This window comes from Lasioglossum baleicum, chromosome 1 (assembly GCF_051020765.1).
Source record: "Lasioglossum baleicum chromosome 1, iyLasBale1, whole genome shotgun sequence".
In the NCBI taxonomy this organism is placed as follows: domain Eukaryota; kingdom Metazoa; phylum Arthropoda; class Insecta; order Hymenoptera; family Halictidae; genus Lasioglossum; species Lasioglossum baleicum.
This window is the reverse complement of record NC_134929.1, coordinates 2,574,321-2,646,409: the sequence shown is the minus strand read 5'-3', so window position 1 is coordinate 2,646,409 and position 72,089 is coordinate 2,574,321.

The following is a 72,089-nucleotide window of genomic DNA, read 5'->3' as shown; positions in this document are numbered from 1 at the left end:
TTTTTGATTCTCGAGTAGTGTTCTACAATGTTCTCATCTAGTTTTATGTATGGTTTTAGATCTATTCCTACAATTATCCTTACATCGTTATGATATAAATATGTTTCTTGTATATCTTCTATGAATACGCTACTATCATTTAGAGGTGTTAGTGTAAAGCTACTTGCTAAGGTTATGCTTAAGGCTAGTATTATTCCCGTGGATGACATCTGAAATTTTAAGATTTATACAACTTTAGTCTATTTCCGTGAACTTTTATCACATTATTAGTTCTTAAGTTCCTACATATATAGTACGGCGTTTTGACTTCTAATATGACCGCTGGCCCTATCCATTCTGAATCTAACTTATTACTCTTATGATCATTGTGAATCCATACTTTATCGTTAACATTAAATAAGTTCTGTAACCTTATTTTCCTATCCTGATCTCTTTTATTCCTAGCTTTATTTTTTTCTATTGTTTTCTTTGCGGATTCTAAATACCCTGCATGTTTCTTGCTCCATAATTTAAAGAGTTGATTGTGCGTAAGCGTACTCGTAGCAGATATTGCGCTTGGCAAATTTGCTTTTCTACCAAAAGTTAATTCGAAGGGTGTATGGCCTGTTCCTTCATGGACTGCCGTATTGTAACCAAAACATATAAGTTTTAATACTTCGTCCCATTCTTTCTGTCTTTCTTTAATGCAAGTTCTAATAAGATCTTTAACCGTAGCGTGAGTTCTTTCAAGGGATCCATTGCTCTGGGGATGGAAGCTAGTTGTCTTAATATGTTTAATTTGGAATGCTTCTTCAAATCCTTGCATCAGGTTTGAGACGAAATTTGAAACTTGGTCTGTTAATATTTGTTTGGGTGCCGAAAAGGTGTAGATAAAATGTTCAATTAGCTTGTCAATAATCGATTCCGCACGCTGATCCTTCATCGGGATAAGGATTAGGTATTTGGTCAATTGATCTTGAATGGACAAAACGAATTGGTTACCCTTGGAGGTTATTGGTAATGGTCCAAAGATATCCATTGCAATTTTGTCGTTTGGGAATTCGGGAGTGTTCGGGATGCATGCCTCTTCTCGATGCCTAAGTCGATTGAGTTTTTCTTGCTGACAATAAAGACATTTGCCTATAAATTCTTTCACGTTCTTCTCTATGTTTTCCCAAAAATATTTTGATTTGATTCTAGCTATCGTCTTATTTTCTCCAAAGTGTTGAGCAAAATTACCGTTATGGTTTTCTTTTAATATTTCTATTTTTCTCTCTGGCGTAATCTCTATAACTGGTTCCGTGGCTAAGACATAAAGTTTTTTCGGGTTTTGTGATGCTATGAATCTAATTATTTTCCTGATCATTTCGATTTCTCTAATATTAAAGTGTTGTTGGGTGGCTCCTATCTTTTGTTGTTTTCCTAATATTATTTTTAAAGCTTGAAGAGCTTCTCTGTCTCTATCGGGTACCGTATTTAATTGAAAATATTGTTTTCGGTTAGGTGTCTCTTTGAAGTTATCAGGGGTTCCCTGATACAATAGATAATTGTCGTATTCAAGAATGTCGTCTAAGTCCGATAGGTCGTTGCTCGCTGCCGTATCTGTATCGCTATCGTTTGCGTTATTTTCTATACTATCTGCAGGTTTGTTTTCCTGATTTGTTTCCATTATTTCGTTTGCTAAGTCTGCGAGTTGGTCGCCTGTCATTTCTCCTAAGGTTATATGTACTCGTGATAATGCGTCCGCGGCGGTATTGTCTTTTCCTTTGTGATATTCTATGTCGTAGTCGTACTCTTCTAATTTAAGTCTCCACCTGATTAGTCTGGACGAGGTATCTTTTACGTTGTGTAGCCATTTAAGCGCCTGATGATCTGTCCTAATTTTGAATTTTCTGCCTAATAGGTATTGTCTTAATCTCTGAATGCTCCATACTATTGCTAGTAATTCTTTTTCTGTCGTAGTGTAATGTTTTTCTGCCGGATTTAAAGTTCTGGATACGTAACAACATGGGTGTCCGTCTTGTGATAGTATGGCTCCTAGTCCTTCGTTCGATGCGTCTGTCGTTAGTGTAAATTCTTTGCTAAAATCTGGGTATTTAAGAATTGGTTCTTCGCATAATTTTAGTTTCAACGTGTCAAAAGAGATTTGCTGTTTGTCTGTCTAATGAAATGGAATATCCTTTTCTGTTAAATCTGTCAGTGGTTTAGCTACCTTGGCAAAGTTTCTAATGAATTTACGATAATAACCTGCTAGCCTTAAAAATTGTTTTATTTCTGTCGGGTTCCTGGGTTGTCTAAATTCCTTTACTGACTTGATTTTATTGGGATTTGGCTTTACTCCGTCCTTCGATATAACATGTCCTAAGTATTCTAGTTCTGGTTTTAAGAATTCACATTTGTCTGGCTGCAGTTTTAATCTTAGTTCGGAAAGTCTATGTAGTACGATCGCTAAATTTTTGTTATGTTCTTGAATCGTTCGTCCAAATACTATGACGTTATCTAAATATACAAAGCAGTGTTTTCCTATCAATCCGTTTAATGCTCTATCCATCATTCTTTGAAACGTGGCTGGCGCGTTCTTAAGTCCGAATGGCATTCTATTATAATGGAAATGTCCCTCTGGAGTTGAAAAAGCTGTATATTTTTTTGAATCGTTATCCATTGGAATTTGGTGAAAGCCTGACGATAAATCTAATGCTGAGAAAAATTTCGAGTTTCCTAGATGCGAAAGGATTGATTCTACATCGGGGATGGGATACGCGTCTTGATCTGTAAGCTCGTTCAATTTTCTAAAATCTATTACTATTCTCCATTTTCTCTTTCCTGAGGCATCTGCTTTTTTGGGTACTACCCATACTGGTGCGTTATAAGAGGAATCTGAATGCGTTATTATGTCTTTATCTAACATTTCTGAAATCTGTCTTTTAATTTCTTCACGATGACACTCTGGAGGTTTATACGACTTGATATTGATAGGCTTTTCTGTTTTTAATTCTATTTTATGCGACGTGAGTCGGGTGCACGGGAGCGGATCGATTTCTAATGCAAAAGCGTCGGCGTATGAAAGGATTATTTTCTCTACGGAGTCTCTATATGAAGGATCAATGTGTTTGGTTCTCAAATTCTGCATTAATAATTGCATTCTGTCTAATTTGGAAGATTCGTCTAGTTCGATTTGGTTCGATTCGATTGGTCTCTCGCCTGTGTTGATGAAGCAAACCTGGGTTCTTTGGTGGTCAATGAATGTTTCCTTGATAGTACTCTCGCCTGGTTGCAGTTTGATATCGGATCTCAGAGGTATGCGTGTCTCACCTAAAAATAGATAATCGTTAGTAATTTTGTATTTGTATTTTTGTAGGAAGGGTAAACCTATTATTCCGTCTTCAGGGATGGGAAAAGAATCGAGTACTATATGGAATACATGGTCTTCTTTTAGTGCTCGGAACTGTGTGCTTAATTTGGATTCGTGTCTGTCGTTGCCCATTAGTACATTTTGGGTTTTATTTTCCCTAGGATGTTCGGCTAATATACTATTGTTTTTTATGAGGTTGATTCCTGCTCCGGTGTCCAGTAGAAATCTTGTTGGTCTTCTGAGTCCTTGAAATCCTCCGAGTATGTATTGTAATCTTCCTGGTATGCTGCATATTCTTCTAATGCGGGGAGGTCCGCTTGTTCCATTGGCGTCTCGTCGATGGTATAATTGACTCTCGGTGGGAGTTTTGCCGTGAGGGGCTGGCCGAAAATTTGTGCAGTTAGGTGCGATATGTCCGTTTTGTCCGCATTTGAAGCATTTAAGGTTAGCGGGTCTAGGTATTGTTGTAGGTGGGTTCGGTCTTACTTGTGGTTGGTTCATGGGGTACAAAGGTCGTCCTGGTGGCATCCTCGAGTCGTTCGGTCGGGAATATTGCGGAACCATTGGTTGTTGCGATAGTCTTCTTGAGTCTCGAAGCCAATTCTCCATGTCTCCAGCTAGAGTTTGAGCTTTTTCTAGCGTTTTGGGTTGCGATGGGACGACTAGAGTTCCTAATTCTCGTTTTAGGTTGGTCATGTAGGTAGCGATGGCTGCGTCTTCTTCTTCCTCGATGGCAATCTTCCTTGCCATTGGGTTGCTGTGTTTATATTGAATGGCGTATTTCAATTCATTCAGGGATTGTCTGAATCTCAGATTGAAACTTATTACGCTCTCCGTTTGTCCTTGTCGCGTATTTTGCAGCTTATTCCTGCTTGCATTGACGGTGCTAGGTGAGGTGATGTAGGTCCTCAGGGCCTCGTAGAGCTGTTCGTAGGTATCTATACGTAGGTACCGGATGGCTCGCTCTGCTTGATCCGTAATTTTTGTTATAATTGTTAGTTAAACTTGCTGGGCGAATATTCAATAATCAATCCTCAACTATATTTCTTGATGTAGAACTATAATATATTTGTATCTATTCTCGTATAATACCATTTGTTAACACTGCGTACAATACCACGCTTCTTAACCTCTCTCTACACATTTGCGACCGTTTCCTTTCAACTCTCGTAGACGACTACCAGCGACTATCTTGCATCTGGTGGCCGTTACCTCAATCATCCTTCCATACCGACAGTGGTAAATTATTAGTACTTTAACACCCTCTCTTAATAATTTACCATTGTGAACATACATCATACATTTCACCAATACACGCAGTACATTATTACGCCCTCTCTAGCTATCAGCCTCTATCATTCCCAAATCGTTTCTCAGCTTATGGAATTGACTATTCGGTAGCGCTTTAGTTAGAATGTCAGCTTGCTGACCTTTCGTACTCATATATTGAATTTTAATTGTCTCACTTTTCAACGCATCGTGGATGAAGTTATATTTCAAGTCGATATGCTTTACCCTTCTATTGTTTTCTGGATTCTTTGCCAAAGCTATGCACCCTTAATTATCTTCAAACACGATTATACTCTTAACGCTAACGTGTAAATCTTTTAACATTTTCTTAAGCCACATTCCATATTGGACTGCATTACATAATGCTATTAATTCCGCCTCCGTGGATGACAAGGCTACTGTCTTTTGCTTCCTTGTTACCCAACTCACTACATTTCCAAATACTTTAAACAGATATCCGGTGGTTGATTTTCTGTCGATTACGTCTCCACCCCAGTCAGAGTCTACGTAACTCATCAGTGGCGTCTCTGTATGGTTTCTATTATATATTAACTTCAAATTTGTTGAACCCCTTAGATACCTTAGTACTCCTTTTAAATACAGCCAAGTTTCAATATTTGCTTTGTCTTGATATCTGCTCAAGTAGTTTACTGCGAAGCTAATATCAGGTCTTGATCCCAACATGAGATACATCAGACACCCAATTAGTTCTTTTACTGGCTTATCTTCTACATTGTCACTCTGTTGAGTCCTAGATATTCTTAATTTTTGATCGATTGGTAACGCACGCATTTTCGCATCTTCAAAATTAAACCTTTTCAACATACTTAAGATATAACGCGTTTGACCTAGTTTCAATATGCCCTCACCTCTATCTATCTCTATCTCTAAGCCAAGAAAGTTTTTAATTTCACCTTTGTCTTTTATCTCACACATTTTCGTTAACTCTGTTTTACATATGTTCAATAAGTTCATATTCGGACCTGCTAATAGAATATCATCTACATATATTAGTAAGTGTACGACATCTTTGTCGAATCCTCTAGTGTACAAACAATAGTCACTGTCCGATCTGTTAAACCCTATCTTTAGTAAATATTCGTTAATCTCATTGTTCCAACATCTCGATGCTTGTTTCAATCCATAGAGTGATTTCTTTAACTTTAATATATATCCATCTTTACACTTCACGCTATATGGTGGATATATATATATACATCTTCGCTTATTTTACTATTTAGAAACGCGCTTGTGACGTCTAGTTGTTTGAAGTAATATTTGTATTGATTCCCTACTGCTAATAAAGTTCTAATGGTGGACATTTTTGCGACTGGTGCGTAAGTTTCATCGTAGTTGAATGACTTTTGTTGTGCAAATCCTCTAACCACTAATCTTGCTTTGTATTGGTTTATTCTTTCCTTTTCCAGTGGTTTGAATGAGTACGTCCATCTGGTATCTAATACTTCATTTTCCTTGCAGCTTTCTATTTTAACTTCTTCCCATGTGTTCTTCTTATCTATTACTTCTAGTTCCCTTTGCATCGCTTCTCTCTATAGTTTCTCGTCGTGCCTTCCATCTATTTCTTCTTCTCGTGTGGGAACTCCTTCTACGAATGATACTGCGTCAAATGCCATATATAATTCATAATCTTTGTACCTTGATGGTGTCTTCTTCATCCGTTGACTTCTCTCGCTTGTGCCTTGATCCATTGATTGGTTGTTTGTGGTTTGTTCATTCTCATCTCCTTGTCTGTCATCTTCCTCTGTTTCTTCTGTACTTTCTTCCTCCGTTCCTTCTGTACTTTCTTCTTCTTGCTCATCTGTTCCAATGTCATCAACCTCTATATTGACCGTATTGTTTCTGTAACAAGGTAATTTTTCATTAAACCTCACATCTCTGGCTATTTCAATTCTTCGTTTCTCTGCGTTCCACAATCTGTACCCCGTGGGTGCGTATCCCACCATGATACGTTTCTCTGCTTTGGGGTCAAGTTTTCCCCTTAGTTCCTTCGGGATGTGTGCGTATGCTGTTGATCCAAAAACTCTCAATGTTTTTACATTTGGTTTCCTACCATGCCATATTTCTGCTGGCGTCGCATCTTTTAAATTCACGCTCGGACTCCTGTTGATAATGTATGCTGCTGTCCTTATGGCCTCGCTCCAGAGTTCCTTTGGTGCATTTGCGTCGTACATCATCGTTCTCGCCATGTCTGTTAGACTTCTGTTGTATCTTTCTGCTTTGCCATTCTGTTGCGGCGTGTATGGTACAGTATAATCAATTACGGTGCCATTTTCTTTGCAATAGGCTTTGAACTCGTTTGAAACGTACTCACCACCGTTGTCACACCTTAAGATGGATATTTTTTGTCCTAATTTGTTTTGCGCCATCTTTGAAAATTCCCTGAAACATCTGTATACTTCCGCTTTGGTTTTAATTATATAAACATGAATGAAATTTGAGTAATCGTCTATGAACGTTACAAAGTATTTTTGTTCGTCATGTGTAGCTGGAGATATCGGTCCACATACGTCCGAATGGATTATTTCCAATAACCTTGTACTTTTATTTCTCTGTCCAAATTTTAATCTAGTCATTTTTCCTGCTATACATGCCTCACAGAACTCAACTCTACTTAATTTTATCTCATCTAAGCCATCTACCATTTTCGTGTTCACTAATTTCTCTAAGTTATTGTACCCTATGTGGCCATACCTTCTATGCCACATGATTACCAAGTCGTTTTCGTTTTCTACATTCATACACTCATTTCTCGGAATTACAAATTTGATCTCATACAGGTTATTTCTATCGCCCATTCCTGTCAAATTCCCATTATTAAACAGTTTTACTTTTCCATTTTCAAATACTACCTTGAGCCCTGACATTTCTAGTTTCTTTACCGACAAAAGATTCCTTCTAAGATTGGGTACATAGAATACATTCTTTATTTTACAATTTATCTCTTCCCCGTTTACGCAACTTATCACTTCCATGTTACCTATGCCTACCGCTTCTATGAAGTTATTATTTTTCGCAATGGCTATTCTAATTGGTCGCTTTAACATCATTAAGTCCTTAAAGTACTCTTTCTTGTTAACTAAGTGATCTGTACAACCTGAGTCCATGTAGAATGTAATGTTCGCATCACTTTCATATTTCTCACCGTATTTATAACGGCTCATAAAACATACACTTTTGTCACTCTTCTCTTGATCACTGTTCTCGACGAAGTTGCCTCTCGTCACGTGATCACCCCTCTGCATGAACTGCGAGCCCTGTTGTCTCTGTGTAGTCCAACTATTGTTGAACCTCTGTACGCCTCTGTACCCATATCCATTTCCTCTTGCGCTGCTGCCTCCACGTTGAATTCTGCTGACCCACGGTCTCTGGTTGCTATATCCATGTTGCCTTCTATCGTCTCTTGGTTTTCTACAGTCTTTGGCATAGTGACCTAGTCCTCCACATCCATAGCACGTTATCGTTTTATGCATCGTGAATGCTGCAGGTTTGTCATTTTCTCCGTCACTTCTTCCTTTAGCCAGTTTTCTCTTCTCTATTTCACTTCTGAGTCTCGCCTTTACTGCTTCTAGGCTTATCTCTTCAGCCTGTGTGTTCTCTAATATTGAGACTACTGTGTCAAATGACCTTGGCAATGCCATCAGTAAATTACATATGAGATCCTCCTTTTTTATGTCTACTCCACTGGTTCTCAATTGGCATACCAAATCGTCGAATTTGTTCAGGAATTCATCTAAATCCCCTTCTTCGCTCATCTTTAGCGACATTAATTTCCTCTTTAGGTATAGCTGTCCAGGCAAACCCTTCTTTTCGTACATCCCCCTTAACGCCTCCCACATTTCATATGCGGTTTCTTTTCCTCTTACGATTTCGATTTGATTATCATCGATGCATTGTACGATGGTGGATTTACATTTGCAATCCAGTTTTCGAGCATCCTCTCTTTCCTTCTGGACCGTATATGCTGCTGGGTCAAATGCAATTTTTATCATCTTCTCCACGCCTTGCTCGGCCATAATTGTCTGTACTCTGAACTTCCATGTGTGATAGTTCTTACCATTCAGCGCTTCTACGATGAAGGTGTTCTTTAGTTTTGAGTTTACGCTCCACATTTTGTTCCGTTCTACACGTGTTCTACTTAACCTCAAAAGTTATCTAATCCAGTTCAATCGGCTGACCTGGGCCCATAACCTGTTATAATTGTTAGTTAAACTTGCTGGGCGAATATTCAATAATCAATCCTCAACTATATTTCTTGATGTAGAACTATAATATATTTGTATCTATTCTCGTATAATACCATTTGTTAACACTGCGTACAATACCACGCTTCTTAACCTCTCTCTACACATTTGCGACCGTTTCCTTTCAACTCTCGTAGACGACTACCAGCGACTATCTTGCATCTGGTGGCCGTTACCTCAATCATCCTTCCATACCGACAGTGGTAAATTATTAGTACGTTAACAATTTTCTCGGCAATTATGAGTTTCAGAAGCATATGCTTGTCTCGACATATGGATCTGGCATACCTGACATCACTTATGAAGTCTTCTACTCCTAGGTCGTCTCTTCCCTTCAGTGTTCGAACAATGCGAACGGCTTTTGATGCGGTTTGTCCACTTCTTTCGTTGGATGTTACCATTCTTTCAGGTTCATCATCTTCCGAGTTGCTCTCTGATGGATGTCCCTCGTGTCTTCTTGACGCGTTTCTTTGTGACTTCCGATTTGAGATGCGCTGTCGTCGGTCATAGTAGCAGTGACGTTCACTAATTTGGATAATTCTATTATCTCTTTCTGTCGGTTTTCGTTTTCTTTAGAAAAAGTTTTGCTTAATGCCATAAACGCAGATTGCATTTCTTTCATTGCATTGATAACTCAGTTAAGTTCTTCGCTTGTAGGCACGGTTCCATTTGGTTTAGCCATCTCTGAGTATCGTAGGGGAACTGTCCGATTTTATTCTCGGTAACTTGAAAAAATGTCTTACTGACCTTGGTTCTTTGATACCGATGTGTTGCTTCGGAAGGGCTCTCGTAGTCCGTCTTCGTGGTCACTCAGCCGTAGTTGATTGCCGTTGAAGATTTTCTTCCAGCAGATGAAACGGTATCCTTTTTTTTTTTTTTTTTTTTATCGTGTGGAAATGCGTTACGCATACCCCGACCCCCCTGGGGGGGAGCCGGGGTTATGTGGGGCTCCCTCGAGGAGGGGGTCGCCGAGCCAACAAGGCTCGCCGATCCCCTCCCCCAGAGTACCCACTAAAACCACACGCCCGCCCTAAGCTACATGGGAAGTGCCTGGATCACGCGAGTATTCAACAGGACACTTCCCAGCTCACATGCATCCCGAGGGGAGGGGTTAGCTCCCCCCATGCCTGCTCTAACCGGACCCCGGGCGGAGGGACCCGCCCGGTGTCCCCATCCCTGGAGCCTTCGGATTGGGCTTCCCGAGCCCCAGCTCGGTCCACCCACAGCTCCCGGAGCCTTTCTGCCCTGCTCGAGCCGTGGACCCGAGGGTCCTCGCCCGGCCAAGGCAGGAGGGCGCCGACACCGGTAAGAAAGGGTCGTCGGAGGCGCATCCGGACGCCCCGACCCTCCCCACCCCACCCCCCACGCGCCCTCCCCCGGAACTAGCGTCCGGGGGGTGGCCGGCACCCCTCCACTATCGTCTCGGGGTGCCGGGCCAACTCGGGGGGAGATTTACTCCCCCCCGGGGACCGGGGTCAGCTCACGCCCCCGGCCCCTCCATCCACCGCTCCCCTACGAGGGGGCACACGACGGCGCGGGGCGCGAACACCCCGCACCGCTAACGGAACCCCAGCCCCCCCGGGAGGGGGAGGCATAAGTTGACGCGGGGAGGGGAACACTCCCCGCGCCCTCCCCCCAGTCCCCGTCACCCCACTCGGGGGACCCGCTGCGTCGGGGGGGGACGTCCCCCGCGCCGATGTAGAACTATAATATATTTGTATCTATTCTCGTATAATACCATTTGTTAACACTGCGTACAATACCACGCTTCTTAACCTCTCTCTACACATTTGCGACCGTTTCCTTTCAACTCTCGTAGACGACTACCAGCGACTATCTTGCATCTGGTGGCCGTTACCTCAATCATCCTTCCATACCGACAGTGGTAAATTATTAGTACGTTAACAATTTTCTCGGCAATTATGAGTTTCAGAAGCATATGCTTGTCTCGACATATGGATCTGGCATACCTGACATCACTTATGAAGTCTTCTACTCCTAGGTCGTCTCTTCCCTTCAGTGTTCGAACAATGCGAACGGCTTTTGATGCGGTTTGTCCACTTCTTTCGTTGGATGTTACCATTCTTTCAGGTTCATCATCTTCCGAGTTGCTCTCTGATGGATGTCCCTCGTGTCTTCTTGACGCGTTTCTTTGTGACTTCCGATTTGAGATGCGCTGTCGTCGGTCATAGTAGCAGTGACGTTCACTAATTTGGATAATTCTATTATCTCTTTCTGTCGGTTTTCGTTTTCTTTAGAAAAAGTTTTGCTTAATGCCATAAACGCAGATTGCATTTCTTTCATTGCATTGATAACTCAGTTAAGTTCTTCGCTTGTAGGCACGGTTCCATTTGGTTTAGCCATCTCTGAGTATCGTAGGGGAACTGTCCGATTTTATTCTCGGTAACTTGAAAAAATGTCTTACTGACCTTGGTTCTTTGATACCGATGTGTTGCTTCGGAAGGGCTCTCGTAGTCCGTCTTCGTGGTCACTCAGCCGTAGTTGATTGCCGTTGAAGATTTTCTTCCAGCAGATGAAACGGTATCCTTTTTTTTTTTTTTTTTTTTATCGTGTGGAAATGCGTTACGCATACCCCGACCCCCCTGGGGGGGAGCCGGGGTTATGTGGGGCTCCCTCGAGGAGGGGGTCGCCGAGCCAACAAGGCTCGCCGATCCCCTCCCCCAGAGTACCCACTAAAACCACACGCCCGCCCTAAGCTACATGGGAAGTGCCTGGATCACGCGAGTATTCAACAGGACACTTCCCAGCTCACATGCATCCCGAGGGGAGGGGTTAGCTCCCCCCATGCCTGCTCTAACCGGACCCCGGGCGGAGGGACCCGCCCGGTGTCCCCATCCCTGGAGCCTTCGGATTGGGCTTCCCGAGCCCCAGCTCGGTCCACCCACAGCTCCCGGAGCCTTTCTGCCCTGCTCGAGCCGTGGACCCGAGGGTCCTCGCCCGGCCAAGGCAGGAGGGCGCCGACACCGGTAAGAAAGGGTCGTCGGAGGCGCATCCGGACGCCCCGACCCTCCCCACCCCACCCCCCACGCGCCCTCCCCCGGAACTAGCGTCCGGGGGGTGGCCGGCACCCCTCCACTATCGTCTCGGGGTGCCGGGCCAACTCGGGGGGAGATTTACTCCCCCCCGGGGACCGGGGTCAGCTCACGCCCCCGGCCCCTCCATCCACCGCTCCCCTACGAGGGGGCACACGACGGCGCGGGGCGCGAACACCCCGCACCGCTAACGGAACCCCAGCCCCCCCGGGAGGGGGAGGCATAAGTTGACGCGGGGAGGGGAACACTCCCCGCGCCCTCCCCCCAGTCCCCGTCACCCCACTCGGGGGACCCGCTGCGTCGGGGGGGGACGTCCCCCGCGCCGATGTAGAACTATAATATATTTGTATCTATTCTCGTATAATACCATTTGTTAACACTGCGTACAATACCACGCTTCTTAACCTCTCTCTACACATTTGCGACCGTTTCCTTTCAACTCTCGTAGACGACTACCAGCGACTATCTTGCATCTGGTGGCCGTTACCTCAATCATCCTTCCATACCGACAGTGGTAAATTATTAGTACGTTAACAATTTTCTCGGCAATTATGAGTTTCAGAAGCATATGCTTGTCTCGACATATGGATCTGGCATACCTGACATCACTTATGAAGTCTTCTACTCCTAGGTCGTCTCTTCCCTTCAGTGTTCGAACAATGCGAACGGCTTTTGATGCGGTTTGTCCACTTCTTTCGTTGGATGTTACCATTCTTTCAGGTTCATCATCTTCCGAGTTGCTCTCTGATGGATGTCCCTCGTGTCTTCTTGACGCGTTTCTTTGTGACTTCCGATTTGAGATGCGCTGTCGTCGGTCATAGTAGCAGTGACGTTCACTAATTTGGATAATTCTATTATCTCTTTCTGTCGGTTTTCGTTTTCTTTAGAAAAAGTTTTGCTTAATGCCATAAACGCAGATTGCATTTCTTTCATTGCATTGATAACTCAGTTAAGTTCTTCGCTTGTAGGCACGGTTCCATTTGGTTTAGCCATCTCTGAGTATCGTAGGGGAACTGTCCGATTTTATTCTCGGTAACTTGAAAAAATGTCTTACTGACCTTGGTTCTTTGATACCGATGTGTTGCTTCGGAAGGGCTCTCGTAGTCCGTCTTCGTGGTCACTCAGCCGTAGTTGATTGCCGTTGAAGATTTTCTTCCAGCAGATGAAACGGTATCCTTTTTTTTTTTTTTTTTTTTATCGTGTGGAAATGCGTTACGCATACCCCGACCCCCCTGGGGGGGAGCCGGGGTTATGTGGGGCTCCCTCGAGGAGGGGGTCGCCGAGCCAACAAGGCTCGCCGATCCCCTCCCCCAGAGTACCCACTAAAACCACACGCCCGCCCTAAGCTACATGGGAAGTGCCTGGATCACGCGAGTATTCAACAGGACACTTCCCAGCTCACATGCATCCCGAGGGGAGGGGTTAGCTCCCCCCATGCCTGCTCTAACCGGACCCCGGGCGGAGGGACCCGCCCGGTGTCCCCATCCCTGGAGCCTTCGGATTGGGCTTCCCGAGCCCCAGCTCGGTCCACCCACAGCTCCCGGAGCCTTTCTGCCCTGCTCGAGCCGTGGACCCGAGGGTCCTCGCCCGGCCAAGGCAGGAGGGCGCCGACACCGGTAAGAAAGGGTCGTCGGAGGCGCATCCGGACGCCCCGACCCTCCCCACCCCACCCCCCACGCGCCCTCCCCCGGAACTAGCGTCCGGGGGGTGGCCGGCACCCCTCCACTATCGTCTCGGGGTGCCGGGCCAACTCGGGGGGAGATTTACTCCCCCCCGGGGACCGGGGTCAGCTCACGCCCCCGGCCCCTCCATCCACCGCTCCCCTACGAGGGGGCACACGACGGCGCGGGGCGCGAACACCCCGCACCGCTAACGGAACCCCAGCCCCCCCGGGAGGGGGAGGCATAAGTTGACGCGGGGAGGGGAACACTCCCCGCGCCCTCCCCCCAGTCCCCGTCACCCCACTCGGGGGACCCGCTGCGTCGGGGGGGGACGTCCCCCGCGCCGCTACAACTGACCCCGACGCCCTCCCACCTCTCCCTGAGGGGGCGGACGTCGCACGACGGCGCGGGGGACGTCCCCGCGCCATCCTCCTCCTCGCGGAGCCCGGGTCTCTTTCCCGGGCCCGCTCGGCCTCCTCCTTCTGGGACATTACTGTCTCGCAGAAGGAGGCGACCCCTTTCCACGACCTCTGGTTCCCGGTCAAGTGGTCGAACAAGACCGGGAGCGAGAGGTCCCAAGATGAAACGGTATCCTGGCAGGATCGCCAAAATGTTACGGTGAAATCGGAGACTTCGTGAAGATCGACGTATTTCACTTTCGCGAATCACTACTCAGACGTTTCAGGAACACAAGATAACTTTATTTAAAGGTTGAATCGGCTTGACGTGCCGTAGCAGAGGTAACAGTCGACTAACTCGATACAAGAATTTAAAGTGTCTTATATACTAATGTATAATCTTATGGATATAATGGATAATCGTTGAGGGTGCAAGGGTTTGAGATTATTCTATGGTACAAAGTATTGGGCCGCTGAGTCACTGATGAACTTGGGACTGGTGACGTGTTGCGAGGGTTGGCATCTTGGTCTTATCGGGCCTTGACATCGACGTCGACACCCCCTGACGTGACCGTTTGGTGGCGTCGACACGCTGGGCTCGAGATGTGGCTTCGGCGCGCTTTGCTGTCTGGGAAGTTTTGAAACTACCTTTTTCAATGCATATCTTAAAAAGTTGTAGTTAGATTTATTAATGAACTCTACGAACTGAACACTCAGAGCGTCACATAACACAATCAAATACAATACGATACAATAAAATATAATATAATAAACAAATACACACACACACACCAAAATAAGCAAACAAATACTCAATTGTAACGTCGTACCGACGTGTTGCGTCGGTTTTGTTCATATGAGCAAATTCTCGCCGTATATACATATATCTATACATGTGGTATACGTATACCTCCTTCGTAAAATCCAAACCGAAATCGCGTTTAAATCCGTACACAGCGATATGTATATATATCTTACGCGTATTTATATATATATACATATCTCCGTGAGCGTGAACATAGGGAATCGGAAAAGAAGCGATAGTCACCGGTACAAGCGGACGCCAGCATGGCAACCGCGAGTACAGGTGTACGTACATCTAAACCGTCGTCTCGTTCAAACTGCGAAAAGTACACATCGACGACAACATATTCGTTCGTACCTCGTACGATTTAGACAAAAGGACTTCACGGTTCACCGAATCCCTATGGTCCGCGCTCTTATTATAAATAAGACGAAATCGCGCGAATCGCCTCCTTCCAGTTTCGGAATTCATACCATTCAGTTCTCTAGCGTCTTCAGTCGAGTTCAGTTTAATCGCGTTTTCGGACTTTGTTCCAAATCGCGCACGATATTCAGGTCGTATTGCACCTTACCATTTCTACCATTTCCATTTCAATTATATTTCAATTGTTTCTAAACTATCTGTCGAGTTTGTTCGTGGATTCTTATACCATATTTACAGATATTATTTCTGTGCTATTTTGTTTGTACGAGCTCGCTCGCACTATCTTTCATATTACAATTGCTATTCCTGCGCAATTTTGTTCAAACGAGCTCGCTCGCCTTATCATTCATATTACAATTGCTATTTCTGTGCTATTTTGTTTGTACGAGCTCGCTCGCACTATCTTTCATATTACAATTGCTATTCCTGCGCTATTTCGTTCATATGAGCTTGCTCGCATCATTATTCAAATTATAATTGTTATTTTTGCGCTATTTTGTTGCACGAGCTTGCTCGCATTATAATTCAAAGCTATAATTGTTATTTTGTGCTATTCTGTTGTACGAGCTTGCTCGCACTATAATTCAAGTTCGTAATTCTTATTTTTGTGCTCTTTTGCTTTGTACGAGCTCGCTCGCAAACTACTGAATTTTATTCTGTGCTATATATTTCGTTCGAGCTTGCTCGCAAGCCGTCACTATATTTTGTTTCACGAGTTCTGCTCGCAAATCATTACTTTGTATCTATTCTGGTTCATTATACTTTGTTTGTTAAACCTATTATTTCGCAGCTTTATTCAGCAACATCCTGCTCCTTGATATCTTCCACTTCTAAAGTGTCGTTCCCAGTGACCGGTTAAAGTGATCGCGAAAGTGAGTGTGCGCGTGGTGTTTCATCGGGTTGTTCGACTCCGACCTGTTCCGCAAATTCCTTAGACCTCCTACGTCCGTTCTTCTAACCCTAAAATTGGTGTATCAATCGTGTACGTCTGAGCCCAGAGAGTGCTCGGTACCGAGAGAACACTAATTCCCTTCGATCGAAATCTCCTGTCACAAATCGAGCAAACCCACGCGTTCGGACGAGTTGCACACACCCGCATAGTGACACTTCGACCACTGGGAACCATCTCTACTACCGCGATGCGTGTTAGTTCTACGCGGTGTTCACGACGGACGACGTCCGTCTCGGTTCGCATTTATTCCCCTCTTCGCATCTTCAACAACGACGAACACCGGTATCGGGTCCCTGATCAGACGTGGACGTTACGCGCCACGTGGATCTAAGATCGTCTTAAATAAATTGGTCGGTTACGTCCCCGCCCCGTCTGGGCTCGTTTCGTCGGATCATTTCCGACCCGGGACGTAACACAATATATATCACTGTCATTGGCGCTATTCTCAGTTTCACCAGCGAGCAAGGTTCCAGGTGATTTTTTTGGTATTTCTTCTCTATTGTACATTTGGGCATTAAATAATTCTAACATCTGATCTGTTATTTGGAAACTGGAAGCATCAATTTGTTTTGATTGCAAATATAATTTAATACGTGTAAGATCGCGAAGCGTGTGTGTATCTAACATGTTTCTTTTTTTATCTTTTATGTCTATTATCATGGAAAAATATCTTTCCACATGTGCATTTGAATGCGGCAATGACAAGCATATAAACGCAAGTTTTGCAATTTCATCGTACAACAAATTATCAGATTCATCCTTTAAATTCCTAACGGTGCTCCAAAATTCAACAACATCTAATCGTTTCAACTTATTTCTTTCTCGTGCGGTAGGTTTTATGCCTAATAAGAACCACTGGTGTAACGCTTTTTTAACTATCACTTTGGATGGAAATTTATTTAAAAGAATGTCTATTTTAACTTCTGACTGTTTAGCGAAATATAAAGCTATTTCTGGACACACACGCTTCGCGATCTTACACGTATTAAATTATATTTGCAATCAAAACAAATTGATGCTTCCAGTTTCCAAATAACAGATCAGATGTTAGAATTATTTAATGCCCAAATGTACAATAGAGAAGAAATACCAAAAAAATCACCTGGAACCTTGCTCGCTGGTGAAACTGAGAATAGCGGCAATGACAGTGATATATATTGAGTATTTGTTTGCTTATTTTGGTATGTGTGTGTGTATTTGTTTATTATATTTTATTGTATCGTATTGTATTTGATTGTGTTATGTGACGCTCTGAGTGTTCAGTTCGTAGAGTTCATTAATAAATCTCACTCTTGGCGGACAGCTTCACTGGCAATAACTGAATAGTTCTTATTTGAACGACCACGCCAGTCATCCTTTCCCGTAGCGTATATATCTAGCTGATAGGCTATATTGTCCTACAATTTTATTGTATATCACTGTATTATGTATAATATATTTATTATATTCACTGTGACGTTGCAACCTTTGCGACGTCCCTTCTCCGTTAATTCCGCGCATATTTGAGAGCGATAAGGGACCGGACCGCCCTCTAACGGGACACGTTACCGATACAGGATTCGAGAGCGCTCCTCTAAGAGATTCCGATATTATCGAGGACCTCCTAATGACATCTGTCGCGCGTGCCGAGAACGGCAAGTTTCAGGGCCGTATATGGAACGCGCAGAAGGAACCACCGATCGTCCGAATTGTCACGGGAAATGAACAATCGCCCCAAGGCCAGGAAGCTCCCGACGGAAAAGCGAATGGCCGTTTCGAGAAATTAGAGCTTGGTGCGAGGATACTCGGCCAACAAACCGGAGGCGCCGCCAGGACAGAAGCTCTCTTAAACATCTCGTCCAAGGTGACGCACTGGAAGACCTGACGCCGTCTCGCCCCGGCAAGGGAGAGCTACCCCGGGGTCGGTGCCCTCGTAGCCAAGAAGAGGAAGCCCCTCCGCTGGTCAAGTCGAGCGATAGGCTCCTTGACCAATTTCGTGATTGCCCGGGGCCCTAGGGCGCGAAGAGGGAACGCTCCTGTGCCGCAGAGTTACGCCGTGGAAACACGCCATAGGCAATTCGGAAAAGCGGTCGAGTGGGGGGAACCGAGTTCGATCCGCTAGATTGCCGAAAATCGATGGATCACTGTCGCGCTGGCTCTCGTTATCGCATGTCGTGCGTTCTGCACTCGCGTTGCGAACTAATTGTAACTTAGCGTCGGGAAACCGAGAAGTGCCCGTTGGAGGTTTTCGTGGTGTCTAGGATGAAGTCCACCTACGCTCCGGCCGTGCCTCACGCTCTATCGAGAGCAGTTCCGAAGAAGGGCATCGAAAACGAGAAACGGTAAGCCGCACTTGTGATCCATTCGGTATTTCGTTGCGCGACGGCTCGACCTTCGTCGCGAGAGGACGAATGCTTCCCATTCCGTCCTCGATAATTCGCTCGCGTTCGTTTCGGGAATGCTTTGAGATTTCGAGATTATTTTGAGAGTTTTCGTCTCTAAATTACGTGCGAAAGAGTGTCCTAAGAGGAGTCGCGTTTCGTGAGAGTAAATCTTTTCGGTCTCTTCGTGTTTCTCGAATCCTGTGTCTCTCGCCGAACATCGTAGGGTTTTCGTCGGCGTTCGATCGCGTAAATGTTAGCGTACGCGTCGGGGCGAATCACGGGCGGAAGTCATCGCGACAGTCTCGCAGTTCGCCGGTCATCTGCGCCTCGCGTTTCCGAAGTTCGTTGCGAACGAAATCACGGTAATTGTCAGCGGTATCGTGCGAGCAAAATCGGTAAGACAACCGCGCGGCGAACGACCATCTTCTCGCTATCTTGTATGAAGAGCGCGGGCTCTCGGGTCGCGGTCACGTGACCGCAGATTTTGTAACTTAACGACTGCTACAATAAATAGCTCGAGACCATATCGTAGTCGAATTACTCGATTCCCTGTGAGATCCGTCCTGCCGAGAGGGCTGTCCTAGTCATCCCGTGTTCGAGCCATCTGGCCCAGTCGCGACGTCGTTTTCGATCCGCGTATCTCGAAGATTCGACTCTCGACCTCGGCTTCTCCGAGCTCGAGCCTTGTTCCGCGTTCCGTGTGGCATCCTTGCGGTGCCTGGCGCCCGAACCTTTCGTTTGTCGTGAGGAAATCGTCGAACCCTCGAGTCTCGTTTGTCTCGGGCGGACCGCGTGTACTCGGCTTGCACGCGGCCTGGTCTCAGCGCCTGCAAGGCCCGAAGTTGACCGGCTTCCGCGAGTCAAACCGCTCGTCGGAAAAAGGTTAACGTGACATCACACAATATTTTTAGTTCTACAATTTGTGTCATCTTCCCAATACTAAACTTTTTAAGATATGCATTGAAAAAGGTAGTTTCAAAACTTGCTACGTCCATTCCTTAAAAGTGTTAAAATATTAGGTTGTCCCAAAAGTTCCTTCCGGAATGTGTTTCTTTAATGTCGCTAAATAAATACAAACAATACGATAATCTTTATGTTAATATTTTAGTACTTCTGAATATGAATTTGCATTATGTGCATGCATCGAAAACCAACTTTTGGGACAACCTAATATTTATTTAACAATATTAAAGGATCACATTCCGGAAGGAACGTTTGGGACAACCTAATAGATTATGATTTATTTTTAGGACATTTATGATTTTACTGGAATGTAACTCAGTAGTACAGATTTCAACATTTTTTTCAACATACATATTATACATAATAAGCATACTTCATTTCACAACTGAAACTCCCACATGTTACAATTCATTTTATTTATAATAAAGAATGTTGATAATATCTAGAACGATTCATATGATTCATTTCATTATGTAGGTAATATAGGTTCGATACGCGGCAATAACCTGCAATAACCTAAAACTTGTAATATGTCATCTGTCATTGTTGCGTCCCCATCGCGCAAGCGCCACGCGTCGTCATTCGCCCCACTTGATCCCCATTGCGCAAGCGCAACGTGTAGAATCTTACTACAAAAATGGCTCGAAACATGGGTTTGCGCGAATCGGTTGTTTGTCCTTATTTGAGCTAATTGTGGGCTGGGTGAGGGCTCATTCGAAAGAGGAAGGTTCATCACACACGGGTCTGGTCATGATTTTAAAGAGATTATGTTTATATCTAATAATATGAGTGTCCAAAGTAGAGTAAAAATCTAGGGAAAAAACCAGCAGATCTCAATGCATTTTTCTGTCTCTAATAGACTTTTTGACTTATATTATGACCAGACCCGTGTGTGATGAACCATCCTCTCTAGAATAAGCCCTCACCCAGCCCAAAATCTGCTCAAATAAGGACAAACAACCGATTCGCGCAGACCCACTTTTTCGATCGAAAATCTAGTAAGATTCTAGTAAATAGCAAATATCTAGCAAATAACTAGAATCTTACTAGATTTTCGACAGAAAGGGTGGGTCTGCGCGAATCGGTTGTTTGTCCATATTTGAGCAGATTTTGGGCTGGGTGAGGGCTTATTCTAGAGAGGATGGTTCATCACACACGGGTCTGGTCATAATATAAGTCAAAAAGTCTATTAGAGACAGAAAAATGCATTGAAATCTGCTGGTTTTTTTCCTAGATTTTTACTCTACTTTGGACACTCATATTATTAGATATAAACATAATCTCGTTAAAATCGTGACCAGACCCGTGTGTGATGAACCTTCCACTTTCGAATGAGCCCTCACCCAGCCCGCAATTAGCTCAAATAAGGACAAACAACCGATTCGCGCAAACCCACGTTTCGAGCCATTTTTCTAGTAAGATTCTAGGTATTTTCTAGTTAACCCCCTTAAGGGGGTAGTATAGGCTAGATTTGTAACTAGAAAATACCTAGAATATTACTAGAAAAAGGGGTCGAAAAATGGGTTTCGTACTGAACGTTGTTTGACCTTATTAGATCAAATTGTGGGCTGTGTGAGGGCTCATTCGAAAGAGGAAGGTTAGACGCAGCGCGCTTTTCTCACGAGGTTAACGAGATTATGTTTATATCTAATAATATGATGGCCCAAAGTAGAGAAAAAATCTAGGAAAAAATCCCGCAGATTTCAATGCATTTTCTGTCTCTAATAGACTTTTTTGACTTATGAGATGAGAAAAGCGCGCTGCGTTGAACCTTCCTCTTTCGAATGAGCCCTCACACAGCCCACAATTTGTTCTAATAGGGTCAATCAACGTCTGGGTGCAGATCCATGTTTCGACCCATTTTTCTAGTAAGATTCTAGTTATTTGCTAGATATTTGCTATTTACTAGAATCCTACTAGAAAAATGGGTCGAAACATGGATCTGCGCCCAGACGTTGATTGACCCTATTAGAACAAATTGTGGGCTGTGTGAGGGCTCATTCGAAAGAGGAAGGTTCACCGCAGGGGGCTCTGGTCATGACGTTAACGAGAATATGTTTATATCTAATAATATTAGTGTCCAAAGTAGAGTAAAAATCTAGGAAAAAAACCAGCAGATTTCAATCCATTTTTCTGCCTCTAAAAGACTTTTTTGACATATGAGATGAGAAAAGCGCGCTGCGTTGAACCATCCTCTTTAGAATGAGCCCTCACCCAGCTCAAAATATGCTCGTATAAGGTCAAACAACGTTTAGTTCCGAACCCATTTTTTCGACCCAAAATCTAGTACGATTCTAGTAAATAGCAAATATCTAGCAAATAACTAGAATCTTACTAGATTTTGGGTCGAAAAAATGGGTTCGGAACTAAACATTGTTTGACCTTATACGAGCATATTTTGTGCTGGGTGAGGGCTCATTCTAAAGAGGATGGTTCAACGCAGCGCGCTTTTCTCATCTCATATGTCAAAAAAGTCTTTTAGAGACAGAAAATGCATTGAAATCTGCGGGATTTTTTCCTAGATTTTTTCTCTACTTTGGGCCATCATATTATTAGATATAAACATAATCTCGTTAACCTCGTGAGAAAAGCGCGCTGCGTCTAACCTTCCTCTTTCGAATGAGCCCTCACACAGCCCACAATTTGTTCTAATAAGGTCAAACAACGTTCAGTACGAAACCCAATTTTCGACCCCTTTTTCTAGTAATATTCTATTAGTATAGGCTCTAGGGGGTAGTATAGGCTCGATTTGTAACTAGAAAATACCTAGAATCTTACTAGAAAAATGGCTCGAAACATGGGTTTGCGCGCTGTCGGTTTTCGTCCCTATTTCAGAAAATTTTGGGCTGAGTGAGGGCTTATTCTAAAGAGGAAGGTTAGACGCACTGCGCCCTGGTTACGAGGTTAACGAGATTATGTTTATAACTAATAATATGAGGGCCCAAAGTAGAGAAAAAATCTAGGAAAAAAACCAGCACATTTCAATGCATTTTTCTGTCTCCAAAAGACTTTATGACTTATGAGATGACCAGGGCGCAGCGCGTTGAACCTTCCTCTTTAGAATGAGCCCTCACACAGCCCAAACTTTGCTCAAATAAGGACAAAAACCGACAGCGCGCAGACCCACTTTTTCGATCGAAAATCTGGTAAGATTCTGGTTATTTGCTAGATATTTGCTATTTACTAGGATCTTACTAGATTTTGGGTCCGAAACATGGGTCTGCTCGCTGTCGGTTTTTGTCCTTATTTGAGCAAAGTTTGGGCTGGGTGAGGGCTCATTCTAAAGAGGAAGGTTCAACGCACTGCGCCCTGGTCATCATAGCAGTCAAAAAGTCTTTTGGAGACAGAAAAGTGCATTGAAATCTGCTGGTTATTTTCCTAGATTTTTTCTCTACTTTGGACACTAATATTATTAGTTATTAACATAATCTCGTTAACCTCGTGAGAAAAGCGCGCTGCGCCTAACCTTCCTCTTTCGAATGAGCCCTCACACAGCCCACAATTTGTTCTAATAAGGTCAAACAACGTTCAGTACGAAACCCATTTTTCGACCCCTTTTTCTAGTAAGATTCTAGGTATACGTAAAGACAATAATCGTCCCGCAGATTTCTGCAAATTATTGAGAAGTAACAACTTTAAAGAAAAATTTGTAGAATTTTTAATTAAAGATTGGACAAGGGACGAATTTATTACATTGATCACAGGAAAGACTATTAAACTTAATTATGATTAATGTTACACTTATGAGGTGTCTAGTGAAAATAAAATAAAAAGAGTCATTGACTATAACCTCTCTTGTTATCATGAAGCAGCTGACACCAAAATTATGTACCACGTTTGTCAATTTAATACTAACTATCGTGTGCAAATACATTGTACAGATTCTGATATACCAGTAATAATGTTGGCAAATTTTAAGTATTTAAAAGATCAAGTTCAAATAATAATTAATTTAAGCACAAGTAAAAAAAAATGTACTTAAACATAAATGAAATTTATGCCAAGCTTGGAGATCAATTATCTTGGTCACTCGCCATATGCCATATTTGTACAAGGAATGATTACAATGCTGCTTTCTTTCGTAAAGGAAAAAAAGAGACCTTTCAATATTTTAGAGAAAAATAAAAATTGTCAAGAGGCTTTTATTCAACTCCTACGAAGTGAACATACAGCATTAACAACATCGAATGAGGTAGTTCGAATTATTGAAGAGTATGTATGTACAGTATACTCATTAAAAACAAAAACTGATATCAACAAAGGACGGTATGAATTATTTGAAAAAGGGTATAAATAAAAAAATGAAAATGAAGAAATTAAAAAAAAATCGTAGGGTAGGATCCTTCCAGTTTGCCACCAACAAAACAAGAATTGTTGCAACAAATTAAAAGAACAGTATTCATCTGTAATGTATGGTGTAATGCACACATGCGGTGCCCCATGGAAAAATTGCCAGAAAATTATGGATGGACAATAATTGATGGCAAATATGAATATTATTGATTTGATGGTCCCCAAAGTCCATCTTTTGAAGAATTATCTTTTGACTTACAAGGTACCCTATTAATACTATTGTTATTTATTAATTGTTCAATCGGCAATTTATTTAATTTTTTCATGTTATTACAGAGTCAGATATCACGAATGAGGAAAATGAAGGAGATGAAGATGAGAGTGATGTTAGTAGCGAAGAAGATGAAGATTTATCAGATGAATCTGATGAAGATTAATTTTTTTTATATGTAAAAACACAAATTTTTGTACTTAGTTTACTACAAAATAAAGTTATTCAAATTTCGAAAAAGATGTTTTCACTTGTTTACGTACCGAAAGTCACGGCAGAAACACTTCCTCGCGAAGGTCACGATTACGGTTGAATCAACCAAAACACGATGTGGCTTCGTCGATATTTTCGCAATCGATATTTTCGCAACGAGGTACATACCGCACGGATATCATGAACATTTACAATAATGACGCGAATTTTTGTATAGACAGAATCATACCTGTTGGCGCATGCATAGCTGGAACGAGCGCAAAACCGGCAACACGCTGATATACGTCAAGGCGCCGGTGGTCGGTGGCTTCTCACGCACGTGGTGGCCACTTGATACAGGAACTTGGTAAAAACGCGAGGTCGATGGCTTCACGCAATCAGCGGTACACCAGCGAGCTCGTCCTCTGGAGACGTCCAGGATAGAATCCTCTTCCTCTGGATTAGTCTCCATGTAACTTGTAGGTTAAAGAGTCCCGCGAGTTAAAACAGAATTATTATGCAGCCTACTCTGCAGTTAACCACCACGAAGATGTAAAACTAACTTTAATATCGAATTGAGAACACTATTGAGACACGTCTATCACGATCAATCACGATCGATGATCAGACTGGATCAGACAACAACAGAGAGACACGATGGCGATTTCTCCCGCCTGCCTTGCCGAAATCGGCGCTACCAACCTCGTCGGATCATATTCTCTAGGCAAGTGTCTAAGGTGGGGATGGTGCAGCAGCGCCAATATCCCTAAACAAATTATTCAAGTGACACGATCAGTGGTGAGATATTGTGCAAGATTTATTAGAATTCTAGATAAAAGATAAAGTAAACTTCTCGATAAAGTGGGCTACCTTGAACATCCTGTAGAATGCTGTAGAATCAGAGTGGCCAGACGAGTACGACCTTGAAACTCGCGAGGGGAATACAGTACCCTTTCTCTGATGACCAGCAATATGCGCAAGCCCGACGGGCATCGAGTAAAGCGGCCCCTACACGTTCAATAATATTGTCAATGTAGATTGACAATATGTAATATTGAAGCTCCCGTCAATACGTTTCAATATAATCTCGTCAATCTAGCTATCAATGCGGCGACTGCGCATTGTGACGAATTTGTTACGACGTGACGTGGCGATTTTCAAATTAGAAGTTAACTTTTTAAAATGGTTAACAATACAGACGTGGCGTTACTTTTAACTTTGGCAGTCTGTGGAATAAAAAAATAAAAAAAAAGGAGTAGACGCTGGTCTAAAGAGTGGTATAAACTACGATCACTTTATACTCATGAAAATTTATTAAATTTTATCAGAGTTACAGAGCCAAACGATTACAGAAACTTCCTCCGCATGGATGAAGCGTCGTTTAATTATTTATTAGAGCTAATTAGGCACAAAATTGAAATAATAATAATCAGTGCGCTAGCCATTTTGTCTGTACATGATGCGATATGGTGCAAGATTTCTCGCGTATGCGCAGCGTTTTTTTTTTCTTTATATATATTTAGTAAATTAGATTAAATGGGGTACCTTGAGCACCCCACAGAATTTTAAAAAAGTAGTATGATTTGATTTTGCAAAATGAATGTATAAAATGTGTATTTCTGTATGTTTTGTAACTCGTAGGACATGTCCTGGAGTCTTTCTGTCCGGAACAGATCGTTTCGGTACATTCCTGCCAATATAATTACCTCAGGGTTCTGCTACCTCATCATCGTAATATAGACAAATATAGATACGCCTGCACATGGGCGAAAAATTTTGCACCATATCGCATCATTTTCTAGTGACATTGACGAAATATTGACAATAAACCTCCTAAACGCCAATGAGAGGCCTTCGATGGCGCACAAGACGATGGCGCACAGCTCTTTGGCGCACGCTCAATTGGATACAGCTCTTTGGCGCACACGGCTGTTTGGCGCACAACGGGATTGCACACCACAGAATACGAATTGCGCACATGTAGAATTGGACACAAAATGGATTGCGCACAGAACGAGAATTCAGCTGTTGTTTACCATCGTGAGTTGTGCTGGGTGATTAGTTTATGGTTATATTTCCTAGTTATATTTTCTATATATGCATAATATGTCTATAGTCTATAGTATCAGAATTTTTCAGTGATGTTAGTTTTACCGGTTATTGTGTAAGATGTTATAAATTATAATATTATAAATTATAAAAGATATATACGGATAACTCCCTAAAAAAAGTATGAGCAAAACAAATATTAAATTTTCAAATTTGGATATATTTTATGTGTTGCAGAAATGATTTTTGACGCTACCTGTCATTATTGAAAAACTTGTAAGTACACAAGGTGTATTATCTAATTTATTTTAGAAATCCTTAAGTGATTTAATGTTATTTATACAACATTAAAAGTAAATAATGCTTTCTTGTTTCACGTATTACTTACCATTTTACTAATTTTTGGTTTTGGAACGAGTCCTGTGTATTTGTAATATATTTTAAAATAATTATATTGTTATATCCAACTATATTTATATACATAATATAATAATTATGTACAGTAATTCTCTTGGAAAATTGTTTTAGGTCATCGTGTCGTCAGTAAGATATGCTGTGACTTTTCTTCTGTGACACTTGCTCCGTGTAAATTTTGTGTAGCAATACATCGATGGCAAGAAATAGAAATTAAATTGAATGTTATTTCTTCCCTGAATGATTGTAATAGAGCAGAAATCATGTATTGACATTTTCAATTTTTCAACGAATTTGAATTTCATCTACTCAATTTTTTTGTAAATGCATAAAGATCCGTAGTCTAGCAATAACTAATCACAAGCGAGGTAAATGTAAATTGTGTAAAACTACCCAGACAGCCAAAATCCTTGATTGTGTCCAGGCCACAAATGCGCGTGTGGGCTCGTAGTGTTCCCCTGGACACAATCTTGGCACATGATGTCGTTGCCACAATCCGGGATATCGTGCCCAGATTAACGATCGGGCCGTTGTAAGATGGCAGCACATAGCCGCACTAACTCTTCCTTTTTACTTATTTTGTACGCATTCGAGGCGGGAAAATTAAATGATAGATTTTATTTATTGTAGTATTTGTAGTAGTTTTCCTAGACTGCGGATCTTTATGCAAAATAAAAATTGTCTGCATCGATTGCAAGAGATAGAAACTAAATTGAATGTGACTCAGGGGAACGACCCACGGCCCACGAATATACCATCACTGGTCCCAAGTCCCAAACAGTCCCAAACCTTCGCGGAAAAAACCGTTACGTTTATTACTCAGGTATAGATCGTGGGGGAGAAGTAAAAGAACGACTGGCGACGAGAGCCCTTGACGAAGGCTAAATAGGCATAGTGGCTCTGGAAGTCAATGCGAGCAGATCGAACTGCACAGCGTAGAACAGCTTAGTACCGAGTGGACTTTTCTTTTCGATATAGTTAGTTTGGGTTAGCTTAGTATCGTTAGATCTTAAATAAAGTATATTTAATTTTACGTTATCTTACCCTTGCAATCCTGGAAAAAGGAGATACTGGAACTGCAGTTACTCGAATTAATATTCGGACGTTCTAAAACAGACGAGAACTTTTTTAATATTGTACTAAACGATTTGAACTTTTTGGGGAGCTAGAGCAATTAGTTTACTACAGGATGTGAAAAGAAATTTTTTCAAAAATTGCAATTGATCGGAATTGTATGGAAAAATACTAAGAGTTGCATTTTACAACTTTTTTATGTGGGCCCATATTGAAAAATTGAAAAATACGCTTCGTAGATCTGTGTCGACTAAACATATTTTGAAAATTTCGTCAAAATCGGTTAACGTTGCAATGAGCTACGTTTAAAACGTTTAAAAATGGTAACAATCGCAGATTTTCAGCCTATATCGAAGAATTCTTACATTTTTCAAGGCCTGTCGTGTTTTTCCCGCATCAACCGATTTCGATGAAACTTTCACAGTGCATATTATTTACGCAGGCCTAGAAAACGTACTTTTTAAATTTTCAATATAGGCCCGCACGAAAAAGTTGTAAAATGTAAGATTTAGTATTTTCTCTGCAATTCCGACCAAATGCAATTTTTGAAAAAATTTCTTTCCACATGATGTAGTAAACTAATTGCTCTAGCTCCCCAAAAAAGTTCGAATCGTATAGTACAATATTAAAAAAGTTATCATCTTTTTTAGATCATCCGAATATTAATTCGTGTAACTGTACGTATTAGGGGATAATTAATGTATTACTAGTTTATTGATTTATGTGTAGGTTTACTCTTAATGTAACTGTAAAGATAATGGAACGGCGAGGGGGGAAGAAGTAACATAAGGAAGAGATAACAAAAAGGAAGAGAGTGCCCTGTATAACTCACGGCATTCGGCACATTAGTGCGACTGTGCTGTGGTAACAAATAAGATTGTCACGCCTTCCTTTTTAAATGAAATAAAATTTGATTCGTTTCTAATGAATATTTATGTGAGCATTATAAAATAAATGTAGCTTTTATATGACGAGAATTTTTTTTTGCATAAAAAAGTAACATTCAACTTAGTTTCTATCTCTTGCAATCGATGCAGACAATTTTTATTTTGCATAAAGATCCGCAGTCTAGGAAAACTACTACAAATACTACAATAAACAAAATCTATCATTTAATTTTCCCGCCTCGAATGCGTACAAAATAAGTAAAAAGGAAGAGTTAGTGCGGCTATGTGCTGCCATCTTACAACGGCCCGATCGTTAATCTGGGCACGATATCCCGGATTGTGGCAACGACATCATGTGCCAAGATTGTGTCCAGGGGAACACTACGAGCCCACACGCGCATTTGTGGCTTCGACCCGCTTGGTTGTCTGGGTAGCAGTACTACCTTAAAATGTTGTAAATGTGATCAATTTATATGTAAAAAACCATTTTGTAACCTGCATAATATCCCAGACAACCAAGCGGGCCGAAGCCACAAATACGCGTGAGGGCTCGTAGTGTTCCCTGGACACAATCTTGGCACATGATGTCGTTGCCACAATCCGGGATATCGTGCCCAGTTTAACGATCGGGTAGTAAATATACAAAATATTAAAAAATGATGTTTTGACAACTTTTTTATCTGGGTCTGTAACGATAATTTAAAAAATGCATAATTACTACCAATTGCAATCGTAATAAATTTTTGTTTACTTATTCTCTAGCGAACTAGCCGGTCTAACATCTTAAAAGAATTCAAGTCCTTTGGACCAATTTCTAAAAAGTTGTGCGATTTTTAAGGGTGTCCACTTATTATTGTCGCTGACTGTACATAAGTTCGTACTCTTTTATAATGAATGTCCAGCTGCATCGATTGATGTATTAAAAAATACCTCATTCCATTTAAAAAAGTCAAGATGACCTTGATATCTCTAAAAAAATGACATAAAAACAAAAATTTTGTAGCATCGTGTCAGCCCCATTGTACCATTCAACTTTGTCTTTACCATATTTTACGTATCTTTCGAAACAACAAAGATATTTGAGGTGCAAACGTTAGGTGACTCACTCTGTAGATTTAAGTCCATGTAAAGGTTGTAAATTTTTGTAATTTCCAATAATAAAGCATAGTAATAATAAAAAATTATAATATTTATTATTCCTTGTGTGTCATTGTCCCTATCACAGTCCCTATGTCTTCACCAACTCCCCGGCGGCGTATTAAAAAATAAAAAAATATCAATTTTCTTTTCCCTTATACAACGAGAATTTTTTTGCATAAAGACCCGTTAAGAGGGAAGAAGTAACATTCAATTTAGTTTCTATCTCTTGCAATCGATGCAGACAATTTTTATTTTGCATAAAGATCCGCAGTCTAGGAAAACTACTACAAATACTACAATAAATAAAATCTATCATTTAATTTTCCCGCCTCGAATGCGTACAAAATAAGTAAAAAGGAAGAGTTAGTGCGGCTATGTGCTGCCCTCTTACAACGGCCCGATCGTTAAACTGGGCACGATATCCCGGATTGTGGCAACGACATCATGTGCCAAGATTGTGTCCAGGGAACACTACGAGCCCTCACGCGCATTTGTGGCTTCGGCCCGCTTGGTTGTCTGGGTTGTGTCCAGGGAACACTACGAGCCCTCACGCGCATTTGTGGCCTGGACACAATCAAGGATTTTGGCTGTCTGGGATGTCTTCAGAATCAAATATCGCGCGATTCCTAAAATAGTTAATATATATAATACTATTATTACTTTATATCTTAATAAAACATACAGAATAAACGTCTGTATCTCAAATACAGTTTATAATAGATAATTTCATGATACAATGTCAAATTCTTTGAAATTATCCTGTCCATTCTTCCCGCGTACTGGGTATGTACATGTACATACATGGCGCACCCGCTGATCCCCCTCTCCCCCATATAAGCCAAGCGTATAGGCACTGTCGATGAGCATAGCTTATACATATCCCTGATAGCACAACGGACTCCACGGGGAGTGACGAAAACGCGCATAGGTTGACTCCACCTGGAACAACCTGGAACCGTCTGGATGCAGCCCACGGGGAATGCAGCTTTCTGCAGTCCAGCTGGAACGCCACTCTATCCTGGATTCCGCTTCCCCGCAAGATGGCAGCACGGTCGCACTGATTAATGCGGCGAATGCCGTTATACAGGCACCGACGAGATACTATTAAAGACTGCCAGCCTTACGGGAGTTGGCGAGCCTAAAATTTTTCGGTGTTCTCTTACGCCCTCTAGGATATATTCTGACTGGAGTGAGAAACAGGAGGCACCGACGAGATACTATTAAAGACTGCCAGCCCCTGTGTTATTCCGCGGGACCGGTAAGTGGGCGCGAGTGGGCGCGGGGATAACGGGAAAGTTACAGTGATCTGATATACCACAGCGGTAAAAGTTCCACAATCGACGAGATATTCGTCAAGTTGAAGAAGAATGATATAGTAGAATGCTGACATTACCTATTCTGTAATTGCCTTATAATACTATATATAATTCACTTATTGCATTCTTATTTTCCTTATTATCACCATTGTAATAATTGTTTACGATATAATCGATAGTTTATAGATGTAGGAAAAATGGAAGTAATTACTACGTAATATTCTACAAATGTATTGGAATTTAAAAGTAATTTGAACATTATTGCGTTATATATAAAATAATGATTCTTAAAAAATATTTTGTTATGTTGTGTAATGACAAAATTCAATCGTTCTTATTAAGATCCTTAGTACGAAACAGAAAATTAATTTTTTTACTTATTTATCCCATACTTGTAATGCTCGACAGCATTATTGACTGCAATTATTAAAGTAGAGGTAGTAACAAGATAAAAGTATTAACTAATTAAACTAATTTTCGACGGCTCCTATCCATACAATGTTATTTAGAGGCAGTATTTCGTACGAAGATATCTAAAAAAATAATTCTATTTGACTCTATACGAATATTTCTTGCACCATATATGACGCTATTTAAAAAGTGCTTGTAACATTATTTTATTTCATTCTGAACTGAACCACTTCCTGAAACATGATTCATTTATGAGTACATTGTGCGACGAGGCGAAGATCTAGCAGACGAAGTCGAAGTCGAAATCTTAAAAGAATAAGGACTCTCCGCGTCTCTTCTTTTCCCGACGCTGTCCTTCTTTGTGTCCGAAACTTGCGTCGCTCATTGCATAAGCAAATATCATCGGAATTATATAATTTTGGTATCATTTTCATAAAAAGAAACAAAATTCACCAAATATGTTAAGGAAAATCCTATAAAAAAGTAATGATAAATAATTAAGCTTTGTTGTTTGATTAGTAGTCTCACACCGATATACCCGACCCGACCCGTATCATGTTACAATGTTTCACTCCACTCCACGGCGACCGAAGCCCCCGAGCTTCACTTCCCTTTTCTCCGTTCGTCATCATAGAATAGTGTTTCCTGAAAATTGAATGTCTCTGGCCAGACTCGAGTTTTCGACATTTATAGCAAGCTTGCTATAATCTTATCTTATATGTCAAAATTTAGTTTTCTATTTAAAATATTTTGTTGTTAAAACTCATTAATAGTTTTAAATAGTACTTGAATATATTTAAAATGATATTGGAATATTGGAATATTACAATTTGGAATGAAGGGCCTAGCCGGACGAGATAGTCCTTCGAACTATTTAAACAGCCGTTGTGCCATTCAATTTTCGGTCCATTTTCCCCATTTACTTGCATTAATTTAATCATATAATTGCATTTAATTGAAATTGATATTTGAGATTTTTTCCCGATTTTTTGGTTCAAAATGTTAATTACACAAAGTGAAAAACACGCAAAAATTCGACAAATGCAGGTTTTTTAGAGAAATTGAAAAATAGCATTGATCATATTTTTAGACTATCAACATATGTACCAGAACTTTTTTTACGACAGCTCGTAAACGACAAACAGGGACTGAGGTACGAGGCAGCCGACACAGTTCAAAAGGCTGCGTACCGATTACATCAATGCACATAGGAAAGTTTTTTATTTTTCAATCTTTTTTTACGGAATTACCAACGTATTTGTGAGATTCTTCTAATTAAAATGAGCCTAAATACGGCACAATTTGAGCCATATTTACTTATTTAAAGTGTGATCATAATTACCTAATATAGGTTATTATAATATAGGTCATTTAATATAATATATTTATAATTATAAATAATTTAGGGATGTGCGGGCCGCTCGATGTTCGGGTTCGAATCGGGTCGGGTCGCAGAAAGTCCGGCGGCGGCCCTTCGATTCGACTTCGAATTCGTCGGGCGGGTACGAAAAGAATCGAACAAGTTCGGGAGGACGAGTTATTGCGTTATCCGAGATTCAAATACTCTGCGTTCTTATGACATAGATAATGGTAATAATGGTTTTCTTTCTTTACTTATAACGTGATTTTTAATATACTTGGTTTTTTTATAACTACATTAGGTATATTCGCCAAACGCGTGCTCTTCATTTGTATTAAAGCTTGAATAATGCACGTTTCATGTGAAAAACTTAAAAGACAATATTTCTAGCTTTTTAACGAATTTTCTCCGAATGAACTTAGATATGTATCGATAATATCATTAAAATGTCTTTACGGAAGTTATACAATACACCTAGAAGATTACAATATGGTAAAGTATGGCAATAATTAAAAACGAAATATAAATATAAACATTATACGTATTATATTTCGTGTTTATATTTTATTCTGTATTATCTATAGGCTCTATATAATTAACTTCCCGATTTTATAGGGAAGTTATTGTAATGACCCCGAAAATGGAAAATCGATTTTTTAGCAGATCTTCACGTTTCATGGTCATTGCAGTCATTTTAGACTATTTTCAGCAAAATGTTCGTATATGTGTGTGTGTGTGTGTGTGTGTGTGTGTGTGTGTGTGTGTGTGTGTGTGTGTGTGTGCGTGCGCGCGCGCGCGTATGGCCGTTTCTATGTACTCAAATTTTTCGTTAACGTTTTCAGAAATAGTAACAACGCGATCAGGATGATGAATGATGCAATCGATATGCCCCGCTGTAACTTAGAGCTGATTAGATTTTGGTCCATTTTGGTCAAGTAGTTTTTTAGTTTTTTTAGTTTTTTCGAAAGAAGTTCATTCAACAATGCAATTTATACGAGAGAACCGAAAGTTTCCACCGAAGAAACAAACGTAATTACACAAAAAATTTTTTTTCGATTTCTTTAAAATTAAAAAAAAATTTTTTTAAATTTTTTTTTGTGCCTTACGATGATGTTTCCGCTTACAATAATCGAAAATTATCCCAATGCAAGAGTGAGTTAATCATCTCTACTCGCGAGAATACATTTTCAAAGAATATCGATGAAAGTACAAAAAAAAATTTATATTACAATCTTTAAAAAAACAATCAGTTCAAAACGAATTATTAACTGAGATTAAATTGAAAATTAATATAAACTATATGATAATTATTAATAACATTGATGTTGAAAACGGATTTATTAATGGAGCACACATGCGGAATATTAAAATTTATTACTTTTCAAGAAAATACTAAAATTCCGTCTATATTGTGGTTAGATTTTCAATTGGCCAGAGTAGGAGTGAAAGTAAGAACTCGTTATCGTGATTATATGAAAAATGCACAAATATTGATCAAAATTTTACACCAATAATAAAAATATCGAATCAAGTAAATATGTCGAGTGAGGAAAAATATCAAATCACACGTAATCAATTTCCAGTGGTTCCTGCTGAAGCGATTACGATTCATAAAAGTCAGGGACAAACATACGAGAAAGTATGTTTGGATTTTAAAAAATCAGAAAGGCGAACTTTACAAATATTGTATGTAGCACTGAGCAGAGTTTCAAAATTGAGCGCAGTTTATATATTTTGGGACAATTTAAATTAACAGTATCGAAGAAAACCAAGATCACTACTGCAAACCCGGATAATGAGGAGTTGTATCGTTTGCGAAAAACTAATTAAGACAATTTATTTTGCAACATTAGTATGCTATAACAAGGAACCAAGCGAGCAACGAGCATACGATGTTGGTTTAATGTGACGCCATATAGCAAATATTTTGATAAGTAGAAAACTATTGAATTTCCCTGAAAACGTATAATCTTCTTAAAACGTACACTTAATAATGATAATAATATACTGCAACTAACGAATCGGGAAGTTCTTTGTGTGGCTCGTGGAGAGTCACACACCAAATAAAAAAAAAACATTAATAGCTATAGGTACTACTAGCCATGCGTACCACTAACCCTTTCGCAAGAGCAGTCCTATCCGCGAGCGAGCAAAGCGAGCGAGCAAAAACAACCCTACTCGCGAGCGATCGAAGCGAGCGAGCAACAATAACCCTCTAGTTTTTTATTTTATATGATTTTATTTTAAGTTAATTTCTATTTTATTTTATATTGTATACTATATATTATCTTTTAAGAATTTGTGTAAGATCAATGATAGTTAAGTAGGTTACTTAACAGTTAATAAAAACATCACCCACTGAAAAGTTATCATAACTTATTACATACCACGTTGTAAATATTTTCTTATAATTTTTTTCACGTGAAACGTGCATTATTTCAAATTTTAATACAAATAACGATGTCTGCCGAATATACCTAATGTACTTATATAAAAATCACATTATGTACAAGTTATGAAAGAAATACGTACCATTATTATTATTATCTATTTCATAAGAACGCACAGTTGATTCTCGGGTATCGCGATAACTCGTTCGCGCGATCTTGTTCTATTGTTTTAGAAGCCGCCCGACAAACGTGAGTCATGAGTACACTGCGGATCTTTATGCAAAATAAAAAATGTTTGCATTGATTGCACGGCACATGAGCCAAATATAAATTGTATTCTTCTTTTAATTATCCTATTAAGCTGAAACTAATACATTGATGTCCTTAAATATTTTTAACATGTCCACTGCTTTAAATTGAACGTGTACATTTTTGTCATACATGCATAAAATCCGCAGTCTAGTCATAAGCTTCCCGATGTGTCTGATGTATCGCGTACCCGACTCGAGCCCGATATGCGAAAAACCAAGACAAGGTAATAAAAGTAGTGGTTTTTCCCCCTCCCCAAGTTAGCACAGGGTCCTCGATGTCGAAAACTGAGATTCGACTCCCCAGAGTACCCCTAAATGACGTGTCAAAATTTCATTAAGTTCGGAATACTTTCCAGGTAGACGCCTTTTTTCGACCTGCCGACTGGACTATATGAAAAAACTTGACGACACTGAGGAAAATGAAAAATTGAATAACTCCAAGAAAAATGGAAAACTTAATGACTCCGAGAAAAATAAAGAACTTACTGACTCTGAGGAAAATGAAAACTTTAATAACTCTCAGTTAATAAGCTGTCTTCAATGCCTCTTAAAAATGCAATTAATCGCATGTAGCGATTGATCAGGTGTTTCTCTCTCTATATTAAAAAATATTTAAAAATCCTTTGACAAATCTGTTTTGTGGCGTCAGGATACTGCTGTCGATATTCCATCACAGTTTGTATAGTATATATTATTTCTCCACTTTGTTTCTATATAAAATTTTAATATGATCCTCCATTAGTTTAACGCCCCGTTCAGCGGTATCATTGACCACCTTCAGTCTATGTTTCAGTCAGTCTACTTATTATTCATAATAACTTCTTTTTCCGATATTTTAACTGTTTTTCTTTTGTAGATTGGAGCGTATTAATGAATTTAGTTAAGGTAGTAGAGAGACTTCCAGGATTGCAAGATATTCATTTACTCATTTCTCGATAATACAAACACGGGGTTTTTCACTAGTCAAAAACGCTAGATAAAACATCGATCTAGGGCGCTATCTGCCTCAAAAGTCCTATTTTTTCGATTACGAGGCGTAATTTTCATTATTCGGCAGCATGTAGCTATGAAAATAGCTATATGCGCAGTTGTATGCTTCCGAATAATGCAAATTACACCCCTTAATATCTCTGTCAGTTATGTATATATAAAAAAACTCTTCAAACAAAAGTTGTAGTATATAAGGAGGTGGATATAGTATCAGAGAAAAAATTTTTTTTCAAAGTAATTATTTCAAGTTTTCAAAGTCACGGATGTTTTTTCTATCAACAACTGTTTATGCTACATACGGATTCTTAAAGAGAAAAAAGACAAATTCAACGATATATCATAACGTCTATTTATGTAAAGATTTAAAAAATTCAAAATTTTCAAATTTGCTGCGCCTCATTTTCCCATGATCCAATCGGCCCCAAAATTTTTCCAGATCATTTTCTCAACATTTGTTACAATTCTGGTTTACGGGACAAAAAAATTTCATGGTCGAAAAATAAGGTCCACCCTAATGTCCATATACGTAAATTACGAGAAGCAGTAAAGGGTGCTTAACGTCGAAGAAGAAAATCCTGGTAATTAAAACTTAATATGTACTACATTCTACTTTATTAGAATAATTGTAGTTTAATTATGATACATTTTATATCAACATTTTTTATTTACACTTAGAAACGCACTGTCTCGGAAGGAAATGGACATTCGAGAGAAGCAATAAAATTAGAGCATCATCGCGAAAAAAGATGAGTTTGCAATAACCTCAATATTTTATGAAATTCTATTATAATTATAGTTATGACTGTGTTTTTTTATTATAGGAAGACAGAAGATCAAATAAACTTGTGTATGCTAGTATAAAATCAATTTATATATATTATACAATTTATTTTATTATTTGTTTGACAACTAATAAATCTACAAATTGTTTCATAAACTAAAAAATACTTCCTGCATTTTCGTATTCTCCAATCAGTCCAAATAAATACCATCAACGTGTTCTCATATACCAATTTTTATTAATGCAATTATGACAGTAACAAAACGTTTCTATTTAAAATGAATACATATTTTGAACATAGTTTTAGCATTTTTAATTTTTTGGAAGGTTAAAAAATGTAATTAAAAAAGTAATGAAAAATAAAAATAAAAAAAAAATCCTCGCTGCATGGGGACCCGAAGGCTAGCTCCAGATTGCGATTCATACGCTCGACGGCTCGACAGTCGAATTTCAGTTTCGTTTCCGTAAGCCGTAAAGCATGGCAACATGGCAAGTTCTAAAAATAGATTGTGGCTCGCACAAGCAGCGCACACGGATATAGTAAAGGTACGCTGGTGAGTGTAGCGCGCGGGCGCGTTGCTAACACGATACCAATACAGTGTGTCTTCTGCACCGACGAAATGCCGTCGTTGGCCTCCTGTTTCTCACTCCAGTCAGAATATATCCTAGAGGGCGTAAGAGAACACCGAAAAATTCGAGTCCCGCCAACTCCCGTAAGGCTGGCAGTCAGTGATGCCAGAATCATGGGTCGTGGGTTTTTTCCCCTCCGCTCGCTCAGTCGACTCGACCCCCCACTCTGACGCACCGTCGTCGCCAGGTTGCTTCTACTGCGCACGCGCTACACGAACGTATCTCTACTCTGTCCGTGTGAGTGCCTGTTCGATTGCACGCGCGCTACACACACCAGCGTACCTCTACTATGTCCGTGTGCGCTGCTTGTGCGCTTGCGCCAGCCACAATCTATTTTTAGCACTCTCCATCCACATCCACGCCTGCTTGACGGAAACGAAACTGATTCTGAAATTCGGCCGTCGAGCCGTCGAGCGTATCAATCGCAATCTGGAGCTAGCCTTCGAGTCCCCGCGTGCAGCGAGTTTTATTTTTATTTTTCATTACTTTTTTAATTACATTTTTTAACCTTCCAAAAAATTTAAATATATATTATATGTATATTCGTAAGTTTGAACCCTTTATCTCAACCAGGAGGGTAGTGAAAGGGTAAAAACTAATTATTGGTTTTTCCCACATTTTCCCTATTTAATGGTATACTTAAAAATTCTAGAAAAATTCTACAAAATTGTAGATATTATTCCTTATGATTGTGAATTTTTTCAGATTTTTTGCAAATAGTAAGTATGAAAAATCGTATAGCCGGATATAAGATGGTCAAAAGTGCTCATCCAAATTAATTTTTAATCACACCATGTTCAATAAAAAATTACGAAAAAATTCATGAACATTCTGCCTAATAGCATACACGCGATTGAGACCAATTTCAAACTTTTTGGTTGTAAATAGCCAATGGGTATAGCCGGATAAGATAGTCAAAAATGCCCTTGAACCGAATTTTATCGACGATGTCCCATTCGATATAACACCAAGTTAAAACATACTGTGCAAAATTTCAACCCTGTATCTCGATCGGGAGGGTAGTTATGGGGTAAAATCGAAAAATCAGTTTTTGGCCTATTTTCCCTAGTTAATGACGTTTAGAAATTCTGAAAAAATCTGACACATGTCAAGAACCCAAATACATACTTTGCAATTAGTTTCAGATTTTTAAAAGGGAAATATCCTGCTTGTAAAAAATCAAAAACCTCAAAAAAATTGAAAAAATGCAGATTTCACATGGAAGTTCTAGAGTGTCCACATTTATATTTTTACAGTAGCAGTATATTGTTATAAGTATTGTTCATGAATTTTTCAGATTTTTCGGTTTAGTGCGCTGTTGTTAAAGAAAATAAAAACCGATTTTTTCGACGTTTTTTCCGCGAAGAACTAAGCTAACCTTAAAATTGTTACGTTCTATTTATTCTGTAAGTCTATCAGGCTCTGATAAACCTTGAGCATTCTACAGAAGTAATTAAAAAATGAAATCAACTTAATTAATATTTCTACAGTATAGACATTACATCTAGAAATATAAATCACGTTTCCAACAATTCAGTTGGCTCAGTGCATTAGGCGTTCGATTGTGGACCGGCCTATGCTAGGTTCGCGCCCGTCGTAGATTTATTTTTTTTTATTTCATCTCAATTCTCTTCTTTTTTTATATCTAACTTCACACTAGTCAAGGATATTTTTGTAAAATTCTTTTAAAAGCAATATTAAGAAATTTAAAAAGTATTTTAAGGTAAAATACACCAAATATAGTAGTTGTGTCTAACAGAGTCGTAAGGCGAGTAAGGAAAAGAAAAGGTAAACGTATAAAGGTGAATAAAGGTAAAAGTTAATGAAACATCAAAAGTTTGTCATTCTAAATATGCTTTTATAGATCCGTTAGTTTATTGACAAGTATCGGAACATCTGCTTTCACTGTGAAATATTTCATTAGCAACCCTGAGTGGTACATACACAACAATTGCTGTTCCGCATAAGAGACGAGGTACCAAATTGAATGCCTCAAAAGAAGTAAATAACAATAGAGCCATTTCTACAACTTGAATTTCTTTCTTTTCTCTATAACAAAGTATTTAAAATTCGAAGACACATAAATGGAATTACTGCTGAAAATGTCGAGTACTGCCAGAAGTTCCTCCAATTTTCAACATAAATAAATCTTTCAATTCATCGATAAAATAAAATATGCTTTACAGAAAACACGATAAAATGAAACTGAGATAATTACGATCCGCACAAGCTATGTATGTATTATAATTTTTTTGCGAATTTCACCTTAAAATATTTTTTTTGAATATGTAGATATTGCTTCTAAAAGAAATCTACAAACACACCATTGATTATTATATAGTCAGACATAAAAAAAAAGAATTAATCAAGTAAAAAAAATGTATACCTATGCCGGGAGCGAACCTAGTATAAGCAGTCAACAGTCGAACGCCTAACGCGCTTTTTTTTTTTTTAAACATGTTTATTGAATATATTAGTACAATCAGAGTTAACAGGAGTCAACAAGAATAATAAAAATCTCCACACAGTATTGCTATGTTAAGCTGATTGTTCGCTCGCGTGCGAATCTCGGTGCTTGACAAATCTTTGGACGGTGGAAGAATAAATAGGAACTGTGTAACGGTTGGATTACTTGTAAGCTGAGGCGCCTTAAGGGATAATGGAAGGGAGAATGGGGAAAAAGTTTTATTAAAAAAAAACCCCTTAACAGTCTTTGGTATAGGATGTTTGCTTAAGTACTACTTAGGGACTAACTTATTACTAACAACGAAATATACATATTGTATACATATAATATTAGGTAGCTATCGTGCCACGGTACAATATGATGATGTTGAGTTTTACATGTAGATCTCTCAAGTCATTTAAGTGGCCCTAGTGTGATGTTGGGCACTATAATTTTCCGCTCGAGTAGCTCTCGCATGTGAGTGTCATTTGGTGAGAGCCACCAGCATTTTTTTTTATCTAGTCGATGAAAATCTTGATGATCTTTCCTAGGTATGAACGCCTAACGCGCTGAGCCAACTGAATTGTTGGAAACGTGATTTATATTTCTAGATGTAATGTCTATACTGTAGAAATATTAATTAAATTGATTTCATTTTTTAATTACTTCTGTAGAATGCTCAAGGTTTATCAGAGCCTGATAGACTTACAGAATAAATAGAACGTAACAATTTTAAGGTTAGCTTAGTTCTTCGCGGAAAAAACGTCGAAAAAATCGGTTTTTATTTTCTTTAACAACAGCGCACCAAACCGAAAAATCTGAAAAATTCATGAACAATACTTATAACAATATACTGCTACTGTAAAAATATAAATGTGGACACTCTAGAACTTCCATGTGAAATCTGCATTTTTTCAATTTTTTTGAGGTTTTTGATTTTTTACAAGCAGGATATTTCCCTTTTAAAAATCTGAAACTAATTGCAAAGTATGTATTTGGGTTCTTGACATGTGTCAGATTTTTTTCAGAATTTCTAAACGTCATTAACTAGGGAAAATAGGCCAAAAACTGATTTTTCGATTTTACCCTATAACTACCCTCCCGATCGAGATACAGGGTTGAAATTTTGCACAGTATGTTTTTTCTTGGTGTTATATCAAATGGGACATCGTCGATAAAATTCGGTTCAAGGGCATTTTTGACTATCTTATCCGGCTATACCCATTGGCTATTTACAACCAAAAAGTTTGAAATTGGTCTCAATCGCGTGTATGCTATTAGGCAGAATGTTCATGAATTTTTTCGTAATTTTTTATTGAACATGGTGTGATTAAAAATTAATTTGGATGAGCACTTTTGACCATCTTATATCCGGCTATACGATTTTTCATACTTACTATTTGCAAAAAATCTGAAAAAATTCACAATCATAGGGAATAATATCTACAATTTTGTAGAATTTTTCTAGAATTTTTAAGTATACCATTAAATAGGGAAAATGTGGGAAAAACCAATAATTAGTTTTTACCCTTTCACTACCCTCCTGGTTGAGATAAAGGGTTCAAACTTACGAATATACATATAATATATATTTAAATTTTTTGGAAGGTTAAAAAATGTAATTAAAAAAGTAATGAAAAATAAAAATAAAACTCGCTGCACGCGGGGACTCGAAGGCTAGCTCCAGATTGCGATTGATACGCTCGACGGCTCGACGGCCGAATTTCAGATTCAGTTTCGTTTCCGTCAAGCAGGCGTGGATGTGGATGGAGAATGCTAAAAATAGATTGTGGCTGGCGCAAGCGCACAAGCAGCGCACACGGACAGAGTAGAGGTACGCTGGTGTGTGTAGCGCGCGTGCAATCGAACAGGCACTCACACGGACAGAGTAGAGATACGTTCCTGTAGCGCGTGCGCAGTAGAAGCAACCTGGCGACGACGGTGCGTTAGAGTGGGGGATCGAGTCGGCTGAGCGAGCGGAGGGGAAAAAACCCACGACCCATGATTCTGGCATCACTGCTGGCAGTCTTTAACAGTATCTCGTCGGTGCAGGAGGCCACCGACGGCATTTCGTCGGTGCAGAAGACACTGTATGTATCGTGTTAGCAACGCGCCCGCGCGCTACACTCACCAGCGTACCTTTACTATATCCGTGTGCGCTGCTTGTGCGCTTATGCCAGCCACAATCTATTTTTAGCACTTGCCATGTTGCCATGTTGTATTGCTTTACGGCGGAAACGAAACTGAAATTCGGCTGTCGAGCCGTCGAGCGTATGAATGGCAATCTGGAGCTAGCATTCGAGTCCCCGTGCAGCGGGGATTTTTTTTTATTTTTATTTTTCATTACTTTTTTAATTACATTTCTTAACCTTCCAAAAAATTAAAAATATAAAAACTATGTTCAAAATATGTATTCATTTAAAATAGAAACGTTTTGTTACTGTCATAATTGCATTAATAAAAATATATTAATACCTCATTATACCTATAGGTATATGATCGAGAACAGGTTGATGGTATTTATTTGGACTGATTGGAGAATACGAAAATGCAGGAAGTATTTTTTAGTTTATGAAACAATTTGTAGATTTATTAGTTGTCAAACAAATAATAAAATAAATTGTATAATATATATAAATTGATTTTATACTAGCATACACAAGTTTATTTGATCTTCTGTCTTCCTATAATAAAAAAATAAAGTCATAACTATAATTATAATAGAATTTCATAAAATATTGAGGTTATTGTAAACTCATCTTTTTTCGCAATGATGCTCTAATTTCATTGCTTATAAAATGTATCATAATTAAACTACAATTATCCTAATAACGTAGAATGTAGTACATATTAAGTTTTAATTACCAGGATTTTCTTCTTCGACGTTAAGCACCCTTTACTGCTTTTCGTAATTTACATATATGTACATTAGGCTGGACTTTATTTTTCGACCATGAAATTTTTTGGTCCCGTAAACCAGAATTGTAACAAATGTTGAGAAAATGATCTGGAAAAATGTTGGGGCCGATTGGATCATGGGAAAATGAGGCGCAGCAAATTTGAAAATTTTGAATTTTTTAAATCTTGACATAAATAGACGTTATGATATATCGTTGAATTTGTCTTTTTTCTCTTTAAGAATCCATATATAGCATAAACAGTTGTTGATAGAAAAACATCCGTGACCTTGAAAACTTGAAATAATGACTTTGAAAAAATTTTTTTTCTCTGATACTATATCCACCTCCTTATATACTACAACTTTTGTTTGAAGAGATTTTTCATACATACATAACTGACAGAGATATTAAGGGGCGTAATTTGCATTATTCGGAAGCATACAACTGCGCATATGTATAGCTATTTTCATAGCTACATGCTGCCGAATAATGCAAATTACGCCTCGTAAACGAAAAAATAGGACTTTTGAGGCAGATAGCGCCCTAGATCGATGTTTTATCTAGCGTTTTTGAGTAGTGAAAAACCCCGTGTTTGTATTATCGAGAAATGAGTAAATGAATATTTTGCAATCCTGGAAGTCTCTCTACTCTCTTATAAATAAATTCATTAATATGCTCCAATCTACAAAAGAAAAACAGTTATAATATCGGAAAAAGAAGTTATTATGAATAATAAGTAGTCTGACTGAAACATAGACTGAAGGTGGTCAATGATACCGCTGAACGGGGCGTTAAACTAATGCAGGATCATAATAAAATTTTATATAGAAACAAAGAGGAGAAATAATATATACTATACAAACTGTGATGGAATATCGACAGCAGTATCCTGACGCCACAAAACAGATTTGTCAAAGGATTTTTAAATATTTTTTAATATAGAGAGAAACACCTGATCAATCCCTACATGCGATTAATTGCATTCTTAAGAGGTATTGAAGACAGCTTATTAACTGAGAGTTATTAAATTTTTCATTTTCCTCAGAGTCAGTAAGTTCTTTATTTTTCTCGGAGTCATTAAGTTTCCCTTTTTCTTGGAGTCATTGAATTTTTCATTTTCCTCAGTGTCATTAAGTTCTTTACTTTTCTCGGAGTCATTAAGTTTTCCATTTTTCTTGGAGTCATTGAATTATTGCCATACTTTACCATATTGTAATCTTCTAGGTGTATTGTATAACTTCCGTAAGGATATTTTAATGATATTATCGATACATATCTAAGTTCATTCGGAGAAAATTCGTTAAAAAGCTAGAAATATTGTCTTTTAAGTTTTTCACATTCAACGTGCATTATTCAAGCTTTAATACATATAAAGAGCAGGCACGTGTTTGGCGAATATACCTAATGTAGTTCTAAAAAAACCAAGTATATTAAAAATCACGTTATAAGTTAAGAAAGAAAACCATTATTACCATTATCTATGTCATCAGAACGCAGAGTATTTGAATCTCGGATAACGCAATAACTCGTCCGCCCGAACTTGTTCGATTCTTTTCGTACCCACCCGACGAATTCGAAGTCGAATCGACGGGCCGCCGGACTTTCTGCGACCCGACCCGACCCGAACCCGAACATCGAGCGGCCCGCACATCCCTAAATTATTTATAAGTATAAATATATTATATTAAATGACCTATTATAATAACCTATATTAGGTAATTATGATCACACTTTAAATAAGTAAATATGGCTCAAATTGTGCCGTATTTAGGCTCATTTTAATTAGAAGAATCTCACAAATACGTTGGTAATTCCTATGTGCATTGATGTAATCGGTACGCAGCCTTTTGAACTGTGTCGGCTGCCTCGTACCTCAGTCCTTGTCGTTTACGCGCTGTCGTAAAAAAAGTTCTGGTACATATGTTGATAGTCTAAAAATATGATTACAATGCTATTTTTCAATTTCTCTAAAAAACCTGCATTTGTCGAATTTTTGCGTGTTTTTCACTTTGTGTGTAATTAACATTTTGAACCAAAAAATCGGGAAAAATCTCAAATATCAATTTCAATTAAATGCAATTATATGATAAAATTAATGCAAGTAAATGGGGAAAATCGACCGAAAATTGAATGGCACAACGGCTGTTTAAATAATTCGAAGGACTACCTCGTCCGGCTGGGCCCTTCATTCCAAATTGTAATATTCCAATATTCCAATATTATTTTAAATATATTCAAGTACTATTTAAAACTATTAATGAGTTTTAACAACAAAATATTTTAAATAGAAAACTAAATTTTGACATATAAGATAAGATTATAGCAAGCTTGCTATAAATGTCGAAAACTCGAGTCTGGCCAGATATGAGACATTCAATTTTCAGGAAACACTATTCTATGATGACGAACGGAGAAAAGGGAAGTGAAGCTCGAGGGCTTCGGTCGCCGTGGAATGGAGTGAAACATTGTAACATGATACGGGTCGGGTCGGGTATATCGGTGTGAGACTACTAATCAAACAACTAAGCTTAATTATTTATCATTACTTTTTTATAGGATTTTCCTTAACATATTTGGTGAATTTTGTTTCTTTTTATGAAAATGATACCAAAATTATATAATTCCGATGATATTTGCTTATGCAATGAGCGACGCAAGTTTCGGACACAATGAAGGACAGCGTCGGGAAAAAAAGAGACGCGGGAAGTCCTTATTCTTTTAAGATTTCGACTTCGACTTCGTCTGCTAGCTCTTCGCCTCGTCGCACAATGTACTCATAAATGAATCATGTTTCAGGAAGTGGTTCAGTTTAGAATGAAATAAAATAATGTTACACGCACTTTTTAAATAGCGTCATATATGGTGCAAGAAATATTCGTATAGAGTCAAATAGAATTATTTTTTTAGATATCTTCGTACGAAATACTGCCTCTAAATAACATTGTATGGATAGGAGCCGTCGAAAATTAGTTTAATTAGTTAATACTTTTATCTTGTTACTACCTCTACTTTAATAATTGCAGTCAATAATGCTGTCGAGCATTACAAGTATGGGATAAATAAGTAAAAAAATTAATTTTCTGTTTCCTACTAAGGATCTTAATAAGAACGATTGAATTTTGTCATTACACAACATAACAAAATATTTTTTAAGAATCATTATTTTATATATAACGCAATAATGTTCAAATTACTTTTAAATTCCAATACATTTGTAGAATATTACGTAGTAATTACTTCCATTTTTCCTACATCTATAAACTATCGATTATATTGTAAACAATTATTACAATGGTGATAATAAGGAAAATAAGAATGCAATAAGAGAATTATATATAGTATTATAAGGCAATTACAGAATAGGTAATGTCAGCATTCTACTATATCATTCTTCTTCAACTTGACGAATATCTCGTGGATTGTGGAACTTTTAGCGCTGTGGTATATCAGATCACTGTAACTTTCACGTTATCCCCGCGCCCGTTGCGCCCGGTTACCGGGCTCGCTGAATAGCACAGGGGCTGGCAGTCTTTAAGGGGGCCGTCTCCTAGCAGATGACGGTCGCGCGTGAACACTCACACACCGCTAGAGTACACTCACACACCGCTAGACCACGTATACGTACGCGAGAATTGCTAGGATCAGGGAAATGCGTTCTGATTTCTCGATAATGCAAAGACGGGGGTTTTTATTAGTCAAAATCGCTAGATAAAAGATCAATCTAGTGCGCTGTTTGCTTCAAAAGTCGTTCTTTTACGTTTCCGAGCAATGATTTTGCAATATTCGGCTGCATGTTGCCCGTCGCATGTTGCCCGTTAGATGGCGCTGCAGTCACGCCGGCGTACTAGCCTCTCCGACGGGCAACATGCAGCCGAATATTGCAAAATCATTGCTCGGAAACGTAATAGAACGACTTTTGAAGCAAACAGCGCACTAGATTGATCTTTTATCTAGCGATTTTGACTAATAAAAACCCCCGTCTTTGCATTATCGAGAAATCAGAACGCATTTCCCTGATCCTAGCAATTCTCGCGTACGTATACGTGGTCTAGCGGTGTGTGAGTGTACTCTAGCGGTGTGTGAGTGTTCACGCGCGACCGTCATCTGCTAGGAGACGGCCCCCTTAATAGTATCTCGTCGGTGCTGGCAGTCTTTAATAGTATCTCGTTGGTGATACAGGGCATCGCCGTCGGTAAGGGCAGATCGCACTAATGTGGCAGATGTCGATAAAGTAGATTTCTATTGTACAAATATGTAGCAGTTTCCCTTTTTACCGACAATACTGATTTTTGAATGAATATTCAGTCACATGCAAGGAGAGAAAACGAAAAAAAAAATAATCTGTGCAATATAAAAATTCTCTGCATCGATTGCAAGAGATGGAAGCTAAGATTAAAATGTCCCCATGCAAAAAAGACAAAGTGTCGTATAAGGGAAAAGAAAATTTACTTTTTCTTATTTTTTAATACGCCGCAGGGAGTTGGTAAAGACACATGGACAATGACACAAGGAATATATATATATATATATATATATATATATAATAAATATTATAATTTTTTATTATTACTATGCTTTATTATTGGACGAACACCTAAATATCTCTTCAGGTTATTGTGATGCAAAAAATATTTGTTACGTAATGTGCACGGTGTGCCAGATATTTGGTCCATTGACACCATGCACATTACGTAACAAATATTTTTTGCATCACAATAACCTGAAGAGATATTTAGGTGTTCGTATTTAAACGGAACACCCTGTATATTGTGATTATTACACGTTGTTGCCTCTGCTTCCCGAAACTTGTGGCCCGTAGCACGTTCTGGCATAGGTGGGATACCTAAAAAATACGAAGAAAATCAGTAATGTACAATATATGCATGTGCGTTGAATGGCATAATTAGATATACGTACCACGTGAAAAATTAGAGGTCTTCCTCTTCCCCGGTTGCCGCAGCTTCCTTCTCCTCCTTCCCTGGATAGCACATTATATTTATCCTCTGTTCTGTAAATTAGATTTTCAATTACACAGTGAGTAAAGGTGAGTATTTAATCTTCTTCGCTTATTGCTCATCTCAACGAATTTTCTAATTTCTGGTGCTACAATTACAAAAGGTCTTCTGACGTTTTTCATCAACTAATATACCTAACTGATTCAAATATTGCAATGATATTTATAAAAAATCGATTAAGTTGAACTACAAACAAAAGAATGTACTACCAGAAATAAAAAAATTCGATGATGAGAAGCAAGTGAAGGAGATTAAATACTTGCCTTACTGAATTGGTTTAAGCCATCATTTTGCCGATTTAGAATATTGCTAAGCTAATTCTAATCTGAATGGGCCAAAGCTGAATTGTGTTGGATTTGTTTAAAGTGATAAATGATAATAATGATAATGAAAAGAGAGTGATAAAGTGATAAAGAAACAAACAATTTACTATTTTGGACTCTACATTGAAGTGAACATACTCGCCCCGTAGCACCTCATACGAGATGGCAAATGGCACTGTCGCGTGGTGTGCCGACAAGCGTTCTCACGCTTTTCCACGCGAAGATTTTGGGAGACATTTGAGCAAAATGAAACCGATTAACCAATATAAATATGTACAAATACCTTCCGTTCTTCCTTCCTTCCGCGTAGTGCACGTAATCCAAGTAATCCACGTAATCACATAATCCAAGCAAGTCAATCTAATCAATAGTCAAATAGTCAAATGCCGCAACGCAGACCGCACTCGCGAGTGTAACGTGTAACCACAGAGCGAAGTTATGTAAATATATCTGTGATTGTGTCAAGAAAAACGCTGCATGTCACAATCAATTTCAAAAAATTTCAGTTTATGCATTTATTGAACTTTATAGTGTAGAATTAGGTATTTACCAGAAAAAACGTCACGAAAATCAATTCAAAAGGCTCGAAAAAATAATACAATTTATAACCAATGTCCTTGTCAAAGCATTAGTGATCAAAACTTTAAACGACAATATCTCGAAAGTGAAAGTACAATGTGACATGCGGCGGCGTCCTCCTGACAACCACAGATATTACGACCGAGCTAAGCGAACGAGAACTTGAGAACTGTTGAGAGCAGTGTCGCCAGATGAGGGGAGTCACGGTGAAATGATGTACCCCCTCTCTGATGACCAGGGTAATATGTGACACGTTGCGCATGCGCGACGGGGATTTAGTGGGGCGAATGGAAGACACGTTGCGCGTGCGCGATGGGGACGCAACAATGACATGACATTTCGCAGGTTTTAGGTTATTGCCGCGTAAAATTCACCCATTTACTTATTTCACATACTATGTAATTATTGATCCCTTTATGTCTATGTTGTGAGTTGTATTTCTTTAAAATCTAACGTTACAAATAAAACATAATTTGTCAGTTTATCATGTAGAAGAAAAATGAGTGAATTTATTATCCCAGTCTGTTTTATGCAACTATTTTTGAGGTGCGTATGAGGGTTAACAGTGTTAAAATATATTATGATTTATTGATTTTACTGGAATGTAACTCAGTACTACATACATACAGATTTCAAGATTTTTTAAATTGTACATATAAATAGTAAGCATTCATACTTCGCTTCACGACTGAAACTCCCACATGTTACAATTAATTTTATTTATAATAAAGAATATTTACAGTCTCTATTTAGAACGACCCACATGATTCATATGTACATAATAGGTACGATACGATACGCGGCAATAACCTAAAACCTGCGAAATGTCAGTCGTTGTTGCGTCTCCATCGCGCACGCGCAACGTATCACATATTACTCTGGTCATCAAAGAGGGGGTACCTTGTATTCCCCTCGAGTGACGGTTCGGTCACTTTCTGGCGACACTGGTTGAGAGTTGAGAGAATAACTGAAAACTGCTGAAAACTGAACGGCAGTTTCCCCTTCCCTGACGTATCGTCGTATCCGTGAGCGGTGTCGACCGCGCTTGCCCGTGTTGGTGCATGTTCGATTGCACGCGCGCTACACAACAAACGTACCTCTACCATGTCCGTGTGACTACCTGCTCGACTGATCGACGCCGACGCGTTCCGTCGATTTTCACGTTGCCGAAGTTTCGGAAGGATGAGGCGAAAAGTTGGAATCTGGAGACGGCGCGCATTTGAATCTCGGGCACAGCACGCGGCGCGACGCACATTTTGCTATAACTTTTGATCTAAAAGAGATATCGAAGAGAAATTAGGCCTAATTTTTTTTGAAAAATCGGTTTAACGATGTAAAAAGAAATATATTTTGTATTTTTTAAATAATGTTTTCGTTGATTCTTAAGGTATAGCCGGAAAAGATGGTCAGAAGTATCCAACCAAATTTGTTTTTAGTCACGTCATGTTCAACAGAAAATTATGAAAAAATTCATGAATATTCTACCGAATAGCATACACTACTGAGATTTTTTTCAAAATTTTTGGTTGCAAAATCGATTTTTAAACAAATCGGAAAACATAAAATTGCCGATTTTATGTATATACATACATCAAAGTCTTCAGTTGACCACATTTATATTATTACGTTAGTTGTGTCTCATCCTGATTATTAATGTGTATTTTTTCAGATTTTTCGGATTACGGAAACATGTTTTAAAAAATTGAAAACCTCCAAAAATTCCAAGAAAATGCATGTTTTGTATTGAAGTGTTAGAGACTCCAGTTTTATAAGAATTCAGTACTTGGATATTATTGAAGCAACCGTTCTTAATTTTTTTATAATTTTTTAGAGGTTGGGTAGTCGTTAACAAAACAAGTACATATATGTATACGGCTGGGAATCTTCTGGCCCCGAATCGAATCCCGCATCTATAATCGTTTTGTTCGGTAAATACTTATTGCTTCGAGTTTTAATGAAAAGTTTAACCAAAAACATTTTTTAATTGTCTACATTTATTTTCAACTTAAAGAATTGATGCAGTTCGCGCTGTCGACTTTCGCTGTCCACTTTCTGTAATTGAAAAAAAAGAAACACAATTTAAGTTATGATTGCGAAGTGCAGAATGGTTTCGAGGTATTCGAAAATACCGCTACAGGTGGTCCCCTGTGTATCTATATCTTCGAGTAACTAATTACAAATTTTGTATCTATTATTCGTGATCCGAAATTTGTATCTAGGAGAAATATTAAGGGCAGATTCGGAATCAGCGCAAAAAACTCTATAAGAATCATCCAACAGTAATTGTTGCAGAAATTTGGTGTTGCGGAGACTGTAAATCAAATGGGAAACTTTCTTCCAGCAGATCTATTAATGGGTCTATTAACTTTTTTCCGTGTAACATTTTGTTTATTTTCTCGTTTCTTTGTTATAATAAATGGAAGCCTATGTTAATTTGTTGTTCTTCATTCTTTAATAAGCCCCATTTAATTTCCCATCAGTTTCAACTCCATAAAGTAATAGTTTTCTGTAAAATCCGTATCAATGCCTCCGGATCGGAAACTTTCTGCCAGGGGTTGTATTAATTCGAGTAACTGTAACTTTTTTAATGTTGGACTATATGGATTTGGACTTTTCGTGAGAAGTTGGAGAAATTAGTTTACTGCACGATGTGAAAAGATATGTAGTGGACATGGCGCGTTGGAAAGAGGGACTTTCCGGACGCGGAAATTTCATCCTTCTCAAGTGCGCGCTGTGGACGGTTGCGTTGAGGATTCGGTCGTAAAAGTGACGATTACCAGAACCCTGACTCAACCGTTGCAATGTCCTTGGCAGCGACGACTTTGAATTGTTTTGGGGAAGGAAACTTTCTCCTTACTCTTGAGGAACGGAGAATTCCTCCCCTTATTTTAACGGTCTTTCTCACGTTGCTAATCCTCCCACCAAAAAGGATTTTTACCAGTGGAAAAAAAGCTTGTGGCACTCGTTGAGAACGCATCGCTCTAGAGTTGCCCGCGCTACGTTAATTTATATCTCTGTACTTTGTTAGTACTCGATAGTCATTAACGTTTATAATCTAGTTTTCTCGTTATTGTTATTATTATTACATCTTGTTTTGTTTTGTTATTGTTACGTGTTATTGTTTTAATAAATACCTATATCGTTGTCTGTTAACCACGCAAAACATCATAGACACTGAATTACCCGTCATCCTAAAGATATTTTTCCAGAAATTGCAGTTGGCCGGAATTGTAGAGAAAATAGGTACTAAATGTTGCATTTCACAACTTTTTTATGTGGGGCCTATATTGAAAATTTAAAAGATAGTTATAATAATTAACCATTTGCAGCTGTTTTAATTTCGGAGCTGTTTTAACTCGAAAATGAAACATCTCGTTCTAGGTAGAATAATTTCGTTCTATACGATTCTTTTCATTTGATGGATATGAAATTGATTGTAATACCTCATACAATAATTAAAGGTTTAGTAATTGATTAGCTACCAACATGTTTAACAATGTAAACAATATTTTGCATAATGGGACAGCAATTTTTAGTGGTGATTTCGAGTCACCACTGGAGTGCTAAGGGTTAAAGATGGTAGAAATTGCAGGATATTACAACAATGACAAATATTATAAAGCAGATACGCTAACGTTACCGTTATCGCGTCAGAAGGAATAGCTGCAAGCTGCAAGTACAATTGTATAGAGTATAGAATTTCGGGGAAAACTGGGAAGAGAGGGAGGGTTGCCGGAGGATTAATTATGGCGTGGAAGAACCGACGCGACGGTGCCCGTAAGGATAATCACGGTCGCTTAGAGTGGCCGGACTATGGCAGGGTAAGACGTGGTTTCCCTCGGGTCTCAATTATCCATCGGGCCTTAATTTGTCCGGGCTGTTTGTCTCTCGATCAAGCCGGTTCGTCGAGGTCCTGGTACTGTACTTTGGAAATGAAATGGATGATTATGTGAAAATTTGCTTGTCAAACGAACATTCTGGGAAAAGGTTCAGGTAATTTCGTGCAGAAAATCCAGAGTTGTTTTGGTAACTACCCAGGACTTATTGGCCCTCGCGACGGTCAAAGTAATTGCCCAGTTTTATCGACGTTTTATTACTTCGTCGCGTACCCTGGTATAAAGCAGCGAAAGCAATTTAGATATCGTGAAACGGTTCGAATTTCTTTTCTTGCTGTTCTTGGAAATTCTGAAATTGTCAACTCAGTGGTCGGCACAGGCCGAGGCAGCTCAGGCCCGTATCTATCCCAGACCGTGCGAACTGCGTACAAAATTTCTGTTTATGAAACATTAGAAATTCCATTTCTTTATACACATATTTTTAGCGTGTCTTTCTTAACATGTATGAATTAAATGAAACGAGGCTTCATTAACTGATCTATTTTTATTGAATGGAGTAGAATTACACTGTCCAACAAATTTCAACTTTTTTTATGTTCCCCAATTACTGTAGGGTCCTTCTTATAGAGTTTTTCGCGCTGATTCCGAATCTGTTTTCAATTTTTTTCCTATACGCACAGTTTTTCAGGAACAAGGCTTTGAAAAAAAACATATTTTTCAACTTCAAACAAATATTGTGATGTTATTATAAAAGATATTGAATTGTTCTTTCTGGCAAAAGATTCTGTAGACTTTCCCGAATACAGTGATATCCAATATTAATACATTATGATTGATTAAACATGTTTAAACAATGATTAAATAAGGAGAGATTTCGTCGCGTCGGCGCACAGTGGAAAATTTGGACCAGACTCCATTCAAAATCAAAGAACTTTCGATAGAAATGAGGTAGAGCGATGAAATTTTTTTTAAATGAAAGCTGAAACTTTGCAGAATATGGGAAAAATAGGGAAGTTATGGTACGAACGTTTTTTAACCGAGAAAATTCGTTAAACATGTAGAATTTAAAGAAATCGATTTTGCAATATCCTGAGGTCGTAGACAAATTTTGAGACCAGATTTGAAATCGGCGTGAAAAAATCTACGGGAAATGATATATAGCAAAAATTTAAAAAAAATTTTCCGCGCGTGGTATTGGAAAAACCACAATTTTCTCGAAATTGTGCAAGTTTAACGAATTTTCTCAACGTTAAAAAACGTTCTCACCATAATCTCCCTATTTTTCCCATATTCTGTAATGTTTCAGCTTTAATTTTTAAAAAATTTCATCGCTCTACCTTATTTCTATCAAAAGTTCTTCGATTTTGTCTCCGATTTGGACGAAAGGTCACACTGTGCGCCGTCTCCAGATTCTGACTTTTCGCCTCATGCTTTCGAAACTTCGGTAACGTGAAAACTCAGCCCGTCTGAGTGCCTGTTCAATTGCTTGCGCGCTACACACAAGCGTACCTCTACTCTGTCTGTGTGAACTACCTGCTCGACTGATCGACGCGTTCCTTCGATTTTCACGTTGCCGAAGTTTCGGAAGCATGAGGCGAAAAGTCGGAATCTGGAGACGGCGCGCATTTGAATCCCGGCACAGCGAGCGACGCGGCGATAACAGAACATACGGACAATAGGACGTCCTTATATTAGGGTATGTATTCGGATAATGGGGGTACGGATACGGGAGTCTCTACTGTATTCAAAGAACAAGTAGACATAATTGAAATCGTAATTCTAATTGCAATATTTTGTAGGACTCAATATAAATAGTACCGTATACTCATCTTTTTTTATCGATGAATATGATCACTAACTAAAATAAATTCCTAATAAGAAAAAAAAATGTTAACAACCCATTAAAAAGGCGTTAAAAACGCGACTGAACATGTTGGTGAAAGTCCCATTTGGGGGTGAACGGAACTTTTAAGCTAGTGCTTGAAGCGGACCCTGGGATTCGGCAAGACCGCAGATGTGGCAACCAAACCTTGGGGTTTTCCAGCCATCTGGAAACTATCGAAACGGTGTAGCTTCGAATAATTTTCTGCCAGGGCGGCGAAGACTTCGGTCGCCGTGGCCAAGTGGTGCAATAAACACGGCCAGGTAACCCGACGCGCGTCGGCCAGCCAGACATATCGGCATGAAACTACTAACAAGTTAATTGCAGACCTTGTTTATTTTTCGTAATTGTTTCATGTAAATGACGCTAGCTGCTTCGTGTGGCGTTCTTCCGATTAAAAAAAGACTAATCTCAAGATAGAATTTGGACTGTGGATAGTGGATTTATTCAAAGTCTTCGAATAACGGCACAATCAATTTTCTACCGAAACCGAAATAATACCGGTATTCTTTCGGTTTTTCCAATGCTTAGGTTGTTCCAAATGAAAAAGGAACTACAGGCCACTTAATGTTCCGTCGTAAAACCCTCCGCGCGAAGGAACAAGCGCGAGTCCGAATTCACAGGCGAGGCCGTCATAAAACATTCAGCTAAAGACCTTCCAGATGTACCTTCCAACAAAGTGATTTTTAGCCAGCCGAAAGAAGCACAGCCGATGTAGCCAGATGTATTTCGACCTTTTATACCGTTAAGGTACTAAACTTTATACCGTAGCTACCTGCAACCGAACATACTCCTTGGTTTCAAATCCTTGCTTTAGTTTATTAAAAGGAAGTAGACTCGTTTTCAGGATTGCAAGGGTGCGGGATTCGCCTCTTATTCTCATCTCTCGATAATAATACAAACACGGGGTTTTTCACTAGTCAAAAACGCTAGATAAAGATCGATCTAGGACACTATCAGCCTCAAAAGTTCTATTTTTTCGTTTACAAGGCGTAATTGGCATTATTCGGCAGCATGTAGCTATGAAAATAGCTTGTATGCTTCCGAATAATGCAAATTACGGTGACGACTAATGCAAATTTCGCCTCGTAAACGGAAAATAGGACCTTTGAGGGAGATGGGGCCCTAGATCGATCTTTTATCTAGCGTTTTTAACTAGTGAGAAACCCCGTGTTTGTATTATTATCGAGAGATGAGAAGAGGCGAATCCCGCACCCTTGCAATCCTGGAAAAAGGAGATACTGGAACTGCAGTTACTCGAATTAATATTCGGACGTTCTAAAACAGACGAGAACTTTTTTAATATTGTACTAAACGATTTGAACTTTTTGGGGAGCTAGAGCAATTAGTTTACTACAGGATGTGAAAAGAAATTTTTTCAAAAATTACAATTGATCGGAATTGTATGAAAAAGTACTAAGAGTTGCATTTTACAACTTTTTTATGTGGGCCCATATTGAAAAATTGAAAAATACGCTTTGTAGATCTGTGTCGACTAAACATATTTTGAAAATTTCGTCAAAATCGGTTGACGTTGCAATGAGCTACAAACGTTTAAAGATGGTAAAAATCGCAGATTTTCAGCCTACATCGAAGAATTCTTACATCTTTCAAGCCCTTTCGTTTTTTCCCGCATCAACCGATTTCGATGAAACTTTCACAGTGCACATTATTTACGCAGGCCTACAAAACGTACTTTTTAAATTTTCAATATAGGCCCGCGCGAAAAAGTTGTAAAATGTAACTTTTAGTATTTTCTCTGCAATTCCGACCAAATGCAATTTTTGAAAAAATTTCTTTTCACATGATGTAGTAAACTAATTGCTCTAGCTCCCCAAAAAGTTCGAATCGTATAGTACAATATTATAAAAGTTATCATCTTTTTTAGATCGTCCGAATATTAATTCGTGTAACTGTACGTATTAGGGGATGATTAATGTATTACTAGTTTATTGATTTATGTGTAGGTTTACTCTTAATGTAACTGTAAAGAAAATTACGGCGAGGGGGGAAGAACGTAACATTCAATTTGTACATATAGTTTCCATCTCTCTTGCGATCAATGCAGACAATTTTTATTTTGCACAAAGATCCGCAGTCTAGGAAAAATAATATAGATATAATAGAAATAAATAAAATTTAATATTTTTTTATATCGGGTTTATTATTTCGTTTTCATTCAGAATCGGTATTTGGAATTGTCGGTAAAAAGGAAGACTGCTACATATTTGTACAATATGTAGAAATTCATTTCACCGACATTACCAACATTACTGACATAACCTCACCGACGGTGCTGCCCTGTATAACGGCATCCGCCGCTCCACACAGACTCCACGAGCTGCCTTCCATCTGGACGGAAGAAGCTGCCCTCTAGATGCTGTGACGGCGGACTTTGTTACATCTATGCGTATTTCTGGAAGCCCGCTGGCATGAACTCCACACTCTTTCCAGATGTACTCCAACCGTTGCTCCGAGCAGCCAATAAGCGGCGTCTGGAACGATACTGCCCTCCACATTCACTCCACGCTCTGGACTTTTCCTGGCAGTTCCAAACTGTGCTATCAGGGCCGTGTTTGTATTATCACGCAATGAGAACGCCAATCCCGCACCCTTGCAATCTTGCAAATCGGCTGAATCCTAGCCCGGCCGGCAGGACCTGGGCTTAGAGCCCTCGGCAGGTGAAAATCGCGCCCTATCGCGCATTCATACTTCGCTTCACGACTGAAACTCCCACATGTTACAATTAATTTTATTTATAATAAAGAATATTTACAGTCTCTATTTAGAACGACCCACATGATTCATATGTACATAATAGGTACGATACGATACGCGGCAATAACCTAAAACCTGCGAAATGTCAGTCGTTGTTGCGTCTCCATCGCGCACGCGCAACGTATCACATATTACTCTGGTCATCAAAGAGGGGGTACCTTGTATTCCCCTCGAGTGACGGTTCGGTCACTTTCTGGCGACACTGGTTGAGAGTTGAGAGAATAACTGAAAACTGCTGAAAACTGAACGGCAGTTTCCCCTTCCCTGACGTATCGTCGTATCCGTGAGCGGTGTCGACCGCGCTTGCCCGTGTTGGTGCATGTTCGATTGCACGCGCGCTACACAACAAACGTACCTCTACCATGTCCGTGTGACTACCTGCTCGACTGATCGACGCCGACGCGTTCCGTCGATTTTCACGTTGCCGAAGTTTCGGAAGGATGAGGCGAAAAGTTGGAATCTGGAGACGGCGCGCATTTGAATCTCGGGCACAGCACGCGGCGCGACGCACATTTTGCTATAACTTTTGATCTAAAAGAGATATCGAAGAGAAATTAGGCCTAATTTTTTTTGAAAAATCGGTTTAACGATGTAAAAAGAAATATATTTTGTATTTTTTAAATAATGTTTTCGTTGATTCTTAAGGTATAGCCGGAAAAGATGGTCAGAAGTATCCAACCAAATTTGTTTTTAGTCACGTCATGTTCAACAGAAAATTATGAAAAAATTCATGAATATTCTACCGAATAGCATACACTACTGAGATTTTTTTCAAAATTTTTGGTTGCAAAATCGATTTTTAAACAAATCGGAAAACATAAAATTGCCGATTTTATGTATATACATACATCAAAGTCTTCAGTTGACCACATTTATATTATTACGTTAGTTGTGTCTCATCCTGATTATTAATGTGTATTTTTTCAGATTTTTCGGATTACGGAAACATGTTTTAAAAAATTGAAAACCTCCAAAAATTCCAAGAAAATGCATGTTTTGTATTGAAGTGTTAGAGACTCCAGTTTTATAAGAATTCAGTACTTGGATATTATTGAAGCAACCGTTCTTAATTTTTTTATAATTTTTTAGAGGTTGGGTAGTCGTTAACAAAACAAGTACATATATGTATACGGCTGGGAATCTTCTGGCCCCGAATCGAATCCCGCATCTATAATCGTTTTGTTCGGTAAATACTTATTGCTTCGAGTTTTAATGAAAAGTTTAACCAAAAACATTTTTTAATTGTCTACATTTATTTTCAACTTAAAGAATTGATGCAGTTCGCGCTGTCGACTTTCGCTGTCCACTTTCTGTAATTGAAAAAAAAGAAACACAATTTAAGTTATGATTGCGAAGTGCAGAATGGTTTCGAGGTATTCGAAAATACCGCTACAGGTGGTCCCCTGTGTATCTATATCTTCGAGTAACTAATTACAAATTTTGTATCTATTATTCGTGATCCGAAATTTGTATCTAGGAGAAATATTAAGGGCAGATTCGGAATCAGCGCAAAAAACTCTATAAGAATCATCCAACAGTAATTGTTGCAGAAATTTGGTGTTGCGGAGACTGTAAATCAAATGGGAAACTTTCTTCCAGCAGATCTATTAATGGGTCTATTAACTTTTTTCCGTGTAACATTTTGTTTATTTTCTCGTTTCTTTGTTATAATAAATGGAAGCCTATGTTAATTTGTTGTTCTTCATTCTTTAATAAGCCCCATTTAATTTCCCATCAGTTTCAACTCCATAAAGTAATAGTTTTCTGTAAAATCCGTATCAATGCCTCCGGATCGGAAACTTTCTGCCAGGGGTTGTATTAATTCGAGTAACTGTAACTTTTTTAATGTTGGACTATATGGATTTGGACTTTTCGTGAGAAGTTGGAGAAATTAGTTTACTGCACGATGTGAAAAGATATGTAGTGGACATGGCGCGTTGGAAAGAGGGACTTTCCGGACGCGGAAATTTCATCCTTCTCAAGTGCGCGCTGTGGACGGTTGCGTTGAGGATTCGGTCGTAAAAGTGACGATTACCAGAACCCTGACTCAACCGTTGCAATGTCCTTGGCAGCGACGACTTTGAATTGTTTTGGGGAAGGAAACTTTCTCCTTACTCTTGAGGAACGGAGAATTCCTCCCCTTATTTTAACGGTCTTTCTCACGTTGCTAATCCTCCCACCAAAAAGGATTTTTACCAGTGGAAAAAAAGCTTGTGGCACTCGTTGAGAACGCATCGCTCTAGAGTTGCCCGCGCTACGTTAATTTATATCTCTGTACTTTGTTAGTACTCGATAGTCATTAACGTTTATAATCTAGTTTTCTCGTTATTGTTATTATTATTACATCTTGTTTTGTTTTGTTATTGTTACGTGTTATTGTTTTAATAAATACCTATATCGTTGTCTGTTAACCACGCAAAACATCATAGACACTGAATTACCCGTCATCCTAAAGATATTTTTCCAGAAATTGCAGTTGGCCGGAATTGTAGAGAAAATAGGTACTAAATGTTGCATTTCACAACTTTTTTATGTGGGGCCTATATTGAAAATTTAAAAGATAGTTATAATAATTAACCATTTGCAGCTGTTTTAATTTCGGAGCTGTTTTAACTCGAAAATGAAACATCTCGTTCTAGGTAGAATAATTTCGTTCTATACGATTCTTTTCATTTGATGGATATGAAATTGATTGTAATACCTCATACAATAATTAAAGGTTTAGTAATTGATTAGCTACCAACATGTTTAACAATGTAAACAATATTTTGCATAATGGGACAGCAATTTTTAGTGGTGATTTCGAGTCACCACTGGAGTGCTAAGGGTTAAAGATGGTAGAAATTGCAGGATATTACAACAATGACAAATATTATAAAGCAGATACGCTAACGTTACCGTTATCGCGTCAGAAGGAATAGCTGCAAGCTGCAAGTACAATTGTATAGAGTATAGAATTTCGGGGAAAACTGGGAAGAGAGGGAGGGTTGCCGGAGGATTAATTATGGCGTGGAAGAACCGACGCGACGGTGCCCGTAAGGATAATCACGGTCGCTTAGAGTGGCCGGACTATGGCAGGGTAAGACGTGGTTTCCCTCGGGTCTCAATTATCCATCGGGCCTTAATTTGTCCGGGCTGTTTGTCTCTCGATCAAGCCGGTTCGTCGAGGTCCTGGTACTGTACTTTGGAAATGAAATGGATGATTATGTGAAAATTTGCTTGTCAAACGAACATTCTGGGAAAAGGTTCAGGTAATTTCGTGCAGAAAATCCAGAGTTGTTTTGGTAACTACCCAGGACTTATTGGCCCTCGCGACGGTCAAAGTAATTGCCCAGTTTTATCGACGTTTTATTACTTCGTCGCGTACCCTGGTATAAAGCAGCGAAAGCAATTTAGATATCGTGAAACGGTTCGAATTTCTTTTCTTGCTGTTCTTGGAAATTCTGAAATTGTCAACTCAGTGGTCGGCACAGGCCGAGGCAGCTCAGGCCCGTATCTATCCCAGACCGTGCGAACTGCGTACAAAATTTCTGTTTATGAAACATTAGAAATTCCATTTCTTTATACACATATTTTTAGCGTGTCTTTCTTAACATGTATGAATTAAATGAAACGAGGCTTCATTAACTGATCTATTTTTATTGAATGGAGTAGAATTACACTGTCCAACAAATTTCAACTTTTTTTATGTTCCCCAATTACTGTAGGGTCCTTCTTATAGAGTTTTTCGCGCTGATTCCGAATCTGTTTTCAATTTTTTTCCTATACGCACAGTTTTTCAGGAACAAGGCTTTGAAAAAAAACATATTTTTCAACTTCAAACAAATATTGTGATGTTATTATAAAAGATATTGAATTGTTCTTTCTGGCAAAAGATTCTGTAGACTTTCCCGAATACAGTGATATCCAATATTAATACATTATGATTGATTAAACATGTTTAAACAATGATTAAATAAGGAGAGATTTCGTCGCGTCGGCGCACAGTGGAAAATTTGGACCAGACTCCATTCAAAATCAAAGAACTTTCGATAGAAATGAGGTAGAGCGATGAAATTTTTTTTAAATGAAAGCTGAAACTTTGCAGAATATGGGAAAAATAGGGAAGTTATGGTACGAACGTTTTTTAACCGAGAAAATTCGTTAAACATGTAGAATTTAAAGAAATCGATTTTGCAATATCCTGAGGTCGTAGACAAATTTTGAGACCAGATTTGAAATCGGCGTGAAAAAATCTACGGGAAATGATATATAGCAAAAATTTAAAAAAAATTTTCCGCGCGTGGTATTGGAAAAACCACAATTTTCTCGAAATTGTGCAAGTTTAACGAATTTTCTCAACGTTAAAAAACGTTCTCACCATAATCTCCCTATTTTTCCCATATTCTGTAATGTTTCAGCTTTAATTTTTAAAAAATTTCATCGCTCTACCTTATTTCTATCAAAAGTTCTTCGATTTTGTCTCCGATTTGGACGAAAGGTCACACTGTGCGCCGTCTCCAGATTCTGACTTTTCGCCTCATGCTTTCGAAACTTCGGTAACGTGAAAACTCAGCCCGTCTGAGTGCCTGTTCAATTGCTTGCGCGCTACACACAAGCGTACCTCTACTCTGTCTGTGTGAACTACCTGCTCGACTGATCGACGCGTTCCTTCGATTTTCACGTTGCCGAAGTTTCGGAAGCATGAGGCGAAAAGTCGGAATCTGGAGACGGCGCGCATTTGAATCCCGGCACAGCGAGCGACGCGGCGATAACAGAACATACGGACAATAGGACGTCCTTATATTAGGGTATGTATTCGGATAATGGGGGTACGGATACGGGAGTCTCTACTGTATTCAAAGAACAAGTAGACATAATTGAAATCGTAATTCTAATTGCAATATTTTGTAGGACTCAATATAAATAGTACCGTATACTCATCTTTTTTTATCGATGAATATGATCACTAACTAAAATAAATTCCTAATAAGAAAAAAAAATGTTAACAACCCATTAAAAAGGCGTTAAAAACGCGACTGAACATGTTGGTGAAAGTCCCATTTGGGGGTGAACGGAACTTTTAAGCTAGTGCTTGAAGCGGACCCTGGGATTCGGCAAGACCGCAGATGTGGCAACCAAACCTTGGGGTTTTCCAGCCATCTGGAAACTATCGAAACGGTGTAGCTTCGAATAATTTTCTGCCAGGGCGGCGAAGACTTCGGTCGCCGTGGCCAAGTGGTGCAATAAACACGGCCAGGTAACCCGACGCGCGTCGGCCAGCCAGACATATCGGCATGAAACTACTAACAAGTTAATTGCAGACCTTGTTTATTTTTCGTAATTGTTTCATGTAAATGACGCTAGCTGCTTCGTGTGGCGTTCTTCCGATTAAAAAAAGACTAATCTCAAGATAGAATTTGGACTGTGGATAGTGGATTTATTCAAAGTCTTCGAATAACGGCACAATCAATTTTCTACCGAAACCGAAATAATACCGGTATTCTTTCGGTTTTTCCAATGCTTAGGTTGTTCCAAATGAAAAAGGAACTACAGGCCACTTAATGTTCCGTCGTAAAACCCTCCGCGCGAAGGAACAAGCGCGAGTCCGAATTCACAGGCGAGGCCGTCATAAAACATTCAGCTAAAGACCTTCCAGATGTACCTTCCAACAAAGTGATTTTTAGCCAGCCGAAAGAAGCACAGCCGATGTAGCCAGATGTATTTCGACCTTTTATACCGTTAAGGTACTAAACTTTATACCGTAGCTACCTGCAACCGAACATACTCCTTGGTTTCAAATCCTTGCTTTAGTTTATTAAAAGGAAGTAGACTCGTTTTCAGGATTGCAAGGGTGCGGGATTCGCCTCTTATTCTCATCTCTCGATAATAATACAAACACGGGGTTTTTCACTAGTCAAAAACGCTAGATAAAGATCGATCTAGGACACTATCTGCCTCAAAAGTTCTATTTTTTCGTTTACAAGGCGTAATTGGCATTATTCGGCAGCATGTAGCTATGAAAATAGCTTGTATGCTTCCGAATAATGCAAATTACGGTGACGACTAATGCAAATTTCGCCTCGTAAACGGAAAATAGGACCTTTGAGGGAGATGGGGCCCTAGATCGATCTTTTATCTAGCGTTTTTAACTAGTGAGAAACCCCGTGTTTGTATTATTATCGAGAGATGAGAAGAGGCGAATCCCGCACCCTTGCAATCCTGGAAAAAGGAGATACTGGAACTGCAGTTACTCGAATTAATATTCGGACGTTCTAAAACAGACGAGAACTTTTTTAATATTGTACTAAACGATTTGAACTTTTTGGGGAGCTAGAGCAATTAGTTTACTACAGGATGTGAAAAGAAATTTTTTCAAAAATTACAATTGATCGGAATTGTATGAAAAAGTACTAAGAGTTGCATTTTACAACTTTTTTATGTGGGCCCATATTGAAAAATTGAAAAATACGCTTTGTAGATCTGTGTCGACTAAACATATTTTGAAAATTTCGTCAAAATCGGTTGACGTTGCAATGAGCTACAAACGTTTAAAGATGGTAAAAATCGCAGATTTTCAGCCTACATCGAAGAATTCTTACATCTTTCAAGCCCTTTCGTTTTTTCCCGCATCAACCGATTTCGATGAAACTTTCACAGTGCACATTATTTACGCAGGCCTACAAAACGTACTTTTTAAATTTTCAATATAGGCCCGCGCGAAAAAGTTGTAAAATGTAACTTTTAGTATTTTCTCTGCAATTCCGACCAAATGCAATTTTTGAAAAAATTTCTTTTCACATGATGTAGTAAACTAATTGCTCTAGCTCCCCAAAAAGTTCGAATCGTATAGTACAATATTATAAAAGTTATCATCTTTTTTAGATCGTCCGAATATTAATTCGTGTAACTGTACGTATTAGGGGATGATTAATGTATTACTAGTTTATTGATTTATGTGTAGGTTTACTCTTAATGTAACTGTAAAGAAAATTACGGCGAGGGGGGAAGAACGTAACATTCAATTTGTACATATAGTTTCCATCTCTCTTGCGATCAATGCAGACAATTTTTATTTTGCACAAAGATCCGCAGTCTAGGAAAAATAATATAGATATAATAGAAATAAATAAAATTTAATATTTTTTTATATCGGGTTTATTATTTCGTTTTCATTCAGAATCGGTATTTGGAATTGTCGGTAAAAAGGAAGACTGCTACATATTTGTACAATATGTAGAAATTCATTTCACCGACATTACCAACATTACTGACATAACCTCACCGACGGTGCTGCCCTGTATAACGGCATCCGCCGCTCCACACAGACTCCACGAGCTGCCTTCCATCTGGACGGAAGAAGCTGCCCTCTAGATGCTGTGACGGCGGACTTTGTTACATCTATGCGTATTTCTGGAAGCCCGCTGGCATGAACTCCACACTCTTTCCAGATGTACTCCAACCGTTGCTCCGAGCAGCCAATAAGCGGCGTCTGGAACGATACTGCCCTCCACATTCACTCCACGCTCTGGACTTTTCCTGGCAGTTCCAAACTGTGCTATCAGGGCCGTGTTTGTATTATCACGCAATGAGAACGCCAATCCCGCACCCTTGCAATCTTGCAAATCGGCTGAATCCTAGCCCGGCCGGCAGGACCTGGGCTTAGAGCCCTCGGCAGGTGAAAATCGCGCCCTATCGCGCATTCATACTTCGCTTCACGACTGAAACTCCCACATGTTACAATTAATTTTATTTATAATAAAGAATATTTACAGTCTCTATTTAGAACGACCCACATGATTCATATGTACATAATAGGTACGATACGATACGCGGCAATAACCTAAAACCTGCGAAATGTCAGTCGTTGTTGCGTCTCCATCGCGCACGCGCAACGTATCACATATTACTCTGGTCATCAAAGAGGGGGTACCTTGTATTCCCCTCGAGTGACGGTTCGGTCACTTTCTGGCGACACTGGTTGAGAGTTGAGAGAATAACTGAAAACTGCTGAAAACTGAACGGCAGTTTCCCCTTCCCTGACGTATCGTCGTATCCGTGAGCGGTGTCGACCGCGCTTGCCCGTGTTGGTGCATGTTCGATTGCACGCGCGCTACACAACAAACGTACCTCTACCATGTCCGTGTGACTACCTGCTCGACTGATCGACGCCGACGCGTTCCGTCGATTTTCACGTTGCCGAAGTTTCGGAAGGATGAGGCGAAAAGTTGGAATCTGGAGACGGCGCGCATTTGAATCTCGGGCACAGCACGCGGCGCGACGCACATTTTGCTATAACTTTTGATCTAAAAGAGATATCGAAGAGAAATTAGGCCTAATTTTTTTTGAAAAATCGGTTTAACGATGTAAAAAGAAATATATTTTGTATTTTTTAAATAATGTTTTCGTTGATTCTTAAGGTATAGCCGGAAAAGATGGTCAGAAGTATCCAACCAAATTTGTTTTTAGTCACGTCATGTTCAACAGAAAATTATGAAAAAATTCATGAATATTCTACCGAATAGCATACACTACTGAGATTTTTTTCAAAATTTTTGGTTGCAAAATCGATTTTTAAACAAATCGGAAAACATAAAATTGCCGATTTTATGTATATACATACATCAAAGTCTTCAGTTGACCACATTTATATTATTACGTTAGTTGTGTCTCATCCTGATTATTAATGTGTATTTTTTCAGATTTTTCGGATTACGGAAACATGTTTTAAAAAATTGAAAACCTCCAAAAATTCCAAGAAAATGCATGTTTTGTATTGAAGTGTTAGAGACTCCAGTTTTATAAGAATTCAGTACTTGGATATTATTGAAGCAACCGTTCTTAATTTTTTTATAATTTTTTAGAGGTTGGGTAGTCGTTAACAAAACAAGTACATATATGTATACGGCTGGGAATCTTCTGGCCCCGAATCGAATCCCGCATCTATAATCGTTTTGTTCGGTAAATACTTATTGCTTCGAGTTTTAATGAAAAGTTTAACCAAAAACATTTTTTAATTGTCTACATTTATTTTCAACTTAAAGAATTGATGCAGTTCGCGCTGTCGACTTTCGCTGTCCACTTTCTGTAATTGAAAAAAAAGAAACACAATTTAAGTTATGATTGCGAAGTGCAGAATGGTTTCGAGGTATTCGAAAATACCGCTACAGGTGGTCCCCTGTGTATCTATATCTTCGAGTAACTAATTACAAATTTTGTATCTATTATTCGTGATCCGAAATTTGTATCTAGGAGAAATATTAAGGGCAGATTCGGAATCAGCGCAAAAAACTCTATAAGAATCATCCAACAGTAATTGTTGCAGAAATTTGGTGTTGCGGAGACTGTAAATCAAATGGGAAACTTTCTTCCAGCAGATCTATTAATGGGTCTATTAACTTTTTTCCGTGTAACATTTTGTTTATTTTCTCGTTTCTTTGTTATAATAAATGGAAGCCTATGTTAATTTGTTGTTCTTCATTCTTTAATAAGCCCCATTTAATTTCCCATCAGTTTCAACTCCATAAAGTAATAGTTTTCTGTAAAATCCGTATCAATGCCTCCGGATCGGAAACTTTCTGCCAGGGGTTGTATTAATTCGAGTAACTGTAACTTTTTTAATGTTGGACTATATGGATTTGGACTTTTCGTGAGAAGTTGGAGAAATTAGTTTACTGCACGATGTGAAAAGATATGTAGTGGACATGGCGCGTTGGAAAGAGGGACTTTCCGGACGCGGAAATTTCATCCTTCTCAAGTGCGCGCTGTGGACGGTTGCGTTGAGGATTCGGTCGTAAAAGTGACGATTACCAGAACCCTGACTCAACCGTTGCAATGTCCTTGGCAGCGACGACTTTGAATTGTTTTGGGGAAGGAAACTTTCTCCTTACTCTTGAGGAACGGAGAATTCCTCCCCTTATTTTAACGGTCTTTCTCACGTTGCTAATCCTCCCACCAAAAAGGATTTTTACCAGTGGAAAAAAAGCTTGTGGCACTCGTTGAGAACGCATCGCTCTAGAGTTGCCCGCGCTACGTTAATTTATATCTCTGTACTTTGTTAGTACTCGATAGTCATTAACGTTTATAATCTAGTTTTCTCGTTATTGTTATTATTATTACATCTTGTTTTGTTTTGTTATTGTTACGTGTTATTGTTTTAATAAATACCTATATCGTTGTCTGTTAACCACGCAAAACATCATAGACACTGAATTACCCGTCATCCTAAAGATATTTTTCCAGAAATTGCAGTTGGCCGGAATTGTAGAGAAAATAGGTACTAAATGTTGCATTTCACAACTTTTTTATGTGGGGCCTATATTGAAAATTTAAAAGATAGTTATAATAATTAACCATTTGCAGCTGTTTTAATTTCGGAGCTGTTTTAACTCGAAAATGAAACATCTCGTTCTAGGTAGAATAATTTCGTTCTATACGATTCTTTTCATTTGATGGATATGAAATTGATTGTAATACCTCATACAATAATTAAAGGTTTAGTAATTGATTAGCTACCAACATGTTTAACAATGTAAACAATATTTTGCATAATGGGACAGCAATTTTTAGTGGTGATTTCGAGTCACCACTGGAGTGCTAAGGGTTAAAGATGGTAGAAATTGCAGGATATTACAACAATGACAAATATTATAAAGCAGATACGCTAACGTTACCGTTATCGCGTCAGAAGGAATAGCTGCAAGCTGCAAGTACAATTGTATAGAGTATAGAATTTCGGGGAAAACTGGGAAGAGAGGGAGGGTTGCCGGAGGATTAATTATGGCGTGGAAGAACCGACGCGACGGTGCCCGTAAGGATAATCACGGTCGCTTAGAGTGGCCGGACTATGGCAGGGTAAGACGTGGTTTCCCTCGGGTCTCAATTATCCATCGGGCCTTAATTTGTCCGGGCTGTTTGTCTCTCGATCAAGCCGGTTCGTCGAGGTCCTGGTACTGTACTTTGGAAATGAAATGGATGATTATGTGAAAATTTGCTTGTCAAACGAACATTCTGGGAAAAGGTTCAGGTAATTTCGTGCAGAAAATCCAGAGTTGTTTTGGTAACTACCCAGGACTTATTGGCCCTCGCGACGGTCAAAGTAATTGCCCAGTTTTATCGACGTTTTATTACTTCGTCGCGTACCCTGGTATAAAGCAGCGAAAGCAATTTAGATATCGTGAAACGGTTCGAATTTCTTTTCTTGCTGTTCTTGGAAATTCTGAAATTGTCAACTCAGTGGTCGGCACAGGCCGAGGCAGCTCAGGCCCGTATCTATCCCAGACCGTGCGAACTGCGTACAAAATTTCTGTTTATGAAACATTAGAAATTCCATTTCTTTATACACATATTTTTAGCGTGTCTTTCTTAACATGTATGAATTAAATGAAACGAGGCTTCATTAACTGATCTATTTTTATTGAATGGAGTAGAATTACACTGTCCAACAAATTTCAACTTTTTTTATGTTCCCCAATTACTGTAGGGTCCTTCTTATAGAGTTTTTCGCGCTGATTCCGAATCTGTTTTCAATTTTTTTCCTATACGCACAGTTTTTCAGGAACAAGGCTTTGAAAAAAAACATATTTTTCAACTTCAAACAAATATTGTGATGTTATTATAAAAGATATTGAATTGTTCTTTCTGGCAAAAGATTCTGTAGACTTTCCCGAATACAGTGATATCCAATATTAATACATTATGATTGATTAAACATGTTTAAACAATGATTAAATAAGGAGAGATTTCGTCGCGTCGGCGCACAGTGGAAAATTTGGACCAGACTCCATTCAAAATCAAAGAACTTTCGATAGAAATGAGGTAGAGCGATGAAATTTTTTTTAAATGAAAGCTGAAACTTTGCAGAATATGGGAAAAATAGGGAAGTTATGGTACGAACGTTTTTTAACCGAGAAAATTCGTTAAACATGTAGAATTTAAAGAAATCGATTTTGCAATATCCTGAGGTCGTAGACAAATTTTGAGACCAGATTTGAAATCGGCGTGAAAAAATCTACGGGAAATGATATATAGCAAAAATTTAAAAAAAATTTTCCGCGCGTGGTATTGGAAAAACCACAATTTTCTCGAAATTGTGCAAGTTTAACGAATTTTCTCAACGTTAAAAAACGTTCTCACCATAATCTCCCTATTTTTCCCATATTCTGTAATGTTTCAGCTTTAATTTTTAAAAAATTTCATCGCTCTACCTTATTTCTATCAAAAGTTCTTCGATTTTGTCTCCGATTTGGACGAAAGGTCACACTGTGCGCCGTCTCCAGATTCTGACTTTTCGCCTCATGCTTTCGAAACTTCGGTAACGTGAAAACTCAGCCCGTCTGAGTGCCTGTTCAATTGCTTGCGCGCTACACACAAGCGTACCTCTACTCTGTCTGTGTGAACTACCTGCTCGACTGATCGACGCGTTCCTTCGATTTTCACGTTGCCGAAGTTTCGGAAGCATGAGGCGAAAAGTCGGAATCTGGAGACGGCGCGCATTTGAATCCCGGCACAGCGAGCGACGCGGCGATAACAGAACATACGGACAATAGGACGTCCTTATATTAGGGTATGTATTCGGATAATGGGGGTACGGATACGGGAGTCTCTACTGTATTCAAAGAACAAGTAGACATAATTGAAATCGTAATTCTAATTGCAATATTTTGTAGGACTCAATATAAATAGTACCGTATACTCATCTTTTTTTATCGATGAATATGATCACTAACTAAAATAAATTCCTAATAAGAAAAAAAAATGTTAACAACCCATTAAAAAGGCGTTAAAAACGCGACTGAACATGTTGGTGAAAGTCCCATTTGGGGGTGAACGGAACTTTTAAGCTAGTGCTTGAAGCGGACCCTGGGATTCGGCAAGACCGCAGATGTGGCAACCAAACCTTGGGGTTTTCCAGCCATCTGGAAACTATCGAAACGGTGTAGCTTCGAATAATTTTCTGCCAGGGCGGCGAAGACTTCGGTCGCCGTGGCCAAGTGGTGCAATAAACACGGCCAGGTAACCCGACGCGCGTCGGCCAGCCAGACATATCGGCATGAAACTACTAACAAGTTAATTGCAGACCTTGTTTATTTTTCGTAATTGTTTCATGTAAATGACGCTAGCTGCTTCGTGTGGCGTTCTTCCGATTAAAAAAAGACTAATCTCAAGATAGAATTTGGACTGTGGATAGTGGATTTATTCAAAGTCTTCGAATAACGGCACAATCAATTTTCTACCGAAACCGAAATAATACCGGTATTCTTTCGGTTTTTCCAATGCTTAGGTTGTTCCAAATGAAAAAGGAACTACAGGCCACTTAATGTTCCGTCGTAAAACCCTCCGCGCGAAGGAACAAGCGCGAGTCCGAATTCACAGGCGAGGCCGTCATAAAACATTCAGCTAAAGACCTTCCAGATGTACCTTCCAACAAAGTGATTTTTAGCCAGCCGAAAGAAGCACAGCCGATGTAGCCAGATGTATTTCGACCTTTTATACCGTTAAGGTACTAAACTTTATACCGTAGCTACCTGCAACCGAACATACTCCTTGGTTTCAAATCCTTGCTTTAGTTTATTAAAAGGAAGTAGACTCGTTTTCAGGATTGCAAGGGTGCGGGATTCGCCTCTTATTCTCATCTCTCGATAATAATACAAACACGGGGTTTTTCACTAGTCAAAAACGCTAGATAAAGATCGATCTAGGACACTATCTGCCTCAAAAGTTCTATTTTTTCGTTTACAAGGCGTAATTGGCATTATTCGGCAGCATGTAGCTATGAAAATAGCTTGTATGCTTCCGAATAATGCAAATTACGGTGACGACTAATGCAAATTTCGCCTCGTAAACGGAAAATAGGACCTTTGAGGGAGATGGGGCCCTAGATCGATCTTTTATCTAGCGTTTTTAACTAGTGAGAAACCCCGTGTTTGTATTATTATCGAGAGATGAGAAGAGGCGAATCCCGCACCCTTGCAATCCTGGAAAAAGGAGATACTGGAACTGCAGTTACTCGAATTAATATTCGGACGTTCTAAAACAGACGAGAACTTTTTTAATATTGTACTAAACGATTTGAACTTTTTGGGGAGCTAGAGCAATTAGTTTACTACAGGATGTGAAAAGAAATTTTTTCAAAAATTACAATTGATCGGAATTGTATGAAAAAGTACTAAGAGTTGCATTTTACAACTTTTTTATGTGGGCCCATATTGAAAAATTGAAAAATACGCTTTGTAGATCTGTGTCGACTAAACATATTTTGAAAATTTCGTCAAAATCGGTTGACGTTGCAATGAGCTACAAACGTTTAAAGATGGTAAAAATCGCAGATTTTCAGCCTACA